The sequence below is a fragment of the Lytechinus pictus genome, chromosome 3, assembly GCF_037042905.1.
Source record: "Lytechinus pictus isolate F3 Inbred chromosome 3, Lp3.0, whole genome shotgun sequence".
In the NCBI taxonomy this organism is placed as follows: Eukaryota; Metazoa; Echinodermata; class Echinoidea; order Temnopleuroida; family Toxopneustidae; genus Lytechinus; species Lytechinus pictus.
This window is the reverse complement of record NC_087247.1, coordinates 56,726,572-56,782,844: the sequence shown is the minus strand read 5'-3', so window position 1 is coordinate 56,782,844 and position 56,273 is coordinate 56,726,572. Positions and strand designations below refer to the sequence as shown.

The 56,273-nt window shown below is 36.5% G+C and overlaps 2 protein-coding genes across 3 annotated transcripts; one reads left to right on the top strand and one right to left on the bottom strand.

The window, feature by feature from the left end:
- Nucleotides 1-16,353: 16,353 nt before the first annotated feature.
- On the top strand, nucleotides 16,354-33,345 carry LOC129256940 (uncharacterized). Of its 2 annotated transcripts, XM_054895164.2 has the most exons (5): nucleotides 16,354-18,563; nucleotides 26,499-26,644; nucleotides 27,363-27,501; nucleotides 27,928-28,020; nucleotides 29,277-33,345. In XM_054895164.2, the coding sequence occupies exons 1-5, from the start codon at nucleotides 17,322-17,324 to the stop codon at nucleotides 30,996-30,998; spliced, it is 3,342 nt and encodes a 1,113-aa protein (XP_054751139.1). In that variant the 5' UTR covers nucleotides 16,354-17,321; the 3' UTR covers nucleotides 30,999-33,345. The 2 variants fall into 2 exon arrangements, with proteins under 2 accessions (XP_054751139.1, XP_054751140.1); XM_054895165.2 differs by lacking the exon at nucleotides 27,928-28,020 and having other exon boundaries at nucleotides 16,406-18,563.
- Nucleotides 33,346-37,013: 3,668 nt separating this feature from the next.
- On the bottom strand, nucleotides 37,014-55,420 carry LOC129256941 (dolichyl-diphosphooligosaccharide--protein glycosyltransferase subunit 1-like). The gene is made up of 12 exons (XM_054895166.2): nucleotides 54,783-55,420; nucleotides 47,766-47,827; nucleotides 45,107-45,305; nucleotides 44,543-44,653; nucleotides 43,863-44,069; nucleotides 43,299-43,491; nucleotides 42,980-43,079; nucleotides 41,928-42,066; nucleotides 40,948-41,067; nucleotides 40,592-40,727; nucleotides 40,036-40,145; nucleotides 37,014-38,054 (listed from the first exon to the last, which is right to left on the bottom strand). Exons 1-12 carry the CDS (start codon nucleotides 55,038-55,040, stop codon nucleotides 37,872-37,874), a joined length of 1,818 nt encoding a protein of 605 aa, XP_054751141.1. The 5' UTR covers nucleotides 55,041-55,420; the 3' UTR covers nucleotides 37,014-37,871.
- Nucleotides 55,421-56,273: the final 853 nt, after the last annotated feature.

Sequence of the window (56,273 nt, the reverse complement as noted above, 5' to 3'; positions counted from 1 at the left end):
TAATTATTATGATACCTTTTCTATTCTTGTTGTAAAATAGAAACACTTATCGTAGACTTAGCCCAAACTGCGGTCTACGTATACAACAATAATAATATTTGCAATTTTGTCATAATTTTTCTTTTTGAAAATTATGCTATTTTGTGACTAAGGCTACGTCTCGTCCACTCACACAACATGCGAGGTTAGTATACGGTACTAACCTCGCACAACACATGTGATTTCATAGTGCATTTTGACGTTTTCATTCATCACACGAACGTGAGGGACTAAACTACGCCAAACCTTTCAATATTTGTCCGCTATGTTAATCTTGATCGTATGATCAAGTTTTTATGAAAAAGCAATTATAAATTATTTATTAAAGTGTTTTTATCGCTTACCTCCAAATCTCAACCAGGATACTTCGCTCGGTCCGTCCTTAGTCATCCTTCGTACTGCGATGGAAATTACGCAAACAACAATCGAAATGCGAAATTTTCCTATCGAACATTCTCGATTCAAGTCGTCGGCGCATAATAGGAAATTGTACAAAAAATCAACATAGTTCTCTATTTATTCAAACAATTTTTTCTGGGGTGCACTTGACCTTTAAGAGATTTTCCAATGAAAATATTACATGGAACTTGGAAATACAAATCATAATTTGGTTGAACAAAATGTTTTCTGTTAAAGTATAAAACAGAAGAGGAACATATCCTTCACGTATTTTTATATCCAAAATATGTTGCCTTAGTATGGAATAATCACAATGACATAAAATAAAAATGGGTCAAGTACCTTTCTAATGATCATTGAGATTTCGCCTGTGGAATCATTGTTTGATAATTTTCAAAGCTTTAAATAGATGAAAATGTTCATTGAGAAAATATACATATATATGTATGAACAAAATGATAATGTCCCGATTGTTTCGCATTACGTGTGTTAGATTGCGGGCGTTTGTGTGTGTGTAGGAAGCAAGATGTTCGTGTTAATGTTTGCACAAAAAAGGAGAGGGAAAGGGAAAGGAAAAGGGAGGGGGAAAGGTAGAGGAGAGAGAGGGAAAAGGAGACCATAAAATAGAAAGAAAACAAAGGAAAGGAAGAGGGGAAGGGAGAGGGAAAGAAAAATGGAAAGAGCGAGAAAAGAGTAGGGGAGGGAGAAAGGAAAGAAAAGAAGGGAAAGGAAAAGCGAAAAAGGGAAGGGAAAGGGAGAGAAGAAAAGAAGGGAGAACGAAAATGGGGAAAGGGAGAAGGAGAGGGGATAATGAAGGGGATAGGAAAATGTCAAGTTTGAAGATCTGAATATTAACACTAAAACAAAATTAGACTCCCATGTTTTATTTATAAAAATACCATCTTTTTCATGATTATAAAGGTTCAACGTCCCTGTTCTAGGTCTAAACTTCAACATAAATCTACTGGCGCTTCGCGCTTGAATTCTGGAGGTCATTCCTCTTTTAAAAGTATAGGTAATCTGTCGGACTTTTCAAATCCCAAATTTAAATCTTAAGCGCAAATGCCCTCGCATTATTTTTCATTTAGATACAGTCCTGTCATCAATATCAAAAACTCTTAGCGCGAGCTTCGCGCTGGCATCATTTTTGTAAGTGACATTTATGATGTTGTTCATATTTTAAAAATGCCCATTTGTTGAGGTTTAAATGTCCAAAAGTTCAGCGCTCGCATAATTTGTAAGGTAAATAGACCTACCCTTTTAATTGTTATACAAATTCGCTTAACGTCCAGAATGCAGTTCGGAATATTGAAAATAACTATTGGTCCCGCTATTTCTGCCCGTGCGACAAGCATTTATCATTTTGAATCATGAGATTCACCTTTAAAATATGATGAAAAAGTATCGTTAAGACTGAATTAAGAAAAAAAGAAGCTCACGTTTCACGCTCGCATTTTAATTGATCCGTTAGCTTGTGATAATAATGGTGACTTCGTTAATATATCTTAGCGGACATGTCCACCTTTTGGTGCTTCAAGAAAAATAAACACAACACACAAATAATAATAGAAAACGAACAAGAATAGAATAGATAGTTACCTATCCCACTCATGAATTCTTATTTAACAGTCCCCAAAACTTATTTTTTTCGTGTTAGCTTATTTCATATACATATATATATATATATATAAATATATATATATATATATATATATATAGGCGTAAATAAATCAAGCATTTTATATATATATATATATATATATATATATATATATATATATATATATATATATATATATATCTTTCACACAATATTTAAATAAAAGAGTTGCCAAAGCTGTAGTACATGTATAACTTCACACACACACACACATATATATATATATATATATATATATATATATATATAGGTCTCCTCATCATGGTTATAAAAAGTGCTCAGAATGTTTTATTTTCAAGTCCTTGTATCAGAATTTTCAGCTCGGGCAGCTCAATCGCATTTTGATTACTATCCTGTTGATTTATTTACTTGAACAAAATATTTAAAATGTCCAGCTTTTAGAACAGATATCAAAAAAAGGTATTCACCTTTGATCATAGATGAGGAAGAAGAAAAAAGTGAAAAAAATAGGAAACAAACTAACGAATTAATGTGACATAATTTTTCTTCATTTCAAGGCGACTCTTTACATTTCATCATCGCTGATGGCGCTACAATAGAAAATACCGCTTGACAGCAAAAAAAAAAACAGAAAGAGGAAAATAATGCTGAGCGTCTAAAATGCAGCTAGCAGTACAAGCTGCAGAACCGTCGATTCGTAAACAAACATCTTGTGAATAATATCGCGCGCCCTCTTTAAGCAAAAGTTTACAACCACAATTACCCTGCGGTATCTACGTGAAGATCACGAGAAAATGCATTTTTTTTCTTAAAAACACACCAAAGAGAAGACAAGAAACGATCCATATGGTTCGGTAAGTGTCATAGCACAATTAGAAACATTATTTTAAAAGGAATGGCTTAGTTATTTTAGTAAAAAGGGTGTGAAAAATTCGCGTGCACCATGACCATGTGCATATGAATCCTTCGCATGCGAGATGCATTGATCCCATGAGTGCGTCTCGTCTGCTCTTTTTACCGATACTAGTAATAGTATCGATATCAAGGTATTCTAGTTAGGAAGCCTTTCGAGAAACAGGTTTAGTAAGATTGGAACTAACTCTGTGGTTGGTGGATAAAGATATGACTAACTTGTCCATGTGTTGAGAAACGGGCCCCTACTAGTCTACACCCGTACCAATCTACCTCGAGCGATGCTCGTGCAGGCTCCACTCCACGTTCACTACCGCTACACTACGCTCCGCCTACCCGAAGGCGGAGCGTAGTGTAGCGGTAGTGAAGTGGAGCCTGCACGAACGTCGCTCGAGGTACTAACACCAATCATGATAAAGAAATGAATCCAAATGAACACAAAATTGCACTAATGACAAAACACTTACCTGATCTACAATAGGAATCACTCATTGTCACATCTCGTGAAGCGGATAAGAATAAATTAACGTTGAGCTGAGAGAGAAGTTAGACGCGAGCCTGGTATCTGACTTTGACCAGGGAACCTGCTTTGACTAAGGAGTGCGATCTACGTAATTAATCGATCAATTCAAAGAGCTAGAGCTCGCGCGCCCTCTAGGGTGCCAGCTGCACTAGTGGAATCATCTTCCACAGCCGTGACACGGTGATAAAGGCCAAAAATATATAGGCAAGGCATGCACGGACATGGGCGGAAATCTGTCCCGAAAGGTAGGGGGGACAACAGGGGCGGATCCAGCCTTCGCCAATGGGGGGGGGGGGGCGATTTTTTTTTCAGCCATATGTTAATCCCCGATCGGCCGCTCGAAGATGATTTTTGTTTGTTTCATTGAAGGAGTAGTCCTCATGGACTTTTTTTTTGGGGGGGGGGAATTTTATGTATTTTTTCTTAAAATTTGAACATTCTGGGCAATGTTTGTTATCCTGAAAAAGATGTATATGCAACTAAATGATTACTTCGAACGCGAAGTGCGAGCAGATGTTAACAGATGGAAAAGGTTAGCCATGAATACGTTAGATATTTCAACAATCAAATAATGCGAGCGCGAAGCGCGAGCTTAATTTGAAATTTTTGCCTATAAAGAATGGAAATTCGAAGCACTTTTTGTAACTGAAACATAATAACTAAACAATTGATGCGAAGCGCGAGCGGAAAATTTTGAGATTTAGACCTAAGAACGAGACACTCTATTCATGTTTTGCAAATCATGAAAAGGATGAGTAATTGGGGGCCTTCCTTACACCAGGTCCAAGTTACATTACTAATGCGAGTGCAAAGTGCAGCCATAAAATGTTTTTTTTTAATTTGAACTGATCGAAACGGTACCTGTTAAGGACTGCTTGCACTTACCTATGAAGACGTTACATATTTCAACAATCAAATAATGCTAGCGCGAATTGCGAGCTGAAAATTGTTGACATTTTTACAAAAAGAATCGAAAATTTAATCAATTTTCGTAATCGTGAACAGGGTAGCTATATAACTAACCAATTGATGCAAGCGTAGCGCGAGCAGAAAAATTCGAGATTTAGACCTAAAAACGGAACACTCTATTTATGTTTTGTAAATCATGAAAAGGATGAGTAATAGGGGATCTTTCTACATTAATAATGCGAGCACAAAGCGCGAGCAGAAAATTTTTGATATTGTGATCTGAAATTGGATGATTTAAATAGAGAACAAGGTGAATATCTGAATAAACATGCGCGTGTTACAGATTTAGACCTAGAATCTAGGCATTCTACACCTCTTTTATCATGAAAAATCTGAAAAAGAGTCCATTTCAGCTATATATTTCAAGCACTTTGTAGGAAAATTGTGAGGTGGACATGGATCGCACTTAATAAAGAGCTGATATTTTTCATTGTTATTTGAGTTTTGACATAGGACCGGGACATCCTAATTGAGACATGTCATATGAAAATGATGACTGTCTTCCTATATTCCTCTCGCTAAGCGCGAGATGAAACAAAAGGGACAATTTAATCGTTAAATTATTAATATCTTATTTATTAATGCCTAATGAGGGCGAGAAATCTGATGATATTATGGCCTGAAAACTGAACATTTCAAGCAATTTTGTAATTATGAATAGAATGCATCAGTCAAAATATTTGTTAACCATTAATGCGAGCGCACATCGCGAGCCAAAATCTTTGATAAACTGTCATGAAAATCAATATTAAGACATACATAAATCGCCAATTAAAATGCGAGCGAGTAGCCAGCGCTATTTGATATGTTTTGACAATCGACTTGATTTTTTCAAACTAAATGGAATACACAAAAATAATAGGTACTTAATAAATCGAAATTTGCGAGCGCTCAGTGCGAGCAGAAAATGTCAATATTCAGACCATGAAGCTGTCACTTTTACAGAGCACTTAAAAAAAATCAGTTTGTAAATCACACAAAATAATGAAAGTTCGATTTCCGAGGTGAAATGTGTAATGTATATTGACTTCCAAACTTGATATTTAAAGGCAAAATATAACATCGCTCCCTGTTTAAAAAAAATCAATGTTGATACCTGAAAATAGTATGGGTATAACAGTTACAATATTAAAATGCCGTCATGAAAATCTCACATCACAAAAATCATTGGATATATTTATAAAAATATGAAATATAAGTGACCCTCTTTCAGTTGCAGGAGTCCGTTGTGACAGAAAGTTCGTTGCATTTCAAAATTGTGCCATGTATTTATTAGTAGCGCCCTCTTCCGATGAGAGTGTGCAATGCTCATAGATGATCGTTGATTGGTGCTCTGATGTGTGGAGGCGGGGCAACGAGCGACGAGGAACAAGTGTTTTGCTTCTAGGAAGTACGTTCCCATATACACATCGGCGTTTGCGAGGTGCCATTGCAGTTTGGCCGCTCAGCGTGTCTGTGTTTACAAAGAATCCCCACGTTTCCACTGCCGCCATGTCCTCGCACTGATTGCGAGCGCTGATTGTGTTTATGATACGGTCTCATGTGGTCGTAAGAGGTCAAAGGCCAGTCTAGTGTGTCTGTGTGACTATTTATAGAAATCCCAACACCACTTGGATTGATGCCTGAGCTGCATGTTCGAACCTAGCCTCTTGTCGAGGCCCTGGCGGCTGCTTCCCGAGCGAAGCGAGGGCTTTCCTAATTCGCGAAGCGAATTAGGCCTGGCGCGAGCCAGGGCCTCTTGACATCTGAACTGAATTATATATTCATGAGGAACGTCTTCCTAATGAATATACATGAGTCATGACATTACCGGTCACCGAGTAAACCAATGAAATGTCAGAGCTGTTTCGTCTTGGGTTAAGGTTCGGAATACTATATAGTAGTCCACTATTCTGCAGGGGATTCATTTAATTGCGGGACACTAAAGGGGATATAACCAGCAAAATGCTACAAGTAGTGGTACTACTACTACTCATTACTACTGGCCGTAACAGACCCATCACCGCCCCGAAACTTCCCGGGAGATACTGCTCAGCCGCTGGTCAGACTCGAGTCAACTCCCAGCAACTCCACCCCAGCTTCCCTCACTGCACTGCACAGCGGAGATCGATAATCGACGCCCCGGATCGACCGGTGGAATCGCATGAAATATTACATTTTTTCCATATCCTGTGGGTAGATTTACAAAGACATCTCGTCCTTTCAGTGCAGAGTTAATTTCATCGACTTGCAAATCCTTAAATCGGTCAATATTCAGCGTTTTAGAGGCATATTCAGTGCTCTTTGATATTTCGTCGTCACTCTTCGCCAAGAATCCAAGGTTCGCCATTCAAGATGAGCTCATGAATATTTAATATGACGTCATAGCAGCTCGCGCTCTCATTGGATGATTTTCACCGACCAGTTTTTGGTCGGTGAATTGGTAAAAACAATAAAAAACAAAAGAAAGTCGGTGAAATTCGGGTCAGATGTCCAGAGGCCCTGTCTCGCGGCGCTCTGCTTCGCTCTCTCCCGTGCTTTGCCATGTTCGCTCGGAAAGCAGCTGACAGGGCCTCGACAAGAGGCTAGTTCGAACCAGGCATACGCATATCCCTGCTCCATGTAGGCCTATCGTAATTGCTATCTACTCTCTCTGGCCCGTATTCTGAAGTCAGGTTTAACTTAGACCACAGTCTAACTCTGTGCTAAAATTATGGAGAGCCAAAATTCTAATATTCTGTTTATATTGTATATTTCTGATGTTTACTATTTTGTTTCATTTTGCTTTCTTTATGATGAAAAATACTTCAAAATACTTCAGTTACCATTCCCAGACAATTTGGGTGTCATATGAGTTAATAAATTGGATGTTTACTGTTAGGGATTTGTGCCCCAATCGGCTCTCCATAGTTAAACCACAACTTTAAACCAGGGTTTAATTTAAACCCGAGTTCAGAATACGGGCCTCTGTGTTTGGCAATACTCAAACTGATGAGGGGGGGGGGGAGGGGTGCGGTGCGGTGCGGTGTGTGAGTTCCTTGGTTTGCTCCAAAATTGTTACAAACGGTAACGGTCATTTTTTAGTATCGCAACTGTAAATTTATGTAAAACAAACAGCACTTGTTAATAATTATGACTTTGTTTTCATGATTATGTTTGCATGTTTTATGGGTTTGTAGCTTATAATAAGACCATCATGATTATGTTTGTTTTGTTTTATGGGTTTGTAGCTTATAATAAGACAAAATGATTGTTTGAATTTTAAATCCCCCAAGTATTTTTGCAACAATCAAAGTAACAGGGGCCGCGGAACGTTTTTCAAAGGGGGGGGGGGGGGGCTGACCATCATCGGCTAAAAATCACAATCATATGGTCATTTTTACGTATTTGTACACGGTTTTGGAAAGGGGGGTGGGGGGCTGATGATGAGCCACCTCGGTTCCGCGGCCCCTGCATGCTAGAACGTAGTCAATTTGCAATTGAATCTGTTTCAACATCATCACGATACTCAACGGGACTCTGTTATAGTTTGTAGGTCTGTGAGTTCCTTGGTTTGCTCCCGAGTATTATTCTTCAAAATTACAAACGGTAATGGTCATTTCTAGTATCGCAACTGTAAATTTATTTAAAACAAACAGCACTTTTTTATAATTATGACTTTGTTTTCATGATTATGTTTGTTTTGATTTATGGGTTTGTAGCTTATAATAAGACCGAAATGATTGTTTAAAGTTTAATCCCCCAAGTATTTTTGCAACAATCAAAGTACCAGGGGCCGCGGAACGTTTTTCAAAGTGGGGGGGGGGGGGGGTGGCTAGCTGAGACAACTTGTGGGGGGCTGACCATCATCGGCTAAAAATCACAATCATATGGTTATTTTTACGTATCAGTGTACACGGTTTTGGAAAAAGGGGGGCTGATGATGACGCCACCTCGGTTCTGCGGCCCCTGCATGTTAGAACGCAGTGTAAAATTTGCAATTGAATTTGTTTCAACAACATCACGATACTCAACGGGACTGTTATAGTTTGTAGCCTAGTATAAGCGAAAAAAAAATTATAAGCATAAAACAAAGTCATAATTACAAACATTATTACAACTGTTTGGACAATAAAAGGCCTATAGTAGTTTTAACTGATCCATTTCTTATATCTTATATTTTATATCGAGGTTTTTTACCTGACTGCTAAATAAGCACGAATGCCTGTGAACAAGCAACCAGGGGACCAACGGCTTAAGGTCCTCTCCGAGGGACCTGGTAATGAGGATAAATGCCTTACCAAAGGGCACTAGCGCACCACTTGGGAATCGAACCCGGGTCACCGGAATCCGAAACCCCCGCTCTACCGACTGAGCTATCGCGCCTCCGAAAGTTGATATATATTCATGGGCGTACAGGAAAAATACTTATAAGTCTACAATAGTATTCATTATAGCCTTGGATTACATCTTTCATTTTATGAATCGTGTAGGCCTATAATGTTGATTAAATTTTGTACCCCTATTCTGGTTTGTGTGTGATTTATATATTGTGGTGGGAGCTTACGAATCACTGGCGGATCAAGGGGGCACATCCTGCCCATGCCCATGCACCCCTATAACAACGTACAACACCCTCAAAATTGTAAATGTAAGTATCCCAAGTGTGCAAATTACCTATGCAGGGGGCCCGGTATGGAGCGGCATTGCGCCCCCGTCATGGATCATGTATTAATAGCCACTGATTTTTTTTTCTGAATTCATTGCACAACTTCCCCTGAGCCATGCACCGTTCAAGAACAAGTCCACCCAAACAAAAAGCTAATTGAATAGAAAGAGAAAAATCAAACAAGCATACCACTGAAAATTTCATCAAAATCGGAGCTAAAATAAGAATATTATGACATTTTAAAGTTTCGCTAAATTTCACAAAACAGTTATATGCACATCTTAGTTGGCATGCAAATGGGATGACTGATGACATAACCCAATCACTATTTTTTTTTACTTTATTATTATGAAATATGAAATATTCTAATTTTCTCCCCATTGTCATGTGAAATAAAGTTGCATTCCTACCCGAAGATGTATAATTAAATTGTTTTAACATTATCTGGTTCAGACAATATAGGGTCCTAATTTTCAAATCTGTAAAAGCTGAAATGATATATAATTCAAGCAATAAAAACAAAACAAAAATTATTAGTGAGTGACATCATTGACTCTTATTTTGCATATCATAGTATTGAGCATATAACTGTTTTTTAAAAATCAGCGAAACTTTAAAATGTCATAACTTTCTTATTTTACATCCGATTTTGATGAAGTTTTCAGCGTTATTTTTGTTTGTTTGATTTCTCTATCAAACAACTTTTTTTTTCTGGGGTGGACTTGACCTTTCAGGTAGGCATAATCTTGCCCAGTGCACTTGACATGATTTACAGGCCTAGCCTATAATATATCGATTTCACAACCGAAGAGTTGTCGAACATATTTATTTTTAAAGGAGAAAATTCTTACATCACCTAATGACCAGACCCCGTCACTGAACGAATTTATGAAACCATATATTCCAAAAAAGGCTTTATATGCTTTGTGCCAAAAAGAGCTTGCCAAAAGGAGGAAAACGCAGCTACGACCAGATATAGATATTAGTTTTATGGCCGCAGACGTTACACCGGGCTGAAAATTTTATCAAATTCTGATAACAGCAAAATTATTAAATTTGAAAGTTTAGCAATATTTTGTGAAACTTGTCGTCATGAATATTCATTAGGCATATGCGGATCCAGGGGGGCCCGCCCCCCCCCCCCCTATTGGCGGAGCAAAAAAGAAGAAAAAAGGAAAGAAAGAAAAAAAAAGGAGGGAAAAGAGAGGGGAAAAAAAGAAGAGAAGGAAGACGAGTGAATAAAATAAGATGAGGGGAAGACTTGGAAAATAAAAAGAATCTTTCATGTCACTAAAATTTTCGATCGCGCTTCGCGCTCGCATTCCCTGTTAGGTGATGTACATATCTCTTTCAATATGGAGCTTAAATATCAAGTTTGGAAGTCAATATATATTTCACCTCGGAAATCGAACTTTCATTATTTTGTGTGGTTTCCAAATCAATTTTTAAAAAGTGCTCTTTAAAAATGAAAGTTTTATGGTCTGAATATTAAAATTTAGGCTCGCGCTGCGCGCTCGCAAATTTTGATTTATCAGGTGCCTATCATTTTCGTGTATTCCATTTAGTTTTCAAAATATCCCTTTTTCAGGTCTAATTGTCAAAACGTATCAGATAGCGATAAATGCTCGCATTTTGATTGGCGAGTTATGTATGTCTCAATTTTTATTATACAACAAACTACATAAAATCCTCTTTTCAATACAGTTTATCAAAAAATTTGGCTCGCGCTTTGCGCTCGCATTAATGGTTAAAAATAGATTAACTGATGCATCGTATTCCTAATTACAAAAGTGCTTGAAATGTCCAGTTTTCAGGCCATAATATCATCAGATTTCTCACTCTCATTAGGCATTAGTAAATAAGATTTAATAATTACACTGTCTCTTTTGTTTCATCTTGCGCTTAGCAAGAGGAATATGAAGATAGTCATCATTTTCATATGATGATAGGTCCTAAGGATGTCCCGGTCCAATGTCAAAACTTGAAGTAATGATAATGAAAAATATCAGCTCTTTATTAAGTTCGAGCCATATCCACCTCACAATTTTCCTTCAAACTGCTTGAAATATAGAGCTGAAATTGACTTTTTCAGATCGGAAATATGAAATAGTTTAAGCTCGCGCTTCGCGCTCGCTTTGATTTTCATGATAAAAGATGTATTTAGAATGCCTCGGGCTAAATCTGAAACGCGCGCGCATGTTTATTCAGATTGTTCAACTTGTTCTCTATATGTAAATCATTATCCAGTTTCAGAGCACAATATAAAAATTTTATGCTCGCGCTTTGCGCTCGCATCATTAATGTAGGAAGATCCCCTATTACTCATCCTTTTCATGATTTACAAAACATGAGCAGAGTGTCCCGATTTTAGGTCTAAGTCTCGATTTTTTTCGCTCGCACTACGCGCTCGCATCAAAAAATTGATAGAACTGATTACAAAAGATTTAAATTCTTTGTGTAGAAATGTCAAAAATTTTCAGCTCGCGCTTCGCGCTCGCATTATTTGATTGTTGAAATATGTAAGGTCTTCATGGCTATAAGTGCAAGCAGTCCTTAACGGGTACCATTTCAATCAGTTCAAAACGTGTATAAAAAAATTTCTGCCTGCGTTTTGCGCTCGCATTATTAATGTAAGGAAGACCCCCAATTACTCATCCTTTTCATGATTTACAAAACATGAATAGAGTGTCTCGTTTGTAGGTCTAAATCTCGAAATTTTCCACTCGCACTACGCGCTCGCATCAAATGTTTATATATATATATACCTATTCTTTTCAAGTTTCAAAAAGTGCTTAGAATTTCTATTCTTTAGGTAAAAATGTCAGCTCGCATTATTTAATTGTTGAAAATGTAACGTCTTCATGGCTAACTGCAAGAAGTCTGTTACAGATACCTTTTTCCATCAGTTCATTTCTGCTCGCACTTCGAGTTCGTAATAATTATTTAGTTGCATATACTTCTTTTTCAGGATAACAAACATTGCCCAGAATGTTCAAATTTTAGGAAAAATACATTAAAATTATTTTTAAAAAATTTTGCTCGCGCTTCGCGCTCGCATTATACGAATAAGGATTATGATAGTGTATATTCATGTTGATTTATTTAAGAATAAAGCTAGGAAGTTACTATGAGGACTACCCCTTCAAAGGAATAAAACAAAAATCATCTTCGAGCGGCCGATCGGGGAAAATATGGCTGGAAAAAAATCCTGCCCCCCCCCCTATCGGCGAAGGCTGGATCCCCCCCTGATTAGGTGGTCTCATGATGTCAGATCCCCACTTGCTCTTTTCTTATGATGGTCTACTAAATCGATCAGTTGACAATCCATTTTTTTTAGTTCATGGAGGAAAAAAGGTGAATAAACCAGGTAATAAAATACAAAATAAATGAGTGAGGATATGACATCAGTTGCCCATTGAATATTTATGAAGATATGTTTCACCAGATAATGCAATCTTTAAAATGTCGTAACTATGTTATCCCTTGTCCGGGCCGATCGATTTTGATCAGATTTTCACTGTTTTGTTTTTCTGATTTTCCTTTATGTATTCAAATCATATTAATTTCAGATTTAAGTACCCCTTTAAAAAACGCATTACAATTGCAGATTGCAAGTATCAGGCAGTTATATCATGAATGTTTACAGAACAAAAATCACAAAAATATATAGGCCTATAGGGAAACAATGCTGTAACAGAGGCCGAAATTATAACATAACTTGTAAATATACTTTTGAAGAAATATAATTGTTTCACGATTTCGTTCGATCGACAAATAAAGCCAGATTGCCGATTGTAGTAGGCCTATATTGTAAAAACAGTGGCAACCCCCCCCCCCCCGAAACGCGGCGCGTATGGTAGGGTTAGGGGATTGGAGGGATTATGTGCATCCCTAATTTGCATACCGTACCTATCAGTCCAAAAGTGCGAAACATGCGGCTTTTGGAAAGCCATGCTTACATAAGGAAGGTTATCTCTGAAGTGCATTATTGTAAGTATCTGTGCGACACTTTTCTTCTCCCTACCTTTTTCCATTTCGGGTTTTTTTTCGTCTAACTTTTTACTTTTCGAGTTGAGCACAAAACACTGCGGCAAACCAAGGAACCAACTACCGTATAGCCAAGGAGATATCACTCTTTTATCTCCTTGGTATAGCGCATCACACGTAGACTCTACACGTACTGCGCATCCGCTGTATGGCCGGTATAAACGTGGTAGTATAGTTGCGTAATCCATTGACTGCATGTGCTGCAGTTGATTCACACAGGCACAGAGCAATCGCATGTATCATGCATGCCCATATATGGATGGAACTGCGAGTTTGATTGGCAGACCTACACGGTCTATTATCACAGAGGGAGGCAGACAACGTTTTTTTGAACTCGGCCGTTGCAACCGTTTTGAATTATTATCGGCACGATAGAAATTATACAAAATCTTCAATTATAACCTATCAAAAGCATTTCTTTCGATGTTTTTGTTGGTTTCAGAGTTTTTAGGTTGATAGAAAGGCATTCATATACATATTTCATCTCTCACTTGATTTTTTTTTAATAACATGTCTACAACGTTAGTCTTTGCCTTTAAGCTCCATATTGAAAAATCACCTCACGGGCAATGCGAGCGCGAAGCGCGAGCGAAAATTTCATATAGTGACATGAAAGATTCTTTTTATTTTCCAAGTCTTCCCCTCATCTTATTTTAGTCACTCTGGAAAATTTGACAACCCCCCCCCAAAAAAAAAGAAGGTTTTCACCCAAAATGTAAGGTCATTTAGTCCAAAATACATGTATTATTTCGAATGTGAATGATGCATTTTTCTCCATCATAAAAGACCAAAAATAGTAGGGGGGACATTTGATATTGTGTCCCCCCTACTATTTTTGGTAGGGGGGACACGTCCCCCCTGTCCCCCCTGGGATTTCCGCCCATGTGCACGGATAATGTAAATAAGAAGTGCTCACTTGCAAAAGGGGTTAGGTCCATTTTTCATCAAATTTGATTTTCATGTCTCAATGTATAGATTTTTAGTAACTCTATAAGGTGATACCAAAGAAAAGTTGAAATTCCTATTAATAGTGAACTAAAATGGCAAAGAAAAATCACTTTTTTTTTCAAAAGGGGTTAGGTCAATTTCAGTTTAGTTGCAAAAGGGGTTAGGTCCACACAGATTTTTTTTGGAAAAGAATATCTTAAAATATATGAAGAGAGATAGATTTCTCTTATACCCAATTTTATGTTCTCATGGTAGGGTATCATGAAAATTCAGTTTCGCATAAGAATATTGCAATATGGGAGAATTAAAAAAATGATTTTCTTGGAGCTAGTGGACCTAACCCCTTTTGCAACTAAACTCTTCTGAAGAACTCATTTGTCAAAAGGGGTTATAGGTCAATTTTTCATATATTTTATTGTTTTCTGTCTCTAAACCTCTAAATTTTTAGTCACTCTGATGATATCAAAGACAATTTAAAATTCAAATGAAAACGTGAATGAAAGTGGCAAAGAAAAATCACTTTTTTATAATCAAAAAGATTTGATTCATTTCAGTTTACTTGCAAGAGGTGTTAGGTCCACAATGAAGATTTTTTTTTTTAAATATATAGAAAAAAATTGAAGACAGGTAGATTTCTTTTATATCCAATTTTATGTTCACATGATAGGGTAGTACATCATGACAATTTAGTTTCTCATAAGAATATTGCAATAAGTGAGAATAAAAAACGTGTTTTTTCTCGGAATGGTCTAAAGTGGACCTAACCCCTTTTGCAACTAAACTCTTAATGTGGTATCAATATACCACTGATATATGTATATACATTATATACATATAACATGTTATATTACATAAGATGTATGTTTCATAACTTTATGATACATAATTTGCGGGGCCTATGTGTGATCGCCATTCCTGTCGCTCGCATTGTTTGTTTAATCTGATAAATAATCCTGTTGTTAAAGGGGATTAAATGGTACTAAAACATCCCATTTTCAAATCAATATACACCAAATGTATATATAATATATATTTAAAAAAGGAGGAAAAAAAAGAAAGGTTATCAACAAAAAATTTAGGGGGGACAGGTCCCCCGTCCCCCCCCCCCCCTCCGCTTCCGCTGCCTATATGGATTGCCCCCATATAAAAGAAACTTGGAAAGAGCTGGTTGCACTTATCACATCATGAACATGATAAGATTTTAAGGGCGGCATGCATGGGTTTGTCAAGTCGTTTCAAGGTATTCCTGCAATACCATGATACCACACTGAATGTATTCGACATCTATCTCTGTCTATCTATTTTGTTCCTAAATGAGCACATTTGACCCCCTTTTTATCTAATGGATAATGTCTTCTTGGATAGAGACTTTTCAAAACAAAGAACCCACGAAAAATGAGACTTCTAAGATTCTAACCGCTTTTAGTGTATTTTGGCTGAAAGTTTGTTGACCTTTTGACCTTTCCCTGACCCTTAATATCTTCTGGATAAGGACTTCTGAAGATGAACTAATCAAAATTGAAAATTAAAAAAGTACACACATGCGAAAAAAGAAGAAGAAAAAAAATTACCTTTCTTAACACCTTCAGTGTAATTTAACGAAAGTTTGTTGACCTTTTGACATTTCCGGTCATAATTTTTTAACGGGAGGTCAAGTGTATATGGTTTTGTACACTTTTTTGTTCAGTATAACCAGACAAACAGTTTGATGTATGACTCGACACAATCGGGGCAATTCCAAAAAAATTGACCCCTATTGACCCCTATTTTGACCCCTAACATGGTTAATGACCATTAGAAATTTGTCACCAAGTTGAAAGTTGTTCCTTGTGATGTCACCAATCACATAAAAGTGAAAAATCAGACTTAGCCAATTTGTCGAAGTAGATGACTGCTGCCTGACTACCTCCTTTTTTCATTTTATCCTCTTATTTTCACTACTTTTGAAGAATCATTGGAGGTGTATATCCTACTCCCACTGCCCTCGATCTGACGCCGCGCCCATGTATACTATGACGGTAATTCTCAGAAGAATGATTCAGCTCCCTCACTTATATATATGTGCAGAAAATACTAACAAAAAAAGAAAGAAGACGATTGACTTTTCGTAGTCGGTAATGTAACCATTTAACAAAAAGGTGATACCAATATGATATCATTATATGACTACGCAAGCCACTATAACAAAAAATGAATAAAGAGAGAAAAAAATTACACTTCCTGTCTATTTCGGTTAATGTCTTTCTTTATGTATAAACACAAAGGTCATTTGAGAAGTCGCACTTCAATGAGTGTTCTGCCTTTCTTTTGTTTGCCAATCGATAATAGAAGAACGCACCGAAGCTGTATGAACACGGTACAAACAGGCGGTATTGGAGCATTATTACACATGTCATACGTGTACACCATAGTATATTATAACCCAATGCAAGGCAATTTGTAAGGTGCAGTTATATATTTCATATTTCAGGACCAAGGAGTTCGGCCAAGGATCAGTGGTAGTATATTCCTGATTGGCGCACTCGGTGCGTGTATGTGTGGGAGGTACGCCAAGACGAGATATTTGAAGCAGACGGTGTGTTGTATACTACATGGAACATGGTTATCCCGGCCCCTATATAAAGCCGTCTCCATCTAGGGTGGAACATAATATTCACCGAGCTGCAACCTGCCGCGGTAAAGCTACTTCGCGCAAATGTCGTTTCTCTTCAGAGGTGAAATATCATATTCCGATGAAACTACATTTTCAGATCATCAGAGAGAATTTGTCTGGTTCTGTCATGTCATGAATGATAGCGTGGTTGCCGTACTGATCAATGCGACATGAACAATGAGATGGTGATGGTGATGGGACACAACTTTGCATCTGTTTGTCAATCGTTGAACTAAACTCGGGACTAAACTCCGCAGGAAATAACAGGTATGTCGTCATGGATGAACTGCTAGTATTCATTTTTATCTGCTGACAGATATCGCACTCTGATTTTTCAAGGTTGTTGGAGCACACTTCTATACTCGTGTAAAATTGCATTTTTATTTTAAAGTAATACCCGAAGGAAATACCTCCACGACAATGCGCTATATACCGATGGGCATGAACCAGTGTAGTTGGACGATAATAATGAAGACGATTAAGAAAATGCGATCTACTCAATTAGATTATTGCCCAAAGAAAGTGAGTGTGTGATTTAATTTTCATTCCAGTTCATGGCATAGGGAATTGCCAACGATTGAAGATGGCTAACAATAACACACTACAACTTTATCGCACCCTGCCGCTTAATGACGGAGAAAATACTCAACTTTTCACTTTTAAGTTGGGTTTAATGAACTTAGATGAATTCAAATCTCGCTCCGTTCGCTCCACCATCATCAACTACCAAGGACAAGATTGGTATCTTAGTTGCAAATATGCGGAGGGGAAAAGACTTGAATATTTAGGAGTTTACATTTACTGGGGGAGTCCATCTGAAGGTGTACGATGCCGAGCCGACTTCCGTATCATCACCCGAAACATCCTAGATCCTACAAAGAGTTTGGTAACTGAAGGAAGTCAAGTTGAATTCAGTGCTCCTCAATCACCTGGTTGGGGTAAGAGAGAGTTTGCATCTCTCAGAGAACTCTTCACACCAGGACAAGGATTCTTATTAGAACCCGAGAAGATTGTCATCATCGAACTTGCTATGAAATCATGTTCAACGTTGTTTGAGCAATCTGTTGATTTTACCCAGTTGCTGAGTCATAGAGAGCAACCGTATCCTTCCTTCTTTACTGCTAACTTTTCGCTAGCAGGGATGGAGTTCTACGTCTCGCTTTATCCCTTAGGTGACCGTGAAGAAGCTGAGGGACATGTTTCCATGTACCTTCACCGTTTCCTTGGTAACGAAGGTGATACATCAATCATCGGATGTCGTATCCGATATCGTTTCTTTCTTGGACACAGTCGAACATGCCCAACCAGCTCGAAGACATTTGAGTTTTCTTTTAAGAATGAGCAAGGGTATGGTCGTTTCAAGGCATTCGAACCATTGAATGGTAGTGACAATCTCCTATATCGTGGTGCTGTTCCTTTGGGTGTAGAGGTTGTATCTATAACACCTTTTGCTCAACCTGAGATCAGACTCACCACCAGAGGATATTATCACACCGACAATTTCGTGTTCGAAGATGCTGTCTTTCCCGACCATCGTGGAAACCAATGGCGACTCTCAGCCGCAAATTCTTCCCAATTCCTTTCACTCAAACTCAACGCTGAAGACAAGAACCGATTGTTCTCTGCTCCAGGATTGATTTCTAACCAGTCAAGACTTACCAAGAGAGAAGAGTGTACCAAGTTCATCCAATGGAGAGCTTTTGTCTTGTCAAGGACTGATCGTAAGAAGACCCTTGCAGTGAATGGTTGTCCACTCTCTGCCTATTACTCACGGGGTTTGATGCAGACTAACTACAGTATGTCTACACAGATTCCTCTTCTCAAGGTATGTTATTGTTGCCCCATCTCCCATCAGCCCTGTCTCCATTTCAACTTTCCAAATCTCACCCTTCTCCCACTTTCAAACTGACTTGAAAAAGTTGGCTTTAACCATCTTAATTGCCCCGTTAAAATAATATCTGTTGTCGCATCGTAACTTTGCCTTTATACTTAGGTCGATGCCAATCATGCCAATAGTATACGTGAACGTTTTTTTTTAAATCTGACTTATAAAATGAAGTATCAAATTAAGAGATTGACCTCAATTCTCTTGAATTCGGTTGTGAAAGAAATCCTTATAAGATATCATTTGGTATTATTTTTTAAAACTTTTCGTTATTATGAAATAAAGTTTACTAATACGAAAATCAATATACTTTTTATGGGATTCTATTATATACAATCATGTAAAAAGAAATCATTAACATTTCAGATACATGTAGTACTAGTGACAATATTCTAACTGGATGGGAATGAATAATTGAAGGAAGATGAAATTATATAGGATCCTCGGGTGATTCCATGCAGAAGAGTGGAAACACACATTATACTTCAAAATTACTCTTTTTGTTTAATAGAGCTGATGTGATAATAATCCTTCATGGTTTATGATCTTCATTTCTATATTTTTAATTCGCCCAATTTTTGTTCTGGAGTCACGACGGGACATACACGGCAAATAGTAACTCCCATCGCTCTATGTTTAGCAAGCTTTAACTCTTTTCGGAAGTATAGCATCATTATTAGAAATAACCTTGCCATTTTCAATAACTTGCTGGAATCAAATGAGAAAAAAAACATAACGTGGTGTGTCATGCAGTGAAAATAACGCTTGAAGGGACTACTCAGACAGATTGAATGTATTATTCTAAATATCGCTAGCTCCGATGCCAGTTGGTGCTTAATGATGTCGAAAGGTGTTAAGAGAGGGAGTCCATGATAAATGTCAAGTCCACCCCAACAGAGAGTTGATTTAGATTAAATAGTGAAATATCAAACAACCAAAACGTTGATAATTTCATTAAAATCGGATGCAAGAGGAGACATTTATCATGCCATTTTAGAATTTCGTTTAGTTTTCACAAAACGGCTATACACAATCGTGATTTGCAAGTATAGGCCCTATACGATATGTTGATGTCAATTGTATCTTTTGTATTTTATTGCATGATACATGCACGATATTTCGTTTTTTTAAAGATTTGACAAGGAGACTCTTCATTGAATCACATTAGGTTAATGGCAATTTCATGTATTCAGGGATGAATAAATGACTTTGTTTCATATTATAATGAGGAGAAAATCGAAATATTTCATTTAATTTCTTATAATGAAATAAAAGAGAAATAGTAAGTGGATGGCATCATCGGTTTCCTCATTTGCTTATCGACCAGAAAGTGCATAATATAGTTTTGTAAATTAACAAAACGGTAAGATGTCGTCATGGAATGTCTTGTTTTACATGCAGTTTTGATGTATTTTGCAGCGTTATGCTTGTATCATTTGTCTCTTATCAAAATCAGGTTTTTGTTGAGGTGGACTTTCCCGTTAAGTTTTGACTATAATCGAGGTTAAAATGGTTAGCCATTCAATAATTTACAGATAGGCCTATTGCAAAAGATATCAAGATATTTTTATGTTCCCTTCCCCTCTTCCTCTGAGGCATAATGAATTATGGTAGGTTTATACACTTTCATTTTGTGCCGTTGTCATGCACGCGATATATGGCATGAACATGCAGAAGATAATAAAATAGTATTGAAACGCATCTGACACACACTGACTAAATTTATATCAGGCTTTGTTCTGTGGATCCTTAATTTAACCAAAATGAGAAAAAAAAATGAAACAGCAATATCAGCAATGCAGTGTGGGCCAAACGATGTATTGATGGAAGGGATATATCATCCCCTTCTGAACACTTCGATGTGTTTATTGTTGCACCCCCTATAATATGAAAAGAAAACAATTCTCCCTTCTTCCTATTTCTATCGATAACACTACTTTTAAAGTGAATAGATAGCATCATCAATTCTGAGGACCCATCCTCTTTATGAATTTATTTCACCGAATTTGGAGGAATATTTTTTTTCGATTAGTTGTCAATTATTAATCAAGTTGATTAATGAAATCTCTATAGTGGATACACTGGAATCAGTGTCATGTTGATGAACAAGTAGGGGCAGACCATGCACCTGCCCATTATAAAAATGATTTCAACTGTCTTTCCCATGTGCTTTTGAATTCAATTTTCAGACACAAACGAAAATAGGGATGAGTTAACTGCTTAGAAATAATCAATTCCCTACAATACCTCTACAGGATACAATGCGCTTGATTACATAATTATCTCTAGCACATTTAAAAATCATATTCCTCACGATTCAGATCTATCATTCTTTAACTAAGTCTTTGCTTGGATAGTAAGGAAAGTTGTTTATTCTGTCATCTTAAGAAATGATTATAGTTCTAATACTTTTGAAATTTTATTTTAGTTATTCATTAAATATCAATTTCCTGCATTTAAACCGATGTTTTAATGTGAATATAATATAGACTTTAATGAGCCGAACGATCTGCCATTGTCATGATTGTATACTTTATTAAATTGGATTGTCGGTTGATTAGGAAAGATGTACAGGGATATTATCGGAATGTGAATGCAAACCTGATGAGTGTAAAATGCAGTTTTAAAAAGTGTGTACAAATTTATAGAATCATCCCAATCAAATCTGGGATTCGTCCTCGTAACGAACCCTCAGTCTAAACATCGTCATAATTAAATGGTTTAACTTGTCCCATGGCCATGCAGACAGTATACAGTACCACTATCGTGCTGTTAATTCAAAGTGCATGTGATATCGACCTTCGTACCCATTTACGAGATCAATAACAAAATTTCATTTTATAACATTGGGTTTGCAAACACTTAACAGCCAACCCCATATAAAAAGGATTTGTCATGTATGGACAAAATATGTATTGCATACATGATTATATAAAACGCATTTTCATAGTGATGAATGCATGGGCGGAAATCCCAGGGGGACAAGGGGGACTTGTCCCCCCCCCCCTACTCAAAATAGTAGGGGGGACACAATATCAAATGTCCCCTATACTATTTTTTGTCTTTTATGATTGTAAGAAATACATCATTCAAAATCGAAATAAAACATGTATTTTGGGACAAGATGACCTTACTTACTTTTTTTTGCTTGTCAAATTTTCCAGCCCCTTGTCACCCCTACCTTTTGGGATAGATTTCCGCCCCTGGATGAATGTGAACATTATTTTAGTAGCGATCTAAGGTGGGGGAAGGGGGGGGGGCATTATCCCCACCTCCGGGCCCCACCTACAAGCACCTGCATGTACCCTAGTTATCTGAATGTATCTCTTTCAAATTCCTGCCGTCAAGATATTTCTTTTTATTGGGGGGGGGGGGGGGTGCTTCACAGCACCACTCTCCAACAATCGCAACGTTGGCTAACGTCCTGTCTTGAGAGAAATCATATTCTAAGAGTGTAATTCAGTTTGTCCAGGGGTAATATCGTTTATGAGACATGACAACTATGGTAAAGTAAATTATGCCATAGTGATAGAATATTGGCTATAGCATGTGAAAAATAAATGATCGTTCACAGTGTAGTAGGAATTGTTTCATTGAGGCACAAAATGAGAGTTTCAGATAAGAAAGTTAATATTGAATAGATCAATAACAGTTGCATGCAGGTGAATACCCCCTTTTATATATTTTTTTTTTAGCTGAGTCTTTCTTTCAATAAATTTTTGACCTTTCATAAAATTACATCATTAATGCAGGCTGCAGTAATAGATGTTAGGCTAAGTAAGTTTGACTCCAAAAGTGAGCATTAGAATATAGGCCTATATGTATAGTTGTGACAGTGATTTTTTTCGCAGTTGTGTGGGATTAGACGTAAAGGTGATCCAGAGTTCGATTTCATTTTTCGTTCTGTTCGTTATTGATAATAAATTATATTATGTGATTAATGTGAAGACTCTCATAGCACACATAATTCTAGGTTCTGAGGTTTGAGGAAGTTTATGTGATATAAATCGTGTGTTGATCTTGTTGTATTATCTAATTTAAGACTTGGTAAATACATTTTAAACATGTGTCAACAAAATAGGTGCATGAGGCCTTATTAGTTGCTGGATGACGCGTAACATTTTACATATGATGCGATGGATACGATGGTTGATATAGGCTATATCAAGCATCGCATCAGTTTTATATGCTGGGGTGGATATGTGTGTGTTCATGGCCCTGGGAAGCGGGGGCGCTGAAGCAAAGCAAAACAAAACAAAACAAAAATCATCTTTATAGAACTATCAACAATATTGAACAAAATTAATTGAGAGGAGAAAATGAGAGGGAATGTTTAACATCTAATCAATCCGTAAAAATACTATAATATGATAAATTGAAGTGATTTTTAGAACGGTTGAATTAATCTCAGGAATGAATTGTGTGTCAGGAAACAGAAGGTTGTTACAGACTTTGACCAATGTCTATACCTCTCATATATTTTAATAGGATTTGGAATTAACGTTCGATATCCATATAGCTTACGATTACTCTCGGTGAAGCAAAAAAATCAATGAATTTGTATCGATCTTGAATTTTGCACTCTATTTCCACATCGCAGTCAACCATGGTTGAATTCAACATTCAATTATGATAACAGATGGCAAGTAACTATAATGAGAACCACTTTCACTGATCAAAAAGCGAAGATAATGTGCTTTCTCAGACTCGATTGTAAACTTGCATTTTGTTGATTATCAGTTGGCTTATTCACGTGGTGCTAATGCAGTACCTTTTGTACTTGTAGGCTATATATCATAGCATTTAATTATATACAGTTATGTTATGATTTTGATTTTTTTTTAAATAAATACTTTGTATATCTACAAATCAAATCTGGAAAATCAACGTTAAAATGTAACAAAATTAACTATTTATGACATCACAACCAATATGATATGGTTTTGCAGCGGCATTTGTAAATGTTTTTTTTTTCAACTTCGTATCTTAAAACAATCTGTACTCATTTGTTTTTCTAATATGTCTGATTAAATATTCATATCTTAATTGAGGACCAACATAGATTTACCTTGTATGATAAACCTAGCATACCAGCTTACATAATAATGTACACAGGAAATATATGAACCAGAAATATTCAAAGGTCGGGAAAATGCTTGAACGTCACAGTTAATAAAACTTGGGCATAAATTTATTCTATCCCTGGAGGCCTACTTCTCTACTCAACATCTTTATACGAATCTGTTCTAAAAGTATGTAGTGCAGAGGAATGACTGGTACGTCTGCATTTAAAATGGGGTTGGTATTGCTCAATGCTAGCAACTGCAGGATCTTGAAAATGTTACAATGTAAGATGAAAAAAAGAACCGCCAAAGGCAAGCTCGTATTAACACAACGACGTCATAATATACACAACGGTTCACGCTAAATTTCGCTAGAAGAAACAAGCAACTTTTATTTAGGACAGTTTAAAAAAGAAAATATTTTAACAAAATGTTCTAGGGGATCATTATCTACAAAACCGTGTCTGTTGGAAATGATAATTGATAACAATAATCCATTCGGTTGTATATAACACTCGCCATATAATGTAAAGCTATACGAGAACAAATACGGACAATCAACGATCCATAGCGACCTATGTGCGACTTCGATCGATACTATTCGTGTATTGTTCGTCGTCATCAGTGCAAGGGCAGGTGATGTAACAGGGCAAGAAACAGATCGTTAATATAGTATGAATCTATATAGATATAAAGTACAAGATATTAGCGGAAAATACGATAAGGTGAATGCCCGTGTATGAAGCTGAATCCTGGGCTTATTTCAATTTTTCAGATGCTCAATATAATATACCTGATTCTGAAAAAAAGAACAGCGGAATAGTCTGGATTAGGGCAAAATAAAATGTTTATTTGCCTTTAATAGCGTTAAACCAGGCCGTGGACATGGTGGAATGGTTTTGAAAGTTGGCGACGAAGGGGGGGGGGGGGCTGACCATGCAAACAAAATATCACAACCGTATAATTTTTACGTTTTTGTACACGGTTTTTGAAAGAAAAAAGTGAAGGGCAAAGCCCCCCCCCCGGTACCGTGGCCTAAGAGCACACTTTTCAAGACATTCCTATAGCGCGAAACCTCTCTAAGAAGTGATATTTGAATGACAGTGTAATTTTGCTTGATAAGAAGGAAATAATAACGGAACTGATAATTATTATGAACCCTTGATGAGACCCAGCTGGTTCTCTCTAATGACCTAACTTTATAAATACTATCTCAACTTAGATTGAGGTGGTAAGTCATTAAATAGATACACCTGCATGCATGCATCACCCTGGTTAGATACCTGTATATTATTCAATCTTAATGACGTCAACTGACAACCTGTCAGCGTTTCAAATAACCAAACTTATTTTTAGAGTTATGATATTGAAATATAGTTTCTGATACAATATATACTTTATTACTATATAAAAGCTTCATAAGTGCACAATTCGACAAACATGACCGTAATTATTTTTTTTCTCGATTTTTTTTTATTAAATGGGTTTTATTTAATTAAAATGTTACCTGAAGAATGTCTATTATGTATAGAGTATATCTCTTGCACGATCATGAGATAAGACTTGTCGATAATTTGAAGTTCTATAACGGATTTATAAATGATTAAAACAAAAAGAACATTGAATGCAAGAGGGGTCGGGTGTGGGGGTTGCAAGTTTATACACATTTATACTGATGTAAGGCTAAATTGTTCGAAATTTCTGGCCTTTTGGTCTATTGAACATCGGTTCGTAAATTCCCAATGATTCATAAAATACAATATAGAGCTTTTAGATTAATTGTCTGAAAATGATGACAGATTAAGATTTTGACGTGACCAGTGTTGATTCCTTGATTGAAGGCAAGCATGCCTCACCTCATCGATTAGCATGATTCGGGAGCCTGCTGTGGAATGTGTGTTCACTTTCAAGACTTTATTGTCATCTACATTAGATCAATATATCTTGTCAGTCTTTGAGATGGTTAGGCACACTCTTAATTCATCCTTTTTATATATTTTTCTGAAATGGTATAGCTGTATTATATTTCATAATATTTTTCATTAGTCTTTATCTGCCCCTAATTCAGCTCCCTCTCTTTCTCCTGTCCGTATCATAATTGTGTATATTATTTTGATGGAGGCCATTTATGTTTTTTTTTTAATTCTGTGGAAAGTATTCTTGTTGCCAATACCGTATAATTAATATAAACATTCTCTAATGAGTTTAGTCTGTCATGATAGTACAGGTATATAATGATTTCGATGATGCCAATGATAATTATAATACACGTATTGTAGCTTATATATATATATATATATATATATATATATATATATAAATATATAACTACCTTTAAAAGTGCTTTTCATCTATCACCAACGCGTTGCAACGCCACGACTATTTCTACTACATTGTATAGTACTACTACTACTACTACTACCGCTACTACTATTACTACTACTACTACTACTACATACTACTACTACTACTACTACTACTACTACTACTACTACTACTACTACTACTACTACTGCTGCTGCTGCTACTACTACTATACTGCTGCTGCTGCTGCTACTACTACTACTGCTACTACTCCTAGTAATAATAATAATAATAATTATAATGACAATAATAATGATGATGATAATGATAATAATAATAATAGTAATAATGATAATAATAATAATAACAATAAAAATAATAATAATAATAATTCTTCCTCTTCTGCTGATGATGATTATGATGATGATAAAAATAAAAGTACTTTTATTTTGTCCTTGTTATTATAATTATCATCACTCACTTTACTTCTTTGTGTGTTTGTTCTCAGGCGAAGGCATTGGATGGTGATTACTGCACAAAGGATGAACCATCTTTACTGGTCCGTATTGAGTTTCTTAACGTACAGGATATCGTTTGTGTGATGACTGATTATCCTACATTAGATTTTGAGAGGTTTCAGCTCTACCACACCAGGTAAATTAAAGAAAATTGATCTTCACTTGAAATAAGCCTCCAAGCCTATATATACGTATATACATGTATGATACATTTTAATCAATCAATCAATCAATATCAATCAATCAATCAATCAATCAGTAAGTCAGTCAATCAATTTGATGGAATGAAACGTAGCCGGTTAGGTTTTACTGTATGTAAAAAGGAAAGAAGTTGCGTCGCGACTGGTTTTTACCTTATTACCTTAATTCCTTATTCTGAGATTGAATGAGAGGGAAAATAAGAAATTATAATATAAGGAAGAATAAAAAAAAAGAAGAAGAAAATAATTAGAAGAGAAAGAGAAAGGGAAGGAAGTAATTTGACAAAGGTTTTCTATATGGTCGATCAGAGTCATTACCTGAACTATTCTGAAATTATGGTCTATGCATTATTGGCCCGTTGAATTGACAGTTTGAACTGAATTATGTCAGAAATTATTTGCATTTAAATGTTGAGAAAATTTAATTTTGATATAAAAAAAACATAGACCTACATAACATTTCCATTGTTACAGATTACAATTAAGCCTGTGTGATCTATGAAAGGTGGGTGCATACTATTTTGCATTTCCCAATGCTCAATGGCTTCATCAGTTACACACACAAATTAATCATGAAACTTTGAGGTTCGAACAAGATATTGATGAATGTTCACGATATATCGTCATTTCTGTATTTCTTGATTTGGCAAACAGGGAAGGATTAAAGCGATGTCTGAAGCAGAATGATGTACTAGTACGGGAGATGGAAAGCTTGCGAACTCGTCTAAGCAATGCAATGAAGGAAAGTAAAGACTCTCGTGATCTTGTACAAGACTTTCAGAGATTAATCAAGGTAAAGAACAAAATCATTAGGTTTGATTTTATCTTTTCAGATTTTAGATACTACCTCTCATTGATTATGGACCACGATGATAATGTCCGACGTGCACTGATTTTGTTAGACTGTATAATTATATATTATTCTTAAATAAGTGTAAATTTATTCAAAATCAAGAATAATCAATTGTGAAATTCTCCGCTTCTCTAACATTCATTAAAACCCGCAACAACTGGAAGACGAGTACATTGCCTGAGGAAGGAACTGTGCTACAGTTAATGTTGTGCTCGCCATGCTATAGTTATATGCTTTATTGATTGAATAGAACAAACTAAGCCTGCGGAGTAGACAATAATAAGTCTTATGTTACAAATTTATCCATATATGGTTTATGACTGTTTTTGTGAAGTATTAAAAGTAAGCCGACCTTTCCATCTACAGCATCCCATCCCACCGCTGTCACCTACTCCTGACAGTAGTCGTAATACTCAATTGATGAACTGGCTACTACAACAAGATTCAATACCAAACAAGGTTCGCCTCCCTCTCTCTCCTTGTGACTTATATATAACGGACATGGGTTTACTATCTTGCACCTGATACGACAAACACTGTTATAATTTCTTTAAGTTTCCATCATGCACCCTGTTTTTTATGTTGTTTTCTGCGTGTGGATGTGAGTGTGTCGAACATTTTCATTTGCGTAATTGTTTTTGTTCATTTTTTTACGTTGCTTCATTTAATGTTCATATCTGTTATCTAGCTGCTTCACCAATCACACTCTGCTTCTTTGTGTTGTATTTAAAAAACTAGTTTCTGTCTTTTTTTAAAATTTATTTCGTGAGACTTTACTGCTTCCATTTGCATTTGTTCCAGTTATATGTTATAATAGTGTCCAGAAAATCCTCTTAAATTTTTTAAACGACAATCAAACATACATACAAAAACATACATACATACACAGAAAAGGAAAATAACAAAAGAAGATAAACAAAATAAAGACACACACACACGCATTACAATACAGAATATAATAATACGAATATTTTCTCTTTATTGACGAGTGCAGGATTTCTCTTTTGTTATGTTGCATTGTGCATTATAAAAAAAAACTAAAATAAAATATGCATTTGCTGTCATGCTAAACATGTATGTACAAATAAATAAATAACTAAGTATAGGAAGAAATATTTATGAATTTATTTTTCTTTTAATGGGATTCTTTTCTATTTCTGGATGTGATTTATACTGGTTGTGTGTTGTGCCTATATACAGTATACACGTATGTTTAATTTCTGTCCATTTGATTTTTTTCTCGTTTTATGATTCTATTGAGTTTTAAAGTATTTCTGCTTATTTTCCTTTTTTCAGATGACCTATCAGATTTTCTTTCGTTCTTCCACTGCTTATAACTTAAAATTTCACTGTTTTCATGCACCATTTATTGTGTTGAAAATGCCCTTGTATCCAAAGTATTGGTAAATGAAACTTATATTTTGCTTGATAAGAATATGATTAATCAATGAAATTCATCGTACCAGAGTAAACTAGTTCTGACGGGAAACGCCTTCATCAAATTTGTACTTTCAAAATTGTTGTACTCTTGGTTTCAGTCAGTTTTCACCTCTCGATCTTAAAAAAAAATTCATTGAGTATTCGATGTACAGTTAAATAAAGCTAGTACAAATTTTAGAACGCTCCCTCCACCACACTTGTATCATGTTTTATTTGTAATTAATCCAAAAAATATAATCTTATCACTTGGCATTCACAAACATTTTATCTTACAGACTGAGAATCCAAGTGATCACAACAAGCAGTTAACAGCTCAGTCAGCTCGGCCAGCTTCAGTCTCCTCTTCACCAACACTACCAGTTCAGCCTCCAGTCCCTAGACCCCGTGGTGTTAGAGGACCACCTCCTCGTCCTCCACCCAGGGCCTATTCACCGGTGGCTACAGATCTGGTCAGTACAAGGCAATTCACTTATAACCCTACGACACTAATGCAGGCTAATTCACTGGCCTCACCACCACATGCCGCCAATTCAGCAGGACTGGCAATGGCAAGTGATCAACAGAGATTGGCAGTTCTTAACTCAAACGATACTGCCTTTAAGAGGTTCTCCTTCACGGGTATCAATGTTACTCCAGCAATGATATCAAGTCAGGCTGCAGAGACTTCCAGGAATGTGGATGTATCTGCTCAAAGCTCATCCGTGGGGAAGGAACCAACATCACCCAAAGGATCAACACCCCTCCAAGATCAAACCCCTTCAACAAGTTCTTCCTCATCGGTTGTTATGTCAAAGATAGGAAATGGAGGTTCGTCTAGAGGTTTTGCTCTTGCAAGAATGACAAGACCAAACGTGAGTCAGTCGCAACCAAGCGTGAATCAGACACAATCACAGCAACCACAACAATCACATTCTCTCATCGACCAACCTGTCAAGTGGCCTATCGGTATGACCCCTCCAGCTACTTCACATATATCTCATTCAACCGGAGATCTAGAAGGTAAATCTACAAGCCCCAGTCATCAAACATCACAACACCTCTCGAATGGAGATATCGGGACAAACACTGAGCTTCCAGGTGGCTTTCATTCTAATCTTCAACAGTCATTCAGCCATCCAAACATAAGCACACATTCGGAGTCAAATGGACAACCGCTAGTTGGTCTTCCAATTACGTCTACTACTAATGACTCTAAAATCACTTCCAATAAGCCTTCTGCCATCCAAAACATCCCACAACGACCTCTCTCTGGAAGTATGTCAAAAGAATTTGAATTTTCACCAGTTCCGCAGTCTGTTGTCAACAGGCGATCTCCAGTACCTGAGCCACAAGTTCACAAACCTAGCCCACAAAGTGCAATTACCAACACTTCTGGTTTGAATCAGCCTTTGGTTCCACATGTTATTCCAAGGGACCAAATGATATCCAATCAAAATGCAATAAACACAGAAGAATCAAGAAATGTTAAGTCTACACCATCTACTCCAAATAAGTCTACCCGAAAGCCAGTAGCAATCACTTCAAAGTCTACCCCTAACTCTCCTACCAAACAGCCTCCAAGTCATGACCAACAAACAGGGTATGGTCAACGACTGTCTGGAAATGGTCAATTGCAAACGGTACTTCACCAGCAGTCACTACCTTCGCAATCGTTCATAGACAATGATGCCCATATAGACCTTCCACAGCCTATAAACAATCATGAAGTTTCTACCAATCGATTTGTAAACAGCACAAGACCTGAAGAACCCATTGCATTAGTACAATCAGAGATGGCCAAAAGGACAATGGTGAATTCACAACGAGGTAATCACCCTGTACCTGAACTACTTAGCAATGGTATGAAGCAAACTGATGAGATTCAAGAAAGACCACGAAGTGTTGTTGAAGAGATGAAGCAAATCAACGTTGGTCCAGTCATGAACTCAAATGAACAATGGTCTTTACCTAGCATAGAACAACGTCGACGCATGGGGGTTATTGAAACGAGTCTGTAGCTTGTAGGCTGCTGATCGAAACAAAACAAGTCCTTTGGTTGTACAGTCGTTGACGTTCATATTGTGCATTGTTCATAATCATCGCTACAACTTTATTTATAAAAAGAACACATTGTCATGAAACAGTCATCTTTGTTGTGATATTATCTTGTCTTTCAATCTGGAGTGATTATTTCAATTTGCCTCATCAGATGGTCTTTGATGGTCTAAAGACTAGTAGTTATTAACATTTTTTTCCACCGCGATTTTTATTAATGTAAATGAATTTTCATATGTGGCATCCGGGCATGACGTATATTTGAAGTACAGCACCCGGGGTAAAGTAGGCCTACTAGTAAATAAAATTTGTAAGTATTGCTTTCATGTTAATATTCAAAGTCATAGTAGGATAATAGAGCTCACATCATATTCACAATGTATAGAAAGACAGATCGATCTTGCCTATCTTCTGCATTAAGTTATCTGATTTGATGTGACGGGTGATATGCCTTTAATGTAAGTCTGTATTCTTAATACTACTTGATAATATTGCATTCAGATGTAATTATATGAATTTCATTTCGAGACACATGAAATTTTATATGGCGGAAATGTTACTTTGATATATGGCAACTTTGTATGGCGATACTGGTATAAAGGATCTCTTGTCCATGAATCTCACGAACACCTCTCACCAGATTATGGATTTAAAAAGTGAATAAATACATTCTTAGAAAGGATTGGTCAAAACAAACAAAGTTTTGATGAATGTCATTGGCCCCCCAAATCCTGAGATCAATCAAAATTCTGGTAGGATACAATTTAATGAATAATTGTCATAATAGTGATCATCAAATTATTCAACCTCCATCAATATCTATTGATCAGACACATAACCACCAAAGATATAGGTTATCTTCACCTATCCTAAAGAGTGTAGCATGCACGTGCTACCATTTACACGTTTTGAGATGAATAATATTCCGGTTTTAACCGTGATTTTTCTTATGACATTTTTTCGCGGGGGGATTGGAGACATACCTGACAAATATATCACGTTTTTCTTTAGAACGAAGAATTTATGAATAATAAATCATGTCCAGAGAATGACCCTGCTAGTCATTTTTCTAAAATTTTCAATAGATTTCCATTATTGATTTAAGTAACTACAGCGTATATGTGTTTATGTGATTTGGTATTCATTATTATTAAGTTCAGATTATTTCAAATCTGGTGTAAATGTAAGTGTAAATAGTGCATTTATATATAAATGTTTGATCGAATATTTATCTTAAAAAAAAATGTTTTCTTCCTATTTGGTAAGTTCTTCCTGTGAGCTATTAATCTTGCAGTCGACATAATGTGATGATGTTGATATGAATAATGCTTTCTTTGGGTGAAAGCTCGAATAATACAATCCTCTTTTTTTTTTTTTTACAACCGTGCACCTAACTTGCCGAACACCATGCCTGGATGAATATTTATAAACGTTTTCAGAAAACTTTAAACGTCGTAATGACCTGTGTATTAATATAGAACTGACGATCATCATTTGTAAGTAAAATAAATGTCTTTTTTATTATGATTATTCCGACGATGCAAGATTAAATGTTTAAATGTTTTGTTGAATATTATGAAGAAATGTGCCTTTTAAAGTGAATCAATTGTAAAAAAAGATTTTGCTAACGAATGAAATGATTGTAAGTGCCATTTGTGATAAACATCCGAGGGACAAGGTGATGAAATTGTGATTTGATATTTGATCCATTCAATTTGATAACATTCAAGTGAATTATCAATTCTTTGATTATTTTTGTAGTAACTGATTACCTCACTGGTCAGAAAAAAAAGTATTCGCACAGGATGAAAGAAATATAGGCTACCGGTAGGAAGACTATTGGAAGCGAAATAAAGTGCATTTATCATTAGCATGATTTTCAAATACAGAAAATGAGGTCTAATGTTCTAAAACAATGTAAAATATATTGATAATAGTATTTGGGAAAGACGTCTTGTAATATTATCCCGAGTCTCTGTGCCTATTGCAGTCTTAAATGCATGCGGATCATATACTTATGAAGGGGCTCATCCAGATCAAGTAAATTTAAACCCGGTGTGTGGGACTTCGTTCATGGTTATCCCATTAATGAAACTATTTGAGATATGTACTTGGGATGCCCCACACTCCTCACAAGACCTATAGCTTAATAGCTTAAGCAAATGGTTGTCGCAATATTCTTGGATGCCTATCTCACTCTTTAAGACCATGCAGTAAACATGGTTAGTTGTAATTGAAGGAGTTTGGAGACTGTATTACGGTGTTACTTTTGGCAGACCTTCCTAATAAAAGACTATTACATGCCCATGAGCACAATACTGTCGTTGCATTTATACTGTGCAAAAAGTTATGTTAACGTTTCTTGAAGAGGAGTTAAAAAGATGGGAAAGATTACCAAACAGTAATGCCTCTTTGTCTGAAATTGGTGAGAGGGAGTGAAGGGTGTGGCAGGGAGGACAGAGAGAGAGAGGGGGGGGGGGGGCGGGAGGAGTGGGATGACGAAAGGGAGAGGGGGAGAGGGGGGGTGGGAGGAGTGGGATGACGAAAGGAAGAGAGAGAGAGAGGGAGAGAGAAGGGGAAGGGGCAAGGGAAACAAAGATGTACACGATTTCAAGAGATCACAGGAGTAAGATTGTGTCTGCTGTGCTCAGGCTTGCCTTCTCAATCTTACAGAGTATGAGAAATACCTTATAAGGACTTATGAAATATAGGGTAAAACCAGTGGCGTAACAGGGAGGGGGGGCAAGCTGCCCCCTGGCGGATTTCACCGGGAAAATAAGAGAAAAACGGGAAAAATAAAAAAAGAGGGAGAAAGAAAGGGGGAGGAAAGGGGGGAAAGGAAAGGAGGAAAAGGAAAGAAAAAGGGAAAAGTCAAAAGAAAACGAAGAAAAAACTTTTTTTTTTAATGGAAAAGGTAGGAAAGCGGGAAAATGTACGAAAAAAGAACATTTGAGAAAGAACAAATCTTTCCGAAATAGGCCTATGTAATGCAATAGCACGGTGGGAAATAAATTAAAGATGACAAAATGGCAAACAATAGCGGGGAAACAAAGGTAGAATGTAATTAGTCAAAAGCTAAATTAGAAAACAAAGAAAAGGGACCACAAAAAATAATAACACGACCGGGCTGTCGATGATTGAAATTAAAGAACGGGGAAAAAGATGGACTGCATACAACATTGTGCTATAAGCTTGCTAAATTTTATGCAAATAAGCTACCGGGGCTTTGCCCCAGACCCCAGGCAGTAGGGGCTCTTCATTTATAACCTTCAAATGGCTCTATAACGCCCCCCGTACAATCACTGGCATACAGGCGCGCGGGGGGGGGGGGGTCTTGGTTCCATACCCAAGAGGAAATAAAAGAAATTATATCATATTATAACGTATAATGAAATGAATGAAAACAATGACATTTGTTATTTGTTGAATATAATGGAAAAATCTACCACATAATTATAATTTAATTTCAATAGGCAATTTTTTTTCCAGCTCGCTTTGCACTCTGGCGACTTTTTACAATTTTTTACAAATTTTCCCACATTGCTATGTTTTGCCCCCTCAAAATATTTGGTTCATTACGCAAATGGGTTGAATAAATGTGTTGTGTAAAAGCTATATTCTGTATATGCCCGCGATTTGATAAAAATAGCGGCAATCTGCAAGGTTTAAATGGCTTTGATATCAAGAAGTTCCGGGGGCTCCGCCCCGGACCCCAACCGCACAGCACTGCGTATGGAAAGGTTGGGCCATGGCCCCAAAAAGTTCTACAAACAAGAACAACAAAAAAAGGAGGAAAGAAAAGCAAAGGAAAAGTGTAGGATATGATTTTATTTACTGAATAGGCCTATAATGTCAAAAAATAGCTCAAAGTTTGATTCTCATGAAAAGGTGATTTTTTTCTCGCTCGCTTCGCTCGGAACTTATATAAAGCAGCACATGTGCTATACTGCGCCCCTCGTTTTATTTTTTTTTACTCTTCACGCTACTGCCCCAAAGAATCCTGTTCACAGTGGCGTACAGACCACAAAAAAGGGAATTTAAAGAGAGAAGAGTGAAATATATTATTCTCTGGATATCATGTCAAAATCTATCACAAACTTTGATTTTTTTATTAAAAGGTCAAAATTTTTGCTCGCTCGCTTCGCTCGCCCGATACGCAATATCTGGCCTTCTCAAAATAGTCGCCTCATTACACCATTACGCCTGTTCATACCATGATATGACCGGGAAATTTTTGGCTCTTGCCCCCCCCCCCCCCCCCCCCTGGCCACCAACCCCTGTTACGCCGCAGGGTAAAACATGCGGTGGTGATGACTATGATAATTATGATGGCGATTGTGACAGTGATTATAATTGGGATTTTTATTAGGATGGTGGTGGTCGGTGGTGACTGGGATCCCTTTCATTTCAGATGATGGTAACGACGATGATGATGATATAGTGAAGGTAAAACCTAATACATTTATGATAATGAAGGTGGGGTAAAGATGGTGTTTGTGATGGCGACGATGGTTTAAAATTATGAGGAAAGATAATTGTAGCCAGAAAATGATGGCCAAATTACGATTGCTTTGATGGCATGATCATAATTTTAATGAAAATGCAGGTGATAACGATTTGGTAATAATGACATAACTGTAATTAATGACATCGATGATTATGATGATGCTGAATGTCATGAGTTGGAAAGCAGATCACATCAAGTTACATCACAGCAACACAAGTTTTAGGTTCAAGTCGTTGAGGTGGGTGACAAGGGGAGGGGATTGGTGGTGGTGGGGGGGGGGGTGCTCTGGATTGTTCACCGGTACTATTTAGTTTTTGCTTCCCCTTGCTTTTATTCAATCTTTTAATTCTTACATTCATCCAATCCTTCTCTCATCCAACTGCACATCGATCAGTAGTCAGTTGCATCATTGGGCAATATTTCATAAAACCGCAATCACCAGTCTTCGGAGTCTCATTACAAATAACATTAAAGGGAATCAAATTTTGGTATAAAATGACGTGTATGAGAGGAGAAAATAAGAAAAAAACCCACAACGGTGAAAGAAATCGGACAAGGAATAAGAAAGCTATGGCTGTTTTAAGTACTTAACCCTAAAACGACTGGGCTATTTTGACGCCTTAGAAGACTGGGAGTTGATTTTACACATTATTAATTGCAGGTTATTATATTAATACAAAATATTTGTTTGATTTCGAATTAACATACTGAAAAAGACAAATGTAATGTACATATATGGTATAAGTTCGTGACTGGTATTTTGCTTCAATTCTATTTCTCACTGCAATCATTCATTTGTATCGGGCTAAATCAACAATTTCCTTATTCATCTCTTTAGCATTTGCTGAATCATTCATTTGCTCATTTTCTTAATTCAATCTCTCAATCATTTATCTCATTCTTTAATTGCTCTATTTCATTCAATTGACCCATTTAATGGTAAAAATTAACAATTTAAAGACTAAAAAACTCTGAAATAAGGGGAGTATGCAATGGGAGTCTCCCATTGCATACTCCCCTTATATTGGGAGTTAAAAATATTAAGGATGAAAAGTATAATAGGACATTCAGAGTTGTCATCAATCAAAGAATATTCATAACTTTTCAACATCCATTGCAGAATATATCGGTGTTGTCCTGTACATGAGATATCATGAATTCAAAGTTTCTTCTCTATTGTGTATATTAATATACACTTTTAATATTACCCCCCCCCCCCCATAAAAAAAAAACTCAGTTGAAGGAAAGACTAATCAGTTCCAATGATCAAATTGACAGAATTATCTCAAGAGGTTGATTATTCTTTGTTTCTTATAAGAACAGCAACTAGTTGACAAGCTCACAAAATGCACCAGAGCTGGACTGAAAATTGCTCAACTTTTTGTAAAAAAACTTTATCATTCTTTTTTTTTTAAAGACTCGATATCAGCGGACTTCCATCTTTACGCAGCATAAAATATCTCACACAAAATTTATGATACCAATACAGCTGTGAGCATTTATTGAAGCAGTAATTGACAGGACAATCATTTATGAACATTATGCACAGATTTCAAGGAACCATGATGCTTAGTTAATTCAGGTACTAGATATTATTTTCAACAATGCAAACTTAAAGCCCCTTTCACAATTGGTTGCGATTCTGTGCAACAATTATTGTGACCAAATGGTCGCAAACTATCGCTCAAGTAACTATGAATAGTTCAGCATAATATTCAAATATTTCTTTAATGAAGGATCCACCAAAATTCATGGTTTAGAAATATGTCACGAAATCATTTCTCCATGAGCCACCCCCTCCACAAACAAGAGAGAAATTATAAAAAGAAGTTTGATTCATATATGAATTACATTTCATTAAATAAAGTCTGGCTTTGATGTAAGATGGTAACTGAAACTAGGATGTTGTGATCCTATACTGCTCTATAAGCCATGCTATACTTACGACTTTTCTTTTTCATGGCTGGCAATCCTATCCCACATGATCAATATTCATAAGTTTAAAGATCCCACATTATCTTTTTAGCACATCACAACCAGCAATTTTGTTTTGGTTTGTTTGTTATTGTCTACTTGCATTATAAACTAAGAGTAGTTTCAAAGATGTCAACATACCTTCAATAAAGTAATTCATGTATTTACCATCACCCCTTCTATCTACATGATATTGTGGATGAACCCAAAAAAATCTACACACTACTGCTGCCTGAAATAAGAAATATTTCAAATTCAAACATAACAATTCATGGAAAGTTCTCTTTTTAAAAAAGAAAAGAATTTGTTACTATTACATCAACTATTAAGTCACTCTAACAGAATCTTAAGTGATTTAAAAGTTGCCAAGCAAAGCCTCTATCTTGGTTTCAAGCTCAGTACGCTTTGCTGTAGTAGCCTTGTCAATGTCTACATATTGATTCTTGGAGAACTTTCCAGCCATGACTTTCTCAGCATTAGTAATGGCTGCTTGGATCAGCTCCTTATGCTGACGGCTCAACTTCTGTACCTCGTTCACCTGTAAATACAGATAACATAGAGATATTCACAGATACATATCATAAGACATACACTGTAAATCAATGAGCCAATAATGGTCACAAAAATGCCCCAAAATTTAATCTAACTACAATGAGTTATGTATCTGATAGATACAGAGGGATTACGTAGATAGATTGATTGATTTCATTTAGATTGATTCAAAATTAGCACATGAATAATATTGGGAAGATTTTATTAATTGAGAAATCTTGATTTGGGGTTTCTTCTACGTGTATCTGCACTTGAGTTAAATGATTATTTTCCATACATCAGGAGCCAGTAAGGTATATGGATTATTACAATTATTACAAATTGAAAAAGGAAATCAGTTGGCACATAATATAAGGTATTTTCTAGGCCCTAGTCATGTCAGATTTTTTTTTGTTCCGGAATCCGCCAGTGTTGTGCCGGTCGGTAAATGAATTCACGAACAGGGAAGTACAAAAAGTCACAGATTATACAATATTGATTTAATTTTTTTTTATTTATATTGATTTTTATTTTTTAACAAACATTCATTAGAAAACAAGGCAAAAGCGAATTTGTGTGTCGCCCACTTATGAAAATAACCAGAAATATCGTGATTTGCGAGGGCACGCAACAGAATTGTATCAAAACTTCATTGTGAAATGACTGGGATGGAATTACACTTTTCATAAGAGCCTTGCACGTAAACTTTAATGTTGACCTGAAAATGACCTTTGACCTTACCATGTGACCTCCGACTGCAGCATAACATGCAGGTCCCCCAAGTCCATCCACCATCCAAGTTTGGTTGAAAAGTGACTTACGGTTGCGGAGTTAGGTGTCATAAGAGAGTCTTGCATGTAAACTTTAACGTTGACCTAAAAATGACCTTTGACCTTTTCATGTGACCTTCGACTGCAGCATAACATGCAGGACCCCCAAGTCCATCTACCATCCAGTGACATACGGTTGCAGAGTTAGGTATCATAAGAGAGTCTTGCATGTAAACTTTAACGTTGACCTAAAAATGACCTTTGACCTTATCATGTGACGTCCGACTGCAGCATAACATGCAGGTCCCCCAAGTCCATCTACCATCCAAGTTTGGTTGAAAAGCGACTTACGGTTGCAGAGTTAGGTGTAATAAGAGTCTTGTATGTAAACTTTAACGTTGACCTGAAAATGACCTTTGACCTTACCATGTGACCTCCGACTGCAGCATAACATGCAGGTCCCCAAGTTCATCTACCATCCAAGTTTGGTTGAAAAGCGACTTACGGTTGTGGAGTTATGTGTCATTAGGATTGTGACGGACGGACGACATTTGGATCCCTAAGTCTCGCCTTCACCTCTGGTGGGCGAGACAAAAATGAGAAATATATTATAAGACGGGAAAAAACTTGCCGATGTTTACGTGGCCATTTTGTTCTCTTTGTTAGTAGCTAAGCTAGGAGACGCATAGAGTCTGCCGCCTTCTATATGCACCTCGTGGCTTAGCTAATATGCGTCTCGTGACTTACTACTAACAAAGAGAACAAGATGGCGACGTAAACATCGGCAAGTTTTTTCCCCGTCTTTTCATAATTTTTTCCCTGTGGTCACCTTAAATGTAAAAAAGAAACCTGGGTTATGATCGGTAAAACTGAATAAAACATACTTGATAATTATGTTAAGATATTCAGAAGAAAATGTTAAACTATTTGTTATGTATTACAATATTTTATCAGAATACCAGAATGGAACCCCCCCTAGAACCCACACACATCGACGGATTCCGCTATTCCATCCGTTCCGACCCAGGCCTAGTATTTTCACTTTCATTATAAACTAAAGGTTCACTATTTTGAAATTTATGATTCTTCATCATGAATCCTGCACCAATTCATTTCACTAGACCAAATCTAACAAAAGAGAGTATTTTGTGGTTCATTGTTAAATGGAATAATTTGTTCAATTTGTTTATCTGCTTCCTTAGATAGTATTTGGCATACCTTATCTCCTACGTCAGCATTCTCCTTGCTGATAGTAGTAGCCAAGTCCTTGATGGTATCAGTAGCTGAACGATATTCACTCTCAATCTTCTTCAAGGTGCCACGGAATCCTATAACAAACAGCAAGAATTCATGTAAATATGCCTTTTCCTAAAATGTCAAATTTATTTTTCAGAAACTTGTACCTTTTCATAAATGACTCAAAATTACAATAATTAAATCACAACAATTTTGCCATTATCGTACTGCTATTAAAACCTTGATATCGATTGGCTAGCGAACATGATTACCAATGGCACTATCCATATGGCAAAGCTATCATATTGGAAGTTCTCTATGAAAGAGGGCTTAGTAATAATAATTGGATTCATATATTGTTTTTCTTTCAGAGGATACAAGAAGCTATTAATGATTTATGATGGGTATTAATGAAGAAAACCTGTAATGTCTATGCATATTCATTAAATTGAATCCTTGTAATATGTAATGATAATCACTCTAGACTCAGTAAAGTACATACATTGCAAGTCTATGTTAGTAGGACTAAAACATGTACCGTTAGCATCCTTGTTAGACTTGTACTTAAAGATGGCATCTTCATAACGCTTGGTGAGACGACTACGTTTGGCTTGTTGGGATGCAACCTCCTCTACTAGACCTGCAACCTTCATGCGAGATTCAGATACTTCATCCTGAAGAAATGGATAAGATAAAGAAGAGCTCAGCTTAAAAGTTTTATAGAATGAAAGCAGTAGCTCATTCAAACGTTCAAAGGAGCAGATTGTTGACATTACTTTCAGACAATTAATATTCAGAAATCAGTTAGATTGATTTTTACATAAGGCAATAGAGTGCAATGGCTAACACATGAATTAACATCACTATAAGAAGCAAGTGCTTTTAATGACATACCTTTGAGATGGAGAAATCCATGCGGACAAGAACAATAATGGTGACAAATAGAAGATAGAAGGCCCCAACTACTAACAGAGGTTCCTGAAGCAGAAGTAGTTTCTGGAATGTGTAATGAAGCTGAAAAAAGGGGAAAAATAAAACACAAATGAATAATGTACTGACTTTACACATTGCTTGCATATAATTTCAGCATTGGATATCATTGCACCACTTATTGTATTCATTGTAATTATACCAAACTCCCTAGATGCTGGAGAATAGATTTATGCAACCACTGTATCTGGGAAGTTAGAATCCAACAACTAGGGTAATAAGGTAAAGTATTTTATAGAGACAATCCTAACTTTAAAGTGATGAAATCAGACTTTTGGAAATTAGACCTAAACATAAATTTTGAAACAAGTCATACGTCTATGTCCTGTATGATGAACAATACTTCCTGTCAAAGGTTTATCGGATAAGTTAACCCTAACCAGACCTGGCTTTTTTGGGTGTTCTATGACTTGGGGGGGGGGGGGGGGGTTTGAACCAACCCCCCCCCCTATTCAGATCTCGGCCACCGATCACGTGAAAGCCATGAAAATTGGCATGATAATAGTGTGGGATGTAATCTACAAGGCTGTATGGTTAATTTTTCTGAAATCATTACCAGTATATTTTATTTCATATGAATTAATTATGCTAATTTATGCATAAATCATATTATTTGCTCTAATTCACTGTAAAAAGCTCATAGAATGCTAATTTTTGTTGTAAATTTTCTTTACACCATTGCTAACAATTCAATTTAAATAAGCCTGGTTTGAAAATGTATTTCTTATGTATTTCATTGTTTTATGAAATTCATATACATTTCTTTGTTATTAGTTACATAGGTTCTGTGACAAAAATCCTTTGTTACTGACTTTATTGGGCAATTGCTACAGTATTATGATTTAGGCAAATTAACTTGGTATCATGTCAGGTGATAAACTTACTTCAAAGTCTGTGATGTGCTGTTCCACCAGTTTGCTCTTAGATGCAACAACAACAGGTCGTCCAATGGTATCAAGATAGGTAAAGTGTTTCTCATCAGCTCCACGCTTTACAGGGTATGGGGTCACCAGATCAAGATTCCTGAAGATGAAATGTTTAATTTCATTAAAAGAAATTTCGAAGAAAACCATATTCAAGATTCATGTATCTTTCAGCACTTTGATAGATTCAGTAATTAAGTATTGTCTCGCCTCGTCAGATGTAAGCAATGTGTTGTTATTATTTTGATTTTCACTTCACCAATATACTCTGGCTAGTTTGGCACAGACGAGAGAAGTGGGGCTAAACTAGCAATGATAAAGAAGGAGAAATTAACCAGTAGATTGTTTGTACTTTATACACACCATCACTTATTTGAACATTTGAATTGATTGTGTTCAAGCATTAAAGACATGATTTAAAAGAGATCCTTAAATCTATGTCCCATGGTAGAGAAATATTGCACAACTTTCAAACTAGCTCTTTTACAGAAAGAACAGGATATCATGCAAGCCACTCTAATTAACAATACATTTAAAAGTATTTTCCACCAAGATTCTACATTTTGTTCCATCATGTATTATGGATTATTGACTGACAAAAAGTTGCCTTTATCTGCATTATTAGATTTTTTTCTCAGAAATTTAAGTATATCATATGTCCCTGGAATGGAATCATACAATTTCTTTCAAGCAAGGTTGGTAAACTAATGAATGCAGGTTTTCCTATCCATGGGAATGAGTAAGGCAACAAAATATTTTTTTTCTGTTTTCGGGGGCACTTTTCCTAAATCTTTAACATTGGATAAGCTTTATACATTACATCGAATGAGGATTTTTCCAAGGGCTCCGGTTTAAGTTTCAAGGGCTCTTTTCAGCATTTCGGGATCATAATATATCGCCCCCAGCCCAGTGTATTTTTTCCCTGGAAAAGTATTACATTCACATTCACTTGACTATAATATCAGTTAACGCATACTGATGAAGCAAATATTTCTTTCAAATTTTTATCTTACTTGGATCCTTCTGGGAGGATGATCTTCAGGACGACTTCATCAACATTCATGTCATCATAGATGTGATCCAAGAAACGCATCTTTAGAATATATTTATCTCCTGCAAATGAAGAAAATGATGTTTCAATCATCAGTTACATAATTGATATTGCAATTGGGAGATATCATGGAATATCATGGCTGAATAGCATAATATAAGTGTCAATATTGCGAGGTACAAAAGAAATGATCTAATTGAGACGGGAAGTGAATGTTTAATATGGATTACTTGTTGTCATACATAATCTATACTCAAGAATTTGGGAGAGAAGCACTTTACCTGAACTGTAAAGATATTCATAGCTTGGCAGATTGTAACCAATATAGTAGTGAGTCTTCCATCCACCGAACAAAGGAAATCGAGGTCTCAGCTCCAACTCTACATAGTCATCATGCTCCACCATATTACTGGTAGAAATGTTACCAATTTCATCACGGTAATAGATATCACGGGCGGCAGCTGGCAGGATGGTCTATTTATGACATAAAAAGGAAATATTGGAAAGATGAGGAATATGAAAGAAAGAAGTTTATTATGAAATACAGAAATATGAGAAACAAGGGAAATTGGCTAAAGGCCTTTTTTTTTGGGGGGGGGGGGTGTGAGAGATAATGATATATACTAATACTTTGTTTCTTTGAATTCTTAGAGGGGATTCTTTTTGTACACTATTTCAAAAGAAGAAAAAAACAACCAAACGTAATTCATAAATTGGTCAAACTGTTAAAAAATATTATTGTGGTTAGGTTAAAATATTTCTAATTGCAGAATAAATCACCAAAGATTTGCCCATGTTCCTACTAAAAATGTTGAATTGTCAAAGAATTTAAAAGCATTCTTTACCTTGTACGACTTGACAGAGGAGAATCCATCTTGTGTTCTCTGGTAGTCATATCTTGAGAAAGATCCTTTGAGTATAGCTCCTGTATGACTAACATCTACAGTCTCTTCTACTGCAATGTTACCCCAATGAGATACTTCAATAACACGAGTCATAGAAGTCACAGTCAAGAAAGGTGAATTATTCTCATAGTGCACCTTCAGTTCAGCCTGTCATAGCAAAATACAAATACATATTATGTCAAAAGTCTGTCTAAATATAAAGCAAAGGTCCAATAACTGTAAATAATACTAAACTTATTACCATTCCTTAGATCACTTTTCATAGACCAATATTTGTATATTTTCTGTCAATGTTTTCTGTTAATCAGATTTAGTGCCATCTGTTGGTAATGTTATGCTTCTACATAAAGTTGTTTCTAATATTTATCTTACAAACTTTGTGATAGAAAACTATGAAGATGCTGAAGATGTGGTTTAATACCTCCAAAAGAAAAAATAAATATTTCCTTTTTTTTTTTTTGGGGGGGGGGGGGGATTTGATACTTCAATTCGGAGATGGAGAGCTTGCTTGAAATCTTTACCCAGCAATAGTTCTGTGATATTCTTGAACTTACTTTTAAACTAATTATGGATATAAGATTTTTTCCTTTCATTTTTACAATGGACTTTCATTTTATTACCTCACTCATTGGAGCAACATCTTCGTAAGGACCATATGTGATGACGTCTTCATTATGGGAAACTGGATTAACCTTGCTAAAAGACTCCACATTGCTGGAAGAAATTATCACCTGTGGAAAAAAATAATTCTTTTTAACACCAAAACAAAGCAACTACGTGTAGATTTGGCAGCAGATCATAAACAGGTGCCTATATTTAAAAAAAAACCGAACATTACAAACCAAAAAATAGATTTTACCTATTTCATTTGCTGATACATTGATATTAACTATTCATTTTATTTCTCGGGATACAAATCCAATAATTTTAATTGAAAAAAATTGGTAATGTTAACTGATCATTCTAAATCGAACATTACAAACCAAAAAATAGATTTTACCTATTTCATTTGCTGATACATTGATATTAATTATTCATTTTATTTCTAGGGATACAAATCCAATAATTTTAATTGAAAAAAATTGGTAATGTTAACTGATCATCTGTGGCAATAGAAGATACAAAATGGTCGGTTAACATTAACAAACAATATCCCTATCAAATTTTATATCAAACAATATTACCTTTGTCGTCTGTGTCTTTGTTGCATATGGTGTCAAAAAGTATGCATTGCCAGTGAATTCAACGAACTGTTTCTCACTCTGAGTGATCTTAGCTGGATACGGCCTGAGTGTGTGAGTGAATACAGATTCTATGCTCACATCTACTGATGCACCACCTGCCAATGGAGAGTCCAACTTCACACTGTAGAATGCATCTCCCCTAAATTACAAGAAGAAATAACTCTTTTTTTGTTACTTCCATCTAACACTTCATATATAACTGATGTAATCATGTTAAATAGAGTCACAGGCTGAAGTAAAAAAATAATAAGTTCAAATAATATGCAGGATTATTATCCAAGTCTGCATATCAGTGATTTAAAAAGATGCAATTAATAATATCAACAAGTAGAATGCCTCTGGCAGTCTTGCCTGCATTACATGATTCGATATAGCAGCAGTGCTGACTTTGAAAACGACTATTGAATGATCATTCACAAAAGACTCATATTATAATAAAATAGTACGTCCATTGACCCAAAATGACCTTTGACCATGATCATGTGATCTAAGACGTGTGCAAAACAATAATTCATACTTGATTACCCTTACATGTATGTCTATATTCCATGAACTACATGTGTAGATCCGTACACTTTCTAAGTTGTGATGTCAATTCAACAAAATACACCAAACATGGTGTTCATTGCCCTTCAATGACCTTTGATCTTAGTCATGTGACCTGAAATGCGCACAGGATACTAAGGGATAAATGGGTACTCTTGATTGGAGACTCAGGGCTCTCACTTAACTTTTTTCTTTGGTTGCCAGCCGGGGAACCTTTACCAATTTTTAGAATGCCATTTGGCATTTTAGGTTGCCACAATGAAGTTCAGGTAATAACTGATGATTGTACACTAACACATGTGTTGCTCTGGAAAGCCTGCAGCAAACTTTCAGGTTGTCAAAATCAATTAATAAAAATAAAAAATAAAAATTAATGTTGGCTTGCACAGCTATTTTTGTATGAAGAATTTAATGAGTATTGTGAAATTTGAATAGGTGTGTAATTTGGTATTTAATATAAACAATAGAATACAGTTCGCATACACTAATTGTTGCTATGTCGGTCACATCTCTGACAAGCATTCAGGATGTCAAGAGCAGCCATTATTTAGGAAGTATAAAATTTGGATATACGTGAGCACATGTACAAATGTATGTGTTAAGGCTGAAGGTCTATTTGCAATGTAATACATATGTATAATTTAGTTTGTTCACTACATGTTGCTATGTCTGTCAAGCCTCTGACAATGTTCAGGTTGTCAATAAGCAGCCATTGTTAAAAAAGTATACATGTATGAAATTGGAATACATTATGTGACTTTCTTAACTCCGATTTTGGTTAGAATCCAGTTTGTAAATATTTGATGCTATGTCTGTCAAGTCTCGAGCAAGCTCTGACACATTTCAACTTGTCAAGGGAAACTTCTCAATTTCTCATTGTCAGCCGACATGCATACATGGTTATGACCTAGGTTTGAAGATCTACAGTTGTCCAGAGAATGAGATATGTCCATATATACAGTAATGACCTCTATGACCTTTGACCTTGTAACCCCAACGTCTACTCTACTCGGATCAATGTCCATCCAATATGAATGTAGGAACCAAGTTTGAAGTATATCATTCAAACAGTTTTTCACTTATTGCTACATTTCCATGTATAGCAATATGACCTCTATGACCTTTGACCTCATGATGAGCAAATATAATCAGATCATCGTCACTCCGATATGTACACATGATTCAAGTTCTTATTACAACTTGGCATTCAAAATATCCTCAATCTTCTTTTGAAATTGCCAGATTTTGAGTTGCTCATCAATATTCATGAATCTACACAAATAGGCAATCATGCTCATGCATATTAATGAGTAAGATCACACACGTTCATAAAATAGCAAGGAAAATATGTCAATTTTTCTGTCTTAAAAAAATGAAGATGTAACAACTGCGCAAGTAAAGTTTAGTCCTGAGACCCTTTTCCACAATCTTGATCTGATAATATATATTGACGGACAAACTGTTGCGCCCTCTACATTTTGTGCATTCACTAACCATAACATAAGTGCTATATTGTTTCTACATAAACTTGCAACACCCAAACTCATCATGTCAAAGTATTAAGCTGTACAGTTCTCACTGAGGACTTAGCCAAACTTTGACAGACAGGCAGTCAATCTTAGACCTCATTGGCAGACAAAGTTTTGGCTCCATTAGATCGCAAAGCACATGGCTTGATCGAGAACATGTGCTTAGATTTGGGCGATCTTTCGGATCTGAAACTCTGAGGCAATGCGATCTTGAAAGATGTTATTCCTGTTCCTGAAGTTGTAAACTTTGGACTGGAAAAGCATTATTGCTTGCCACAAAATTCCGGAGAGTTCTATTCTCTTTGAGAAAAAAATATCCGGAATTTTCTTGGTTGCCATCCGGGCAACCATGGCGGGACTTTTGGGTTGCCCGCCGGTAGTTTTGGTTGCCAATAGCACCCGGGCAACCGCTAATTTCGAGCCCTGGAGACTGGAGATTATTTCGATTGCTCGATATTTAATTGAAAACAAGAAGTATGTAAAAAATAAGTAAAGAATCACAAACAAATTCATTCCAGACTTACTGTTTTCCTTCAACAGCTGTTTCTGCTATGGACAGGGAATTTTGTTCATCTCCAGATCCAGTCTGTAATGAAAGTCAGGCCAATTAAAAAAAAAAACATTACACCTGTCTATCATCATCTATAGTCTTTTAAACTGATACATGTACTTGAAAACATAAGATGCAGATTGAATACAACAGCAATGTTTTGTGGAAATGAATCTGTAACTCCAGCATTGGAAATACATGAGGGCAATGGGCAATTTCGCCCTAATGACAGCCAAAATTGGCCCTAAAATTTGCAAAATGGAATGCTTTGGGGAGACCATCTTTTCAAAGTTGCCCAAGATCTGCCAAAGTGAACATTAAGAAAATCAATATTATACATCATACAGCAGAATAATGAGATATGCTTTTATACCCCCCCCCCAAAAAAAAGCACCTGCAAATTAAAAAGGTACATGTAGTTCCCTATATTCAACATCGACAATCACCCCAGTGAGCTCCCTGTTGCACCCACAAATGTAATAACGCCCACAAATGTAATAACACTTTACCCACAATGTAATAATTTCACCCACAAATGTAATAATGCACTTTACCCACAAATGTAATAAATTTGAAGGGATTTTTGGCGAATCCGTTCTAAACTAAAATCCTATAGTAATGCGTTCATATAGCACAAAAGTGCAAAGTCTTTTTTCCGGACCCGGTTAATAAAACATTATAGTACAAGTCCAAAGTCTTTTTCCAGACCCGGTTGTTTCAAAATTATAATATACGTCCAAAGTCTTTTTTCCAGACCCGGTTAATTCAAAAATTATAATGCAAGTCCAAAGTCTTTTTTCAGACCCGGTTGTTTCAAAATTATAATATATGTCCAAAGTCTTTTTTCCAGACCCGGTTAATTCGAAAATTATAATGCAAGTCCAAAGTCTTTTTTTCAGACCGGGTTGTTTGTGGGAAATACAATTAGAATGGACTTAATCTGTATGCTTAAGTTTTGACCCCCTCATTTGAACAAAAAATACAGAAAGAGTTCTGCAGTGTTTCTTTATAAAGAGAAAAATATTATGTTGCCTTGGTAATGCTTGAATTAAACTTAAAAAAAAAACAATGTTGCAAAGGGCCAGTTGCCATGGCAACAGCTTATTTCCCTCTAGAAAGGTAAAAATATTGATAAAAATGTAGATTACTTGTGTGGTCATAATTCCATTTTCAATAATTTTAAGGTACTAATTGAGATATGTTTGTGACTAAATTTATAAATATAACATCTTAAGCCATTGCCATGGCAACCAGATAACATCTAAGTTTAAAAAACAACAACATGGATGACAAGGTTATGAACAGGTGAAAAATACAATGAAAATTAACTTAATGTACATGCATAAGGTTTGACCTACTAAATTAATTTAGGGAAAATAATACAGTGAGTGTATGACTAATTAAAATGATAGAATGATGTTGCCTTGGTAATACTTGAATTCAACGATAAATAACAATGTTGCAAATGGCCTGTTGCCATAGCTACGGATCATTTAGTACCAGTTTTGATTAAAAAAAGGACTGTAGAATCTGATTTTTCTTGCATTTCCCCTAATCTTAGTGTGCTATAAAACATAGATATGTTTGATGCAAAATGTATAAAGCTATTGCCATGGCAACCAAATAATATCTAATTTACAAAAAGAATAGTAATTTGGATGACAAGATTATGGACAAGTGGAAGATACAATTACAAATAACTCAATGTTCGAAAGGTTTGGCCAGTCATTCAATTTTGAACAAAAAGTTCACCAAGTATTGTGCATGAGTTCATTGGAATAATAAATTGATGTTGCCTTGGAAATACTTGAATTTAATGATAAATATTAGTGTTTCAAATGTCCTGTTGCCATGGCAACGGCTCATTTCCCCCAAGAAAAGTATCAGCAGCTTTGACAAACAAAAACATAGTAAAATCTGATTTTTCTTTCATTTCCCCTAATTTTAGGGTGTTAAAGTGATTGGTTAACATTGGTTTGACTTTTAAAAAATCTGAGCTAGAAGGTCACACTTGTCACCTGTGTCTGTGATATGTTACGAAAATGAAGCCCAGAAAAAATTGCGTTCGAAAATAATTATTTAGTGCTTCAAAAATTGAAATATAAAGTGACCGAAAACACCATCTTAATTTCATCCCATACACTTATGTGTACTATTTAGGCGTCTATAAGACGCCTATTTACAAAATCGGGGTTTGCCTCTCAATAATGGTTGTTTTCAGGGTTTATTAGTTCTAATACATGCACTTGTACACATGTTTCATCTTGGTTTGAGAATTTTTTTAATCGGATGCTCACAAAGTTAAACAATACCTTTAAGCATATAATGCTTGTTGTTAATATTTAGATAACATCTTCAGCCATTGCCATGGCAACCAATTAAGATGTAATTTATAAAACACAAAAATAATACGGTTGAAGTGATAATGGACAGGTGGAATGTAAAATGAAAATTTACTTAATCTACATAATGTTTGACCAGTCATTAAGTTTCGGACAAAAATTACAGTAAGTGTTCTGCATGAGTTCATTGGCATGATAAAAACTGATGTTGCCTTGGTTATGCTTGAATTTGATGATATCAATGTTTACAAATGTGTGTTCTGTTGCCATGGCAACGGATCATTTTATTCCCCAGAAAGTACCATCTTTGATAAATAAATACCTACATGTAGTAGAATCTTATTTTTCATTCATTTCCACTAAGTTTAGGGTGCCAAACATACATACACGTACATGTTTGTTGTTAAATGTATAAATAACATCTTAAGGCATTGCCATTGGCAATAACATAACATTTAATTTACCAAAAAATAACATGTCTGACAAGATAATGGACTTCATATGCATTCAATTGGGAGCCTGAAAATTATCATTTTGGTCATCTATATCATGTTTATTTACCATTTACATGGGAATGTATGTTTTTTTTGAGAAATTAATCCGTTGCCATGGCAACGGCCGAAAATGGCATTTATAAATTTACCTCCCATCTTTAAAATAAATCTTACGGCATATACTAATACCGGTACTTGTGAAAGTTTCATGCTTTAGTAAAAATTTGCACAATTGTTGTGATTTTTGGAGCTTATCCGCTCTACTATAAGCTGTTTGGCAGGTTCACATAATGATTTACAAATCACTGGATCACAGAAATATGACAAGCAAAATATGTGAAACTACTTTGTTTGTCAATCTGTCAATCATATACACCCCTCTGCATAAGTTAATGTGGAAAGAGTTCTTCTTGCAACAGCCAGCCAAAATAACAAAAGATTGTAAAGACTTCTGGTTCATTTACTTCCTGTTTCTCCATTTTTAAATATTTTTTATAGTGTTTCTTACTTTAGCGGAGACTCAAACTAACTCGTAGTATCGGCTTAGAGGTTTTCTAATGATCATAAGCCGATATTACGAGTTGGTCTACGACTATTCTAGGCTCAGACCCTTTAAAGGGGAATCCAACCCAAATAAAAACTTGCTTTTATAAGAAAAGGAAAAATCAGACAAGTTGATAGGTGAACAATATTGGACAAACAACAATACCCTTTTTACACACGCTAAAATTTCCTTAACCCCGTATTATAGGTGGGGCTAAATTGCCATTTAGCCCCACCTATAGTACGGGGTTAAGCTTAGCCCACTTTCTTTTTACACAGCATTTTTGCAAAGTGGGCTAACCCCACCTATAGTACGGGATTATTTGGCCCTGCAAAAAAGCAGGGTTATCCCAGCAATTGCGGTGCTAAGAGCGATAGTACGGGGTTAAGATCGCTAGTGTAAAACGAAAGTGGGCTAAGCGCTCCCATTCATGCCCCGCAACAGTGCCGGCCCTGTTGTCCAATCAGAGGTTAGCATAATGAATATTCATGAACAGCGAACACGGCGATGAGAATCAAGCAAATAACGTAATTAGGTCTATCGTATAGCCGGTAAACAATTCCGAGTGAAGTACTTGTACCACGAATGATCGACAAATGTATTTAAAGCGCGCGCAATTTTGGATATGACCCGAATGACCCCTCAGTGCGCTCGTGAATATTCATGAGCTACCACTAGTCCGGGGTTAGTGAGTTTCGTGTGTGAAAAGCAAGCATTCCTTATCCGGGGTCAGCAATAACAATTTGGCATGTGTTAAAAGGAAAAAAAAATAGTATGGGGTTAAGGATAGTACGGGGTTAGCGATAGTCCGGGGCTAAGAAAATCCTGTGTAAAAAGGGCACAAGAAAGTTATGAATTTCTAAAAGTTGTAAATATTGGTAATCACTACACTCATGGAGACTTCAGATTGACCGCATATGGGATGTCATAGTGATGTACGGCAAGGACTACTCTTCCATGTACTCCAATACATATTATGGCTAAAATGTAATTTTCCCCAAATTTTTTATTTCAAATGATATTTTTCATTCATGAGGACATTAAACAATAAACTACCTGGGTTATATTTAGATTACTGCCCCAGGGGAATGGGTAAAACCACAAATCCCTGATAATAAAGTACATGGCCTATGGGAAAGTTGTCCTTGCCCCTTGTCATAATTTACTTACCCAGTTGCCAATTTGAAATCTACATACTATTAGTGATCTTAATTTTAAAGCAGCTATAACTCTCAGTCTCTTATTGCTTGTCCAATTCTTTCAATCTTTCACCATTCTGTTTAATTTATTTTTCTCCTTCCCAACACAACATTTTATGGCCAAGGCTGGATTCCCCTTTAATGACTAAATAGACCGATATCTATGGACAATTACACGCACTCGATTTTGCTTTAAAAACATTGACAGAATAAAGCCATATTTTGGTATGTATTTCCACTCTCCCATCATATATGTTCTGTATTACTATAAGGGCTAAGTATATATTACTTTAAATCTTCTCCAAAATAATAATATATTTTGGCTGTCGCAAAAGGAACTCTTCCCGTTGATTAAGGTGTATGTTGATTACCCACATATGTTTTCAACAAAATATATAATCAGGAGCCTAGGAAGTGGGGGGGGGGGGGGGCTTTAGCCCCCCACTTTTTTCCAAAGCTGTGTACAAAAACGTAAAAATGACCATAGAATGGAAGGTCTATCGTCTTAAAATATATATGACTGCATCAATATATTTGACTGCCCCCCCCCCTGGGGGAAAGTTATGAGTCAGTGTCACTGTTATGTTCCCTATGTTCAGTAACCCAGGGTGCTTAGGCCCGCGTAGCGGTCCGGAGCCCAGGACTCATCCGTGTAATACTATATTCTACTCCCATTTTGGAGAGTATATACTAGTATATACTCTCCAAAATGGGAGTAGAATGGGGTCGCAATAGCACTCCAAATAAAAGGGAAAAAAAATAAATTATGCACTTACCTCGATTATATGGATGAAGGTCTATCATGACACAATCCTAACATCGAGGCACCAACTGGACCCTCAAAAAAAAGGAAAAGTTAGGCGTCTATGTCGCGTTCGTTTTGGTATCGATCGGCCATTTTGTTTTCAATTTCGACAGGAGAACAAACGAAACAGAACTTTTCCTTTTTTTTGAGGGTCCAGTTTGTGCCTCGATGTCAGGATTCTGTGCCACGATAGACCTTCATCCACATAATCAAGGTAAGTGCATAATTTATTTTGTCCCCTTTTATTTGGAGTTCTATTGCGACCCCATTCTACCCCATTTTGGAGAGAATATGTGTGACTAGTATTACAGACGAGTCCTGCGGGCTGGAGCCCCCTGGGATATATGTTCAGATCCCGGGGGGGTGGTCACTTCCATTGACGAGTGGATACCATGGGGTCTCGAAAAGCACCCTAAACAAGTATTTTCCATATTCTGAAATGCACCCCTTAAGTATTGGTATGTGGAACCCTACCCTTAACCACCCAAGGGTTCATTACATGCCGCCGCGCACAGAAAATTCAAGCCATAGAAGTCGTGTGTTGTGGACCCAAGAAGTGAGATCCCAGCACGCGCGACCCACTAGTTAGAAATCCACTGCCAAACGCGGTTCGTGGTGCGAGGTTAGTATACTAATACTAACCTCGCAATACGTGTGAGTGACCCTTAACAAGTATTGGGAGCAAAATGATACCCTTTGCAAGTATTCTTTGAATTGAACCCCTAAACAAGTACAGCGATATTTTAATTGTTATATGTCAAAGACGTCGGGTTTACCTTTGTCCTACATCATTGGGTTTAGTACGGCCCCACCTCCCGCTAATTGGACTCTAAACACGTAGCGTTGACCGGGGCAATTTTATCAGTACATCCTTGGCTTAACATTTTTGTCTTGTATAGTATACCCTCGCAAATTTGATCCAGCTTTCCGAGCGAAATCGATACCCTTTTTTCATTATTTTAGTGTTTTCGACACCCTTATTACGTTACGTACGTAAAAAACATGCCCTATCTTGAAAAAGACATCCTTTTTACGCATTCATTTTGGTAGCGCATGGTATCCACTCGTATGGCAAGTTCCCCCAAGTCTGCGCACTCGCGTATCTGCACGATTCTATTAAAAGAAGATACGCAACGAACACAGACTTAACACATGCAATACATAGACAGGTATTCATAAAAAAAAATTGACTCAAAATAGTGGAAAAATAATGAATTTAGGGCATTTCATGTGACGGCCTCAAAATGTAGCCTTTCTCATCAAAATCCCTGAATCGTGTGCAAACAGACATGGCCTTGGGGTACCATTTTTTTTCAATCTGAAAATGACTGCCCGAGGTTTTAAAAAAAAATCCTATATTTTCTTTCATTTTTCATTGAAAAATTTGGTACGCTTACTCATAATAATATAAGGAACATTATTAACTGAAAGATTTTGTGAAATAAGAAGAAATTCATGTTAAATCTTAACTCAAATTGTTAGGTGCGCAGACTTGGGGCCCACCTTTATTATAGTCTAATCTAAGGCCAGGGCCTACTAGTACTACACAGTACACTACCATGACTACAGAAGTCAGAACCACTCCCCGATTTAGTCTACCCACTTACAGTTACAGTAGCACCAAGGAAGGCAAGGTTGTCGACCAGAGCTGAATCAAGAGCAAAGACGAAAAACCCTGCTGACGATTTGCCTGTATTTTCAAGAGTCACTACAAATGAGATCTTCACGAGCTGGGAGGCCACGTCGACTGTTCGCTCAACCTTCGTGTTGATCAAGTCTGGATTGATCGACGACTTCGACGGTTTTGCGGCAGTAAATGCCACAAGTAGGAAACAAGCAGTTGCAATTTGAAGAAGATACTTCATTGTAAACTAATGACAGAGCTGTTTCAGTCAATATTCATAAAAATTAAAATGTTGAATGAGTGGCCGAATTCCCCAGTCAAGCTTGGTAGTAGTTTTTGAGACGAGCTCTGGCATCAGCCCTAGATTAGAAAGCACGCAGCGAATCGAAAGACCGTATTCTGGCGGCGTACGTGCGTGACGATCGGGCGCCCGCGTTGCATTGCGATATTGGCACAGGGGTTGGTTCTGCTCGCGATCTCCGGCCTGGCTCTAACGCAGAGTAGCGGTTATAGCTAGTACAGCCAAAATCCGGTACGACGCTTTTATCCAGGCCATGAGACTGATATGGGCCGCGCCGACTGATACAGGCAAACTCGCCCGTGAAGAGTTCGAACATATTTTATTTCGCACCCAAAGGGAGATGGAAGACGTAAAAAGAAGAAAATGGAAAAGAAATCAAGTTCTACAGCAAGTTATTGTCAACAACCTTTCGTTTATTAAAGATTGTGCCACATTGGACTATTAATATACTATTGGTTCATTTTTTAGCATGAGAAATTAAGATTGTAAATGTAAATGCAAGTGCTGGCCAGGAATGAGTCGAAACTATCTTACCGACTCGTACTGAGGTCGATGGTAAATTGACTCGCTGACGTGCGCCACGTATGCTTGAGTAGCTTGTCACGTGATTATTATGGAAACCTTCCCACCATCTCCAAAGTGTCTTTGGACCCCTCCCGATATTCATTGAATTTCAAAGGCGGCGAAGGGGGGGGGGGGGGGGGTCCTGTCCCCCCTAAATTTGTGGGGGGGGGACGTTGATAACCTTTCCCCCCTTTTTTTTTGCTTGTCAATTTTGTTTCCTGCGTCCCCCCTAAATTCAGGTGGACCCCCTACAATTTTTGAATTTTTGTGGTCCCCCCCTAAAATTTTGGTTGATAACCTTTTTTTTTTTTGGCTTATCCAATTTTTTTACCTGTGTCCATCCCAAAATTTCTGGTGGACCCCCCTTAATTTCTTGGCTTCCGCCGCCAATGTTGAATTTTAATCCCTGCATGTGAATTGCTTATAAATCGGGGATGGGGTGAAACTCCCTTCCACCAATAGCAGCACAAAAAAGAGGGAAATGTGAAGGAAAGGCGACAAAACAGGATGATGAGAGTAGGGAACAAAAGTGAATAAGGAAAGGGGAATAATTGGAAGTAGACAAACTCATATGATTGCGCTCGCATTGCCAGTTGAGTAAGGTAATAG

Bases quoted from the DNA above. Each gene is read 5' to 3' on its own strand.
- LOC129256941 (XM_054895166.2), bottom strand. From the start codon at position 55,040: ATGAAGTATCTTCTTCAAATTGCAACTGCTTGTTTCCTACTTGTGGCA. The intron at 45,306-47,765 runs GTAAGTCTGGAA...CTTGTAATTTAG, and splicing joins ACAGCTGTTGAAGGAAAACA to GGGAGATGCATTCTACAGTG. The intron at 44,654-45,106 runs GTAATATTGTTT...TTTTTTCCACAG, and splicing joins CAAAGACACAGACGACAAAG to GTGATAATTTCTTCCAGCAA.
- LOC129256940 (XM_054895164.2), top strand. From the start codon at position 17,322: ATGGCTAACAATAACACACTACAACTTTATCGCACCCTGCCGCTTAAT. The intron at 26,645-27,362 runs GTAAATTAAAGA...TTTGGCAAACAG, and splicing joins TTTCAGCTCTACCACACCAG to GGAAGGATTAAAGCGATGTC. The intron at 27,502-27,927 runs GTAAAGAACAAA...TTCCATCTACAG, and splicing joins ACTTTCAGAGATTAATCAAG to CATCCCATCCCACCGCTGTC.